This window comes from Rhinopithecus roxellana, chromosome 4, assembly GCF_007565055.1.
Source record: "Rhinopithecus roxellana isolate Shanxi Qingling chromosome 4, ASM756505v1, whole genome shotgun sequence".
NCBI classification, from domain to species: Eukaryota; Metazoa; Chordata; class Mammalia; order Primates; family Cercopithecidae; genus Rhinopithecus; species Rhinopithecus roxellana.
Window position 1 is genome coordinate 123,647,437 of NC_044552.1, and position 52,490 is coordinate 123,699,926.

General features: G+C 39.9%; 2 protein-coding genes across 2 annotated transcripts; both read left to right on the forward strand.

Annotated features, from left to right (window-relative positions):
• Nucleotides 1–10,816: 10,816 nt before the first annotated feature.
• VNN2 (vanin 2) lies at nucleotides 10,817–25,454 on the forward strand. Its single transcript, XM_030928623.1, has 7 exons — nucleotides 10,817–11,048; nucleotides 11,173–11,303; nucleotides 12,968–13,160; nucleotides 16,314–16,602; nucleotides 17,540–17,913; nucleotides 19,147–19,317; nucleotides 24,833–25,454. The coding sequence occupies exons 1-7, from the start codon at nucleotides 10,836–10,838 to the stop codon at nucleotides 25,022–25,024; spliced, it is 1,563 nt and encodes a 520-aa protein (XP_030784483.1). The 5' UTR covers nucleotides 10,817–10,835; the 3' UTR covers nucleotides 25,025–25,454.
• Nucleotides 25,455–36,236: 10,782 nt separating this feature from the next.
• Nucleotides 36,237–49,726, forward strand: LOC104657995 (vascular non-inflammatory molecule 3). Its single transcript, XM_030928805.1, has 6 exons — nucleotides 36,237–37,668; nucleotides 43,569–43,758; nucleotides 45,490–45,781; nucleotides 47,545–47,936; nucleotides 48,609–48,782; nucleotides 49,461–49,726. The coding sequence occupies exons 1-6, from the start codon at nucleotides 37,229–37,231 to the stop codon at nucleotides 49,587–49,589; spliced, it is 1,617 nt and encodes a 538-aa protein (XP_030784665.1). The 5' UTR covers nucleotides 36,237–37,228; the 3' UTR covers nucleotides 49,590–49,726.
• Nucleotides 49,727–52,490: the final 2,764 nt, after the last annotated feature.

Genomic DNA, 52,490 nt, shown 5'->3' on the forward strand with positions numbered 1-52,490 from the left:
GGAGAGGATGGCTTTGGAAGACTGCCTGGTATTGAGTGTCAAGACTGGATGTACATCTGTCTTGTGATCTCTTCATTTCCCTGTCCCCTCAAGCCGTTCACTCTTGAACCTGCAGAGGGTGATCCAATGTGAGGAGGACAAATGGCCTGCAGTTCCCTTCCCAGAGCAGTGCCAGGACAGAATGTGACCCTGGCCCCCTGCACCGGCTCTCTGGGGAGAGAACTTCCTTTATTCCCATTCCCAATGTGCTGCTCTCAATACTTCCTTTGGATAGCATTGTATTTAAAGATGCTATGTACAAAACCAAATTTACCCCTTTCTCATTTTGAAATTTTGCAAGTATTAAGATAAGTGGGCCAGGAGCAGTGGCTCACGCTTGTAATCCCAGCACTTTGGGAGGGCAAGGTGGATGGATCACGAGGTCAAGAAATCGAGACCATCCTGGTGAAACCCCATCTCTACTAAAAATACAAAAGTTAGCTGGGCATGGTGGTGCACGCCTGTTGTCCCAGCTACTTGGGAGGCTGAGGCAGGAGAATTGCTTGAACCCAGGAGGCGGAGGTTGCAGTGAACTGAGATCACGCCACTGCACTCCAGCCTGGTGACAGAGCAAGACTCCGTCTTAAAAAAAGAAAGAAAAAAAAAAAAGATAAGAGACAGAAAAGTTTTAAAATACGAGAAAAGACAGAGGAAAGAACACTTTGAACAAGGAAATCAAAAGGTAGGTCAAAACTATCAGAGGAAATCTCTGTGTATGTGTTTATATTTTTATATATTTATAGTCTTCTAAATGCAATGAGACTGAGTAGCTTAAAAGAACCTTTTTAATAACGAGAATATTTTATATAACCAAATGTGGAATATGTTAGTAATAAAAGATATCTTTTATGTTAAGATCATATTGCAAACTATACATTATAATATGATACGTAAATCAATCCAAAGGAAAACTATAAAGGATAAATACAAATCACAGATCGTTTTTAAAAATTAAACTTTAACAATTTTGAGATAATTGTTAATTCATGTGCAGTTGTAAGAAATAATAGAAAAAGATCATGAGTACTCTTTCCCCGGGTTTCACCAATGGTAACATCTTGCAGAACTATGGTACAATAGCACAGCCAGGATACAGAACACTCCCATTGCCATTTTCTTCGTGTTGCCTTTTTGTAGCCACATCCACTTCCCTCCCATCTTCACTTCTGGCAGCCACTAATCTATTCTCCATTTCTATCATCTGGTCATTTTAAGAAACGTATACATTAAATCATATTGTATGAAACTATTTGGATTGGCTTTTTTTCAGTCAGCATAATGCCCTTGATTCTATTGGCATTGTTGCATGTATCAATAGTTCAGTTCTTTAAACTGCTGAGTGGTATTCCATTGGGTGGCTATATGACACAATGGAATACTACTTTATTTGTTACAAATAAAGCTGCTATGAACATTTAGAAACAGATTTTTTTTTTTTTTTTTTTTTTGCCAGGAGCTAGGGTAGAGGGTGGGGTACCAAGCATAAGACTTCATTTCTCACCGGGCGTGGTGGCTCACGCCTGTAATCCCAGCATTTTGGGAGGGTGAGGTGGTCAGATCATGAGATCAGGAGATCGAGACCATCCTGGCTACCACGATGAAGCCCTGTCTCTACTAAAAATACAAACATTAGCCAGGCGTGGTAGAGGGTACCTGTAGTCCCAGCTACTTGGGAGGCTGAGGCAGGAGCATGGCGTGAAGCCGGGAGGCGGAAGTAGCAGTGAGCCGAGATCGCGCCACTGCACTCCAGCCTGGGCAATAGCGAGAGATTCTGTCTCAAAAAAAAGACTTCATTTCCCTGGAATAAATGCCCAGCAACACAACTGCTGGGTTGCGTGATAACTGCATGATTAGTTTGTTTGTTTTCAACTAATATATTTTAGATAAGAAACTTGATTTTGACAATAAATATTAAATATCATACATTAATTAAATATCTGACTGGGCATGGTGGCTCATGCCTGTAATTCCAGCACTTTGGGAGGCCGAGGTGGGCGGATCACCTGAGGTCAGGAGTTCAGGAACAGCCTGGCAAACATGGTGAAGCTCCGTCTCTACAAAAAATACAAAAATTAGCTGGGCATGGTGGCACACACCTGTAATCCCAGCTACTCAGGAGGCTGAGGCGAGAGAATCACTTGAACCTGGGAGAAGGAGGTTCCAGTGAGCCGGAGATCACGCCACTGCACTCCAGCATGGGCGACAGAGCAAGACGCTGTCTCAAAAAAAAAAAAAAAAAAAAAAAAAAAATCCTATTTATTTATTTTTTAATGATCAAGATTTAAATATGTCACAGATACCTTCTCTAACCTAGATGGAAAAGACGTAGGTAATAAATTCTTATATAGCCAATTCATTTTCATTAAGTGCAATTAATAATTGAGAAATATCTCTACACATTCTTATCAGAAGGAAATTATCCACAGGGTAGTCCCATGATACTCACCTTTTCTTTGGTATCACTGTCACATGACCCTGTTTTATGAAACAAACCCACAAGAGGGGGAGGCTCAGACACAACATATTTACATGGAGAAGCTAAAATGTTATTTAAGGTATTAACAAAGGAAACTAAAGTCTGCACAGCCAGTCTTCGTTAAGAGCAGCTTGCAACTCCTAAATATTTGCACTAGTTTCTTTCAGAAAACCTACAGCCGAACTTCTAACCCCAGCTTACTTATAGCTGAGTATTACAAGGGACCACCTAGGAAAACATGATGTCATAACAAATTTTGACTTGTAGTTCAGTGCAATTTTATCATCAGTACTAAAACAATTCAGAGTGTATTTCATGTTGACAAAAGGTCAACAATAGCACACCAGACACAAAAAGCAGTATATTATATCATTTGTAAGTTTTTATCAGTCAAGACAAAAATTGAATACCAAACCAGGCAAGTAACATTATTGTAAATTTAAAAAATGACATGAAATCAGTTGTTGCATAAATACAGGTAGGTTTCTTTTTTTTCTTTTAAGAGAATTAAAACCAGTGTAGATAAATCTTTTGTTTGAGAATAGTACTAATACCTTTTCTGCTCCGTATATTTTCAGAACTTTTAGCTACGCTTATTTCTTCTATTGTTTCTGTTCTATCATCATATTTATTGGTTGGCTTTTGTCTCTTTCGTTTTACTTATCTGATAAAAATGCGAATGGCTTGGTTGTTCGTGTCTTGGTTGTTAGTGAGGTGGGTCCAGCCTGTAGTTCTGGAACACGGTTTAGTGAGGGAGACAGGGATGTAAATTAGGAAGTAGGCAATCATATGCAGTAAGAGAACTATGGCATTGAATTGTATGCTTGCTACTGCATCTTCTGAAAAAAACAGTATTATTGTGGTAAAGCAACATTATTAATTGGAAAAAACTGCATGGGAAAGAAGGATCTGCCCACAGCTTCTTCATTCATATAACTGAAAATTAAGAATTTATCTTAATAATACATTTATTAAATTTATCTTTAATATCTTAAATTATCTTAATTTATCTTAAGATCTGCCCACAACTTCTTCATTCATATAGCTGTAGGAATTTCTCGTAACATAGCACTGAAAACTTTGGCGAGATGATTCAGAAGAGTGAGAATTTCCAATTTGATATTGTTCATGAATTGATCTTTCCATATAAACAAACTCCATTCAGTAGAACTGTGGCATAAGACTCACATTTTGGGGTGTTTAAAAAACGTAGACAGATGCCAGGCTTCCATTATTCTGTTTTTGCATGTAGTCACTGTGGTTAATGGTTTAGCTTACAAGAAACTGAAGAAATAACTCATAAAGAATTTCTTCCCCTACTGGGACCTCTAAATTCCTGTCCTGTCAGGCATCCCCAGAGGAAGGATAAGGAGGGTAAAGGAGGTGCTATGATCTTGCCCTGCCTCTCTGCCTGGCTGCCACCCAGGGAGGGAAAGGAGTGGAGCCATGATTCACTTTTCAGGGAGCTGCTAAGCTGTTTTCTAGAGTGGCTATACCATCCTACATTCCCAACAGCAACGTGTGAGTAATCCAGTTACACAGCAGGTTGTTTAGCATGTTTTTTAAAAAATAGAATGGTGCATGAAATAGGTGGAGTGAACGCTTTTGATCAGAAAGAGAATCTATGGTACGATTGGAGGGAATGCCATCAAGATTAGCAAGTAGAAACAGAATTTAAGTTCATAATTTTAGGAGAAACCATTCAGATCAGGTTGACCTGGAAGAGAGGAAACTTGAAAGACTTTGTGGAGACAGACAGAAAAATGCAAAAATAAAGAAGTAGATGCATTGACATTCTTTTAACAAGACAGTAACCACGGACAGGCGGGTATGTCAGCCACATCTGGGTCAAAGCTGCCTTGGGCATGGCCCTTGTAATTGGGCCTCCATCTTCTAGGAATGAAGCAATAGTAATAACAGCAAAAATTATTCAGCACATATCACCATTTTGAGGCACAGAGAGGGCACAAAACTGGCACAGAGAGGGCACAAAACTTGCTCATACTCACATAGTTAGGCAGTAGCTCAGTCCCAGCCATTCTGGCCCCAGAGTCCATGTCCATGTTAATTATTATCAGATGCCACCATGACCCTTATAACTTACAGTGAGAAAAAAACTCACTATAACTAGATGCAGGATAATACACAATTTAGTTCTCTCTAATTTGAAGGACAGTCTAGAGTGGGATCTGCATTACAGTAAAAGAATAATGTGCTAAAGAGAAAGACTATGCCACGAATATAAGAGTCAACTTAGGCTTTATAGGCTAGAGAATCTCCTGATTCTATAGCTGTGGTTCTTCTGCTGAGCTTGGTTCAGTAGAAATTGTGTCAATGCTCTTGGCCTGTGTCATCTGGCCCATACAGCTCCTTGAAAGAAAAGCTCAGGAATCAGAATTGCCAGGCTAGAATAAAATAGACACTCCTTCTCCTGGCATCTGACTGAAGATGCAGCATCCTTGAACCAGCGACTGCTGGGACTCCTCTCTGTCATCTCAGAGGATACAGCCCACCCAGAAAGTGAAACCAAAACAGGAAGTTACCAGGGGTGACTGGAGGAGCAGGGGCCTTGGAAAGGAAAAGAGTCGAGGTCCACAGGAGTGGAAGGCTCTCCGTTGACTAAAGCTGTAAGTAGTTATCTTGGGTTGCAAACATTGTTTTTCTTTGCTTCCTTGCTCACTTGAAAATAAACAAGTGGCATTATTGGTGAATTGCTGTGACATTCTCATATTGCTCAATAAAACATAAACTTTTCTATTTTTAATCTGTCTTCTTGTTTTTTTCATGTCTGAGATTTCCGTGTTATTTTCGTACCATACCCTTTCAAACGTATGTCTCTCCAACTGCCTACATAAATCAACGAGTGACTTGGATCCAGTTCCTGTGGATTTATTTCCGTGGTGACAGTCATCCCGACTTTACCAAAAGTTTTTAATTCAATCAAGAGAATTTTTAATTTTTTAAAAGGACCTGCTGGTGAATGCAAGAAACTTTTGGCAGAGTTAATAGACTGGCATAGTGGGTAGAACTATGATATTAATATTGTTAATATTTTATTTTAAGGAAGCAGGAGCTGTCGGAAGGTAGGGGAGGATGTTACTAACTCAAAGGGACTTCTGCAACTTCAGCCCTAAGTTTCTGAGAGAGGAAAACAGACGTGTTGGTTGAACCGTGTGCAATTACTTTTGCTATGTCGAAAACAGTGATGATTGGCAATTTCATGTGGCACAAGCATTTCCATCTAGTAGTGCTTTCAGAGAATCCAAGGCTGTGATATATCATTACCCTCTCAGATTTTCTCTTGGTTTCAGCGGTGTTCGTTAGCTATCTGAAGCACTGAACACCCACCCAACTCTAAAACTGGAGGATTACCTCATCTGAATGAGACCTGGCCCCCAAAGATGGTTAAAGTGCAAGCTAGTTCTCTTCAAGCCAACCTTTCCTTTTACAGGGGCTGACTCAGTCTCACTAAAGTCATATGCAATACTCTAATGGTGTAGGGACAGAAACTTTTTTCTTTGCCATTAAGTACTTTTTTTGGATACAGTATTGTACTTTTTTGGTATACAATATTAAGAGAAACAGTTTTAACATTGGAGCCTGGCTTTTCTGTCTATTGTTGCTTCTTATTCTTATTTTGACATATCACCCTTGCTGCTTATGAGAATGTCATTGATAATGATACATGCTATTTCCCACTCTTTGTTTCTCAGTTCACTTGTCATTTTGCATCCAGGAGAAGGTATAGAACAGTAAGTCCAGCAGCCAGTGTCAGAGCCTGGAGCAGCTCCTCTCCTTCCTGGGGTTGAGTTCCTTGGTTTTCTTGTTTTGCCTTTGCTACCCCACTGCGGTTCTTCTACCTCACTGGGTTTAGCATGAATCAGGAGTTGATGCAGGTACCCTGTCAACCCCATTTCATTCCAGTAGTTCTTCAGCAGGGTCATCCAAATAGACTAGAATTTTAATTGAACAACAGTAGTTCTGTGGGTCTAACAATGAAATAATATTAAGCAGTCAGGATATTATATTACTAAATAGTCACTCACTTTTGTTAATTATTGTCATCTGCATCATAGTCTTACAGAGGACTTTCATACATCTTTAGGAGATAGACCAGGTATGATTACCTAAATGTTTAGATGAGAAATAGAGGTCCAAAGAAGTGGTGCAAAGTGGAAACTACACCTCTATACTTACTCTTGAGAAAGTGGGAAAAAAATGAGGTTTTTAAAATTACTGACTTAAAACTTAGCCTAATTGAATATTATTCTAACAGATGATCAGATTCACAATTAGAAACAAATATTTGAGCTATTACTGTTTTTCATTTGCTTGTTTGTTCTTTATTTTTGAGACAGAGTCTCACTCTGTCGCCCAGGCTGGAGTGCAATGGCGCAATCTCGACTCACTGCAACCTCCGCCTCCTGGGTTCAAGCAATTCTCCCGCCTCAGCCTCCCGAGTAGCTGGGATTACAGGCATCTGCCACCATGCCCAGCTAGGTTTTACATTTTTAGTAGAGACTGGGTTTCACCATATCAGACAGGCTGGACTCGAAACTCCTGACCTCAAATGATTGGCCCGCCTCGGCCTCCCAAAGTGCTGGGATTACAGCCATGAGCCACTGCGCCCACCCAGTTACTGTTTTTTATAGTGACTCTTTGACCAAATAATTTTTAATTGCTTTTAACTTTTTACCCTTTTAGCTAAGTTCGTTAATCACAAAATGACAAATTAGGAAGCAGGCTCTTTTAACAGCAAATTACAATTAATCAATGTTTCCTGTGGCAAAAATAACCTTACTTTAACTTATAACTCAGTTAAACTAAAAATTTTAAGCCTTATCTGATCAATCATCTTTATGAAGAGTCAACTCTTGAAATTGTATGTCCTGGATTTGGTTTTTTACTTCTGAAGATTTAAAACAATATCAATGACCTCTATGGCAAATGTTTTCTTTACATCTCAGGGATTTTCCTATATTTAAATTGCTCCTTAATTTACTAACTTCTGATTCTTTTTTGCAATTACCTTTGTTACTCAGATTCTCAGATTCTATGAGACAATTTTTAGATGCTGCAAATAAAAAACAAAGGAGGGAATTTGGTCATCTTGATTTTATATCAGAAGTGATTTTCCCTTTCCCTGTTAGCCAAACAAACAAATAAACAAAAAAACAAAACTCTAATCAACATCATTTCTACCTTTTACAACCAAGGACAGAGAAAAACATCCAGATTTGGGAACACAATAACAGATATGATTGTCCCCACTTCTACTGCCAAAATTTTAAAACTGTTAACTCCTTCTCATCAGCTTACCTGACTACTTCCAAGCAAAAGAGACAAGGAAGTATTACTAATTGGTGATACTAGATCAATGAAGGTAGGTCATGGCCAAAATTGTACTTACGGAGATGGAAGAGCTTTGTTGTTTTTATTAGGCATCAACTGCATCAGAAATTTCTTTAGCACATAGCACGTCTTCCTAAGGTGATCATTTTGAATTGGGTTCTTTAAAAAACATGAGTGGCTGGCTGCGGTGGCTCACACCTATAATCTCAGCACTTTCGGAAGCCAAAGTGGGTGGATTGCTTGAGCCCAGGAGTTTGAAACAAGCCTGGGCAACATGGTAAAACTCCCTCTCTACAAAAATAACAAAAATTAGTTTGACATGTTGGTGCATACCTGGCGTTCCAGCTGCTAGGAAGGCTGAGGTGGACTCACTTGAGTCCAGGAGGTGGAGGCTGAAGTGAACCATGATCATACCACTGCACTCCAGCCTGAGCAACACAGCAAGACTCTGTCTCAAAACAAAAAAACAAAAACCAAAAAATAACCCCAAAGGCAAGAGTGTTCAGACACTCAGTTGCAGACATTAAAACAGAGGATAGACACGTGTGCTGTTTTGGGTATAAAGGAAAGACTCTGGAATCAGGAATGAGAAGCGGCACATCCTGCTCTGTCACTCTAGCTCTCTATGCCTCAGATTGCTATCCTGTAATAAGTGGGCATTTGGGTTACATGATTTCTAAACTCTAACGGCACTCATAATCTATTATATACCAGTCACCTATGCTAATTTACTAATTATATATACACTATGTAGTACGGTTGTATACTAAGTCTGTTATACAATCTGCTAAAAATTCATAAAAACATCTATCCCTTTGCATTTTCCACAAAAGGGCTTAACCATTTTTCCTGAAATTATTTTTAGTTTTCTGCTCTATAGAGATAAGAAAAGTTATTCCTTTAATAGAAACTTCTATTCAGGGCCGGGCACGGTGGCTCAAGCCTGTAATCCCAGCACTTTGGGAGGCCGAGACGGGCGGATCACGAGGTCAGGAGATCGAGACCATCCTGGCTAATACGGTGAAACCCCGTCTCTACTAAAAAATACAAAAAACCAGCCGGGCGACGAGGCGGGCGCCTGTAGTCCCAGCTACTCGGGAGGCTGAGACAGGAGAATGGCGTCAACCCGGGAGGCGGAGCTTGCAGTGAGCTGAGAGCCGGCCACTGCACTCCAGCCTGGGCGGCAGAGCAAGACTCCGTCTCAAAAAAAAAAAAAAAAAAAAAGAAACTTCTATTCAAAGCAGAAAATATGAGCAGATCTTATTTATAGCCCCTAGGTTCCATTCTTAACAAAGAATTTACCTCAGTATGAAATGAAGCACAGAATAAACTTTGTTTATTTGTACCTACTCTTCTATGCTGTCTAAAAGCATTTCTGTGACTTTTACCAAAGGACTGGATAAACATAAAACAAACCCTTTATCTGGTAGGATTGGGCCTGGGGAAGGGAGAATATTGATGTCCTAAGAAGGCATCCAAGATCACATCCTATATTTGTTGTTAAGGTTTTTTTCTGGAGCGCAATGGTGTGATCTCAGCTCACTGCAACCTCTGCCTCCCGGGTTCCAGTGATTCTCCTGCCTCAGCCTCCCAAGTAGCTGGGATTACAGGCGCCCACCACCACGTCCGGCTACTTTCTGTGTTTTTAGTAGAGATGGGGTTTCACTATGTTGGCCAGGCTGGTCTTGAACTCCTGACCTCAGGTGATCTGCCTGCCTCGGCCTCCCAAAGTGCTGGGATTACAGGCGTGAGCCACCGCATCTGACCTGTTAGCATTGTTTTTAAACTCATTGTTGTCATTTGCTGCTAACAAAAATGAAAGTTACATCTTCTCTTTATTACAACTCAGATGATCTTTATCACCAGTCCTGGACACTTCCCCTTCCTTGGCATCTTCCTCCAAAGCAGGGGGTGGGGAGGGAGGAAGAAGAAGGAGGAAGAGGAGGAGGAGGGGGAGGAGGGGGAGGGAAGGGTGAAAGAGAGAAAGAAGGAAAGAAGTAGAGTCTCCTGAGGTCTGGGGCCCCTGAGCAGAGATTCCTCCTCTGGCCTAGGTGCCTGAGGGTATTGGTGCTATAGGCACTAACTATACAGCAATGAACAAACCAGTCACAAAATTCTGCTTTTCTGGAGCACAGGTTTTCAGTCCTTAACAGCAATAAGTAAGTCAGAGTGTAGATTTGGGTAAATTTTGTTCTCAATATTGTTCTGTGATACATTTTCTTAGTAGTTAGTATTTAATTTTTTTCCCTCATCTAAAAATAAACATGATGTTAGTGACTCAACAGAACCAAAAATTGTTGTCAATTTTAAAATTTAATAAATGAGATATTTGCTGTGATGTGATTTTTTTACATGAGAGTTAATTTAGTTATGAGTTTCTACTAATAAAAGCTGGAATTGTTCTATATTTGAATTCGGGTGTCTTTTGGAAATTCAACGTTAAATCTTAATAGTACATGCTGTTCAATCCCTGTAATACTTTCTGATTGTCTTAAATGAACTGCAATTTTTCTTTCTTTAAAAGTGGTCAGACATATTGTGTTCTTTAAGATTATAAAATAGGCCAGGTGCGGTGGCTCACGCCTGTAATCCTCTGGGAGGCCGAGATGGATGGACCACAAGGTCAGGAGTTTGAGGCCAACCTGGCCAATATGGTGAAGCCCCATCTCTACTAAAAATACAAAAATTAGCTGGGTGTGGTGGTGTGCGCCTATAGTCCTAGCTGCTCGGGAGACTGAGGAAGGACAATCGCTTGAACCTGGGAGGCGGAGGTTGCAGTGAGCTGAGATCACTCCAGTACACTCCAGCCTAGGTGACAGAGCAAACTCTGCCTCAAAAAAAAAAAAAAAAAAAAAGATAATAGAGTAAAAGGCCAGTAACTGGCAGCCACATGTTATGCAAACATTCTTCCCCCTGTAAAGACTATGTGAATGTTATTTTTACTTTCAGAAATCACTAAACCTTGGCCATGGTCACTTCCTCTTTTCCAACCTCTGTGGCAGTTTTTGCCCTAATAACCCTGCAGGTTGGTACTCAGGACAGTTTTATAGCTGCAGTGTATGAACATGCTGTCATTTTGCCAAATAAAACAAAAACACCCGTTTCTCAGGAAGATGCCTTGAATCTCATGAACAAGAATATAGACATTCTGGAGAAAGCGATCAAGCAGGCAGCCGAGCAGGTATTCTCTTATTTCTGCTAATCATAATGTATACGAGGGGCACGGGAACTGGTGGAAGATGAGAGGGTTGAATTGTCTGTGTTGTACATGGAAAAATCATTTTTATTTCACTTGTTTTGAACAGGGTGCTCGAATCATTGTGACTCCAGAAGATGCACTTTATGGATGGGAATTTACCAGGGAAACTGTTTTCCCTTATCTGGAGGATATCCCAGACCCTCAGGTGAACTGGATTCCTTGTCAAGACTCCCGCAGGTATTTTAACTATCTTAGTCTTTTGTACAAAAGTAACTCTCTAAAACGTGCATGTTCACCAAAGCAAAATGATTGCTCTTGAATTATCATATATGTGGTATGTGTTATGGTTATATTTATCTCAATATTTATCAGATTTTAAAATCTTAGATACTATTTAACAATCGTTTGTGATTAAAAATCTTTATTAAATTTCGAAAAATATGTAAATAGCGTATTACTGCAAGAAAAACTAAGGGAAGAGGATCTCATAGATACAAGTAGCAACTTAATTTCTGAAGTAGACAGTGGATTGTGTTAGGAATACATTCCAAGTCCTCTGCTGAGGGGACACCCTTTCAGTGTCATAGAGTCTCTCCATCCCAGAGTTGCTTCCTAGGCAGAAAGATTTCACCATGTATTTTCAAGTGAATCATAAGATCTTATGCTTTGAAACTGTGTTTTCCTAGGCTCACAAAGCTAATTTTCCTGGGAAATGGTTATCTAGAAACCTTCTAATATATATTAAAAATCTAAGTCCTACTGTCATCCTGGAGGTTGCATAGACAAGTCTGGCATGAAAAGACAAAATTATATCTGGAGATAGAAGATCAGACGTCAGCATATAGATGGTTTTAAACACCATGATGAGTTCCCCTGTGGAAGTGAGTTAGCAAAGAGTATAGGTATGAGGCTTGAGCCTTAGGAAATTCTAGTGTTTAGACTCGGGAGAAAAGGAGGAACCAGCAGAAGAGTCGAAGAAGAGCAACCAATAAACAGGAAAATGAGAGGGTGGGTCCAACAAAGTGAGGTGTTTCCAGAAAGATGTGTAATTAACTGTGCCAACTGCTATTGAAAAGTCAAGATGAGATCAGGTAAAATGTGGGGGTCACTGGTGGCATTAGTAAGAGTTTGGGTGATAGAGATAAAAGTTGGAATGCTCTAAAAGAGGATGGGAGAGGAGGAACTGGCAACGGCAAGGGGGACTGATCTTTTGAGGAGTTTTGCTTTAAGAGAGAGCTGAGGATTAAAGCAGTATTTGGAAAGGCATGTTTGGAATGGTCAAAAGGAGTTTTAATTTTATTTTTTAAAGATGGGAGGTACTGGCCGGGCGCGGTGGCTCAAGCCTGTAATCCCAGCACTTTGGGAGGCTGAGACGGGTGGATCACGAGGTCAGGAGATCGAGACCATCCTGGCTAACACAGTGAAACCCCCTCTCTACTAAAAATACAAAAACTAGCCGGGCGAGGTGGCGGGCACCTGTAGTCCCAGCTACTCAGGAGGCTGAGGCAGGAGAATGGCGTCAACCCGGGAGGCGGAGCTTGCAGTGAGCTGAGATCCGGCCACTGCACTCCAGCCTGGGCGACAGAGCGAGACTCCGTCTCAAAAAAAAAAAAAAAAAAAAAAAAAAGATGGGAGGTACTAAAGGATATTCATGCTGAAAGGGTGTTTCAGTAGAGAGGAGACCCTTGATGAGGCAGGAATTTCTGGAGCAACAGATATGGTGTGGGAAGTATTCATCAAGTGTAAGTCATCATCTGTGGCTTTTAAAGTATGATATTTTTATGCGTAGTTTTTGTACTGACTTAAGTTCCACCGAAGTGGTTACAGTTGCTATTGTCTCTGTATGAAGTGACTAAAATATTTTTTAAAAATTGAAATGTCTTAATTATAATTTGGTTTAGATTTGGTCACACACCAGTGCAAGCAAGACTCAGCTGCCTGGCCAAGAGCAACTCTATCTATGTCTTGGCAAATTTGGGGGACAAAAAGCCATGTAATTCCCGTCATTCCACATGTCCTCCCAATGGCTACTTTCAATACAATACCAATGTGGTGTATAATACAGAAGGAAAACTCGTGGCACGTTACCATAAGGTAAGAGAGGGGCGGATGTGTAAAGCAGAGCGTGTGGTGAGTGGTCGATGCTGGGTTTAGGAGTTTGACTTTCATTCCCTGTATGATACAATATTACTAAAGGCTTTTTGTTTTGTTTTGTTTTGTTTTAGAAAGTGGGCACTAAAGAAAATTACAGTTTGGGCCAGGCGTGGTGGCTTATGCCTGTAAGCCCAGCACTTTGGGAGGCTTGAGGCAGGTGGATCTCTTGAGGCCAGGAATTTGAGACCAGCCTGGTCAACATAGTGAAACCCCATCTCTACTAAAAAATACAAAAATTAGCTGGGCATGATGGCACATGCCTATAGTCCCAGTTATGTGAGAGGCTAAAGCAGGAAACTTGCTTGAACCCAGGAGGTGGAGGCTGCAGTGAGCTGAGATTGCATCACTGCACTCCAGCCTGGGTGGCAGAGGGAGACTTTCAAAAAAATAAAAAAGGAAAAAAGAAAAAAGAAAATGACACTTTGGAAAAAACTACTCTGGAAAATCATGTAGACAGAGAGCTGTTAAAAAAAAAAGTGTCATAATGGTCCAGGATTGAGATAAACTTTTGGCACATATAAAACAAATAATTTTAATATAAAACAAATACTAAGGTGGCTATAATCTGGGCACTATTTCAATAATTTTATTATTTTTTTTAGAGACAGGGTCTCACTGTTGCCCAGGCTGGAGTGCAGTGGAGCCATCACGGCTCACTGTTAACCTCAAACTCCTGGGCTCTAGTGATCCTCCTGCCTCAGTCTCCCGAGTAGCTGAGATTAAAGGCATGTGCAGCCATGCTAATTTTTAAATATTTTTTGGAGACAGGGTCTCACTACATTGCCCAGGCTTTCCTTGAACTCCTCACCTCAAGCAGTCCTGCCACCTTGGCCTCCCAAAATGCTGAGATTAGAGGTATAAACCACCGAGCACAACCATAATCTAAATACTATTTAATATTGAAATGGCATAAAGATGTTTCAAAATTGTATGACTCAACTTCGTGTAAGTTAATTTGCTATCAAATCACAAAATACCTTATTTTCTACACCAGCTAATTTAATTGCCATTTTATAGATTTAAGCTCAAACCATAAATGTTTACTTTAAACTCTGAATTGAAAAAAAGAATAAAATAACCTTTAAGTCATAATTTGATACTAAACTAGGTAGGGAGAGAAGGTTGGCCTTTTGAATGGATATGTGTGATGTACAGGCAGTGTGAATGTCCCTTCTCCACTCCCAGATGTTTTCTAAGCATCTTAAATTGTAGCCTCAGAATCCTTGGAGTGAAGAAATTATCTCCTGACAGTCTCAGTTAAAATATAAAAATTAATTAACAGGAGAGATGTTAAACCAATGGTTTTCAAATTATTTTGATCATGGACCCCCATTGGAAAAAATTGTTAACTTAAGTCCTCAATATATGTATTCTTGTGTGTGTATTTATAAAGTACAACAATTTCAAAATGCTTTCTTCATCATTTTGTGGATTTTGACAACTTCTTTTCATATATATCGCTGCACTTCACTTTCTTCTTAAAATGTGTCTCATAGTAAAAATAGAAATGTCACTGCTTCCATTTTCTTGCTTGGGAGATTGTTTGCATTGTTTGTGTTATCTTTCAATGCAGTTTCTTTGCAGTAATCATTCAAAGCTATTCTTCCATTCTGTAACGTGCAGGATGGCACAGTGCACTGAATGTGGACAAACTAGCAAAGAACCTACAGTCACCCTGTCTAAGTAGAGAGGCTCTCACTGTTCCATGAGGATAACTCAGGGACCGTTTGTAACCTATGACCTCTGACATATGTGAACCTAATCAGAATACCTTTGTCAATCAATTCTTTTTTTTTTTTTTTTTTTTTTTTTTTGAGGCAGAGTCCGGCTCTGTCGCTCAGGCTGGAGTGCAGTGGCACGATCTCAGCTCACTGCAGCCTCTGACTCCCAGATTCAACCCATTCTCCTGCCTCAGCCTCCTGAATAGCTGGGATTACAGGTGCACACCACCACACCCGGCTAATTTTTGGATTTTTTAGTAGAGACGGGGTTTCACCATGTTGGCCAGGCTGGTCTTGAGCTCCTGGCCTCAAGTGATCCGCCTGCCTTGGCCTCCCAAAGTGCTGGGATTACAGGCATGAGCCACCTCGCCTGGCCTGTCAATTCTTAAAATAATAGTAAAGTTCAATTTCTTTTCTATTTTTTAGATATAAAATAAATTTAGAGAGGTTTTAATAGACTCTTTCTGAACCCTCAGCATTTCCTATATTGCAGACCATTTTATTAACTGTTGACCCCAATTATTATATTCGACTAAATTTTTTTTTAGTTTACCTGGAAGGAATCAGGGGAATTAAATACATTTCTTTTCTATGGTAATTTTGAAAGGTGGGTAAGAGTCACTGAGATTACTTTGGATGGGACACTAAAGAGAGAGATGGCATCTTTAACCTGACTCAACGATATTTATTATGCATCTATTAATATTACATTTCTAGGTACCAAGGATTCAAAGAAGAATAATGCGTGTCTTTTAACTTTTAAGAAGCTTATAGGGCTGGGCGTGGGCGTGGTGGCTCATGCCTGTAATCCCAGCACTTTAGGAGCCCCAGGAGGGCAGATCATGAGGTCAGGAGATCAAGATCATCCTGGCTGACACGGTGAAACCCCGTCTCCACTAAAAATACAAAAAAATTAGCTGGGCATGGTGGCATGTGCCTGTAATCCCAGCTACTCGGGAGGCTGAGGCAGGAGAATCGCTTGAACCCAGGAGATGGAGGCTGCAGTGAGCCGAAATCATGCCACAGTACTCCATCCTGGGTGATAGAGTGAAACTCCGTCTCAGAAAAATAAAATAAATTAAAAGAAGCTTATATACTTTGGGGTTTACGGGGAGGTATTTTGCTCTTAACTGAGAGAGAAGGACAGAGAGAGAAAGGAGAGAGAGGAGATGAGAGAGATGCTATAGATATAAGTTACATATTCCTCCACATTTTCCTTAGAAATTTCCTTCCAATTGCCAGATTTATCCACTTCCTAGGAGATTCCCTGCAGTTGACCATAGCCAAATCTATTACCAACTTGGAGGGTTTTTATGAGTCATCTCTTCAATAAACAAGGCTTTACTAGTTTTCTCCTATCCATTTGTTGTAGTACCACCTGTACTCTGAGCATCAGTTTGATGCCCCTGAAAAGCCGGAGTTGGTGACTTTCAACACCACATTTGGAAGGTTTGGCATTTTCACGTGCTTTGATATATTCTTCTATGATCCCGCTGTTACCCTGGTGAAAGATTTCCATGTGGACACCATACTGTTTCCCACAGCCTGGATGAATGTTTTGCCCCTTTTGACAGCTATTGAATTCCATTCAGCTTGGGCAATGGGAATGGGAGTTAATCTTCTTGCGGCCAATACACATCATGTCAGCTTAAATATGACAGGTAATTCATGACCAGGTTAGGTTTCATCTTATATTTTTAAGTGCAGAGAAATGAATGCCTCAGATATGACCTGTATTAATTTTTTGCTTCTTTGTCGGAACTCCTTACCGTGTTTGTCATTGTTTCACAATAGAAAAAAAAAGCTAGCAGTTGACTATAAGCTATGGTTATACTAAGACCTTTATGTGTATTATTCACTTAATTATTACAATAATTACATGAGATAGATAGTGTCATCCCAATATTGCAGATGAGAAAATTGAGATACAGAGAGTGCAAGTAATTTGCCAAACGCTACCCAGCTTCTACTTTCCTCAGTGGCCATGGAAGCCTCTGTATCTTTCCCTTTGCCTCCTCATAGGGCTGCATGGCATATCCTTATGACATGGCTGCTGTCTTCCTGTAGAGCAATTAAAGAGAGGGGACAAGAGAGAAAAGGGAGGAAGCCATATTGCTGTTTATGACTAGTTACCCACCATCACTTCTGCCATGTTCTGTTCAATGGAAGTGAGTCACTAAGTCCAGCCCACATTCAAGGGGAAAGGAATTAGATCCTCCCACCGGAAAGAAGAGTGTTAAGGAATGTTTGGATATATTTGAAAACCACCACAATGAGGAACAGGGGAGAATTTGTATTCCCTTTCCCCACCTTTCAGGAACTCCTGACTACAAAGATTTTTTTAGTTGGTTTAATTTTCCATAATGCTAATAAATAATGCGATTATATTTAAGGTTTAATTGAAACCAAGGAATATTTGTTTTAATCTCTTCCAATGGAGAATAGAAGTAGTTAGGTGTTCAGTGTGATTAGACGTATGCATGCTCTCTCATTGTGACTAATATGGCGGCGTGATCACATGCTCAGTTCTGATGGGGTAATTGGCGGTGCTGGTTTTGTGTGTGTGTTGTGTTTAGAAGACCTGTCTTTCATTCACAGGAAGTGGTATTTATGCACCAAACGGTCCCAAAGTGTATCATTATGACATGAAGACAGAGTTGGGAAAACTCCTCCTTTCGGAGGTGGATTCACACCCCCTATCCTCGCTTGCCCACCCAACAGCTGTGAATTGGAGTGCCTATGCCACCACTATCAAACCATTTCCAGTACAGAAAAACACCTTCAAGGGATTTATTTCCCGGGACGGGTTCAACTTCACAGAACTTTTTGAAAATGCAGGAAATCTTACAGTCTGTCAAAAGGAGCTTTGCTGTCATTTAAGCTACAGAATGTTACAAAAAGAAGAGAATGAAGTGTACGTTCTAGGAGCTTTTGCAGGATTGCATGGCCGAAGGAGAAGAGAGTACTGGCAGGTAATCTCAGTTCAAATGAAAGGGAGTTAAAGTGAAAGGTAAATTCCAGGTCAACTTTTTATATTTGTTCCAGAAAACCAGGTGCTTTTCCTTGGCTTGACTCCATGCATTGATGACAACACACACAAACACACACACACACACGTGCATTTATACACATACATACACTGGGATAAAATATTTGCAATGGGAATTAAGTATAATCTTATTGCTTGCTTTAAGCATATTTAAAAAATTATTAACCAAACCGTGATGACTTTCTATTTGACTAATAAACCAGCCTATTTTGGTGAACATCAAGAAGACTTCCTTAACTGGGCTTGCCAACATATCTGAATTATGAACAGTCTTATTTTCACTTGCAAAACTAACAGTAAATAGGAATACTACTTTTATTTTAGTTTCTCTTCTAATCAGGTATCCTAGTCTTTGTACAGCTTTTTTTTTTTTTTTTTTTTTTTTTTTTTTTTTTTTTTTTTTGGAGACAGAGTCTCACTCTGTCGCCAGGCTGGAGTGCAGTAGCATGATCTCGGCTTACTGCAACCTCTGCCTTCCAGGTTCAAGCGATTCTCTTGCCTCAGACTCCCGAGTAGCTGGGACTACAGGCATATGCCACCACACCTGGATCTATTTTTAGTAGAGACGGGGTTTCACCATGTTGGCCAGGTTGGTCTCGAACTCCTCACCTCTGGTAATCTGACTGCCTTGGCCTCCCAAAGTGCTGGGATAACATGTGTGAACCACCACATCTGGCCTTGTATTGCTTTCGAACGACAAATTTTAAAGATGAAAACGTTTTATAGAATGTTGGCTCTGAATTTGTATTTTCCTATTATACTCCGTGCCCACTGCCTTCTTGTAAAGAAAAGTATTGGAAAGAGAGGTGATTCAAGGGTGGAAAAAATTTAATATCCTTTCAGCTTCAGTACTATTGTTACCCAAAGACCTCCACTTCATTGAGCTCAGTGCCATCATCTGACATAACAAATTAATGGTTTAACTCTAATTCTAAACTGACTTCTTTCTCTTAATCCACTTGTTATCTAGGAAGTAGGTTGATTCTCAAATCACTTGCCATTTTTAATAAAGTAGTTAATTATAAGAAACATGATCCAAATCCCTTTTCAGAGAAAGATAATGTTTGCTTCACGTGGTTAAAAACTAAGGCAACATTTCTGGTACAAGTAACTTTGACGTAAGGCATTGTGTTTTATCTGCGTTTGTTCCACATAGGTTTGCACAATGCTGAAGTGCAAAACTGCTAATTTGACAACTTGTGGACGGCCAGTAGAAACCGCTTCTACAAGATTTGAAATGTTCTCCCTCAGTGGCACATTTGGAACAAAGTATGTTTTTCCTGAAGTGCTACTTACCGAAATTCATCTGTCACCTGGAAAATTTGAGGTAAGAGGACTTTTATAAGAGTATTTTCATTTTATATGTTCTCTGAAGTCAAGTAAAACAAGCTATAGCCACTCTGCCAGTTAACTTCTGCTGTGTAACAAATTTCCTGAAAACCATTTCTTTAGCCCTGATTCTGTGGGTTGGCAATTTGAACTTGGTGTAGCTAGGCTGTTTTTCTGGTCTGAGATAGGCTCAGTTGATGCTGGCTGGGCTCATTATGTCTGCCATTGGCTAGTGGGTTGACTAGGACTGATCAGTTTGCGATTGCCTTGTCCTGGACAGCTGGGATTATTAAGGCCATCTCTCCCTGTGGTCTCTCATTTTTCAGCAAACCTGAGCTTGTTCACATGTTAGCTTAATGAGTCCAGAAGCATCAAGAGAAAAAAAACACAATGGGCAAGTTCTTTGCAAGTCTCTGCTTGCACCGTGTTTGCAAATGTTGCATCAACACAGGAAGTTACATGAGCAAGGTTGATTCAAGCGGTAGGGAAATAAAGGACTCAGACCTCTCAATGGGAAGAGCTATAAAATCATATGGCAAAAGGACATGGGTCAAGGAGGGGACAATATTGTGATCATTTTTTCAATTTATAACAACTAATTATAAAATGATGACACTTCATTGGAAGAACATAATAAAGAACATACCTTGAACTGTGAGTTTGAGATACCATTCACTGAAGAATGTTTATTTATAGATTTTTAATTTCCTTTTGTTACATGTGAAGACAAACAGAAAATCAGATATTTATTTCACATTTTTTTTTTGAAACAGGGTCTTCCTCTGTCACCCAGGTTAGAGTGCAGTGGCATGATCATACCTCACTGAGGCCTCAAACTCCTGGGTTCAAGCAATCCTCCTGCCTCAGCCTCCTGAGTAGCTAAGACTTAAAGGCATGCACCACTGCATCTAGCATTTGTTCACAAATTATAGTGACTGTAGCTAATTAATTCACAAATTAAGCTGTCTTCAAATAAGAATTATGACTTTGCAGGCTGATATCTGTTAATATACAACACTTGCTCACACTCACATACACGCATATATACACATACTCCAGTGGTTTGAATATTGATGTCTTCTCTGAATTGTGGTAAACAGTGGCAGGGTTTCAGTAACTAGGGTGAAATCATTGCATGGCCTATAACATAGGGTCCAAGTTAATTCCATCAAGGCATCAAGTATCAAAGTCTTTAAAATTGCAGATTGCTTATGGTCATGTATCTGTATCTGCTGTGTTATCAGAGTGGAATATATCATACTTACAAAAATACTTAATTCTGTGAAACCAACAATTTAACATATGGTATAGCCTTAAGGCTATAAAATCCAAAGATCAGGAATCCTTTGCTGCCATAGAACCTGTTTAGGTAGAATCTCATGAGCAAATTGAGGCTAGAATAAAAGCTGAAGTGCCAACTACAGAAAATCATGATTAGATCTATAGCAAGGAATCTGGGGCTAAAATCCAGTAGCTAAAAGGTGGCTGGACTGACATAAATGTCTATCTTAGGTCACTTCAAGGAAATGAGAGAGGTAAATCAGGGTCACCAAGGTAAACTTAGGAGGACATAGGGTCTAGCCATATTGATGCATTATATCCTGTAAGCCTGAACATGTAAACTGAGCACACAATCTAATTTTCTGGTACTACTTTGACACTTTTTCCATGTCTTGTACTCACAGAAATCTTTCTCTTTGAGGAATTGTCCCAAAGTAGGACTGAACATTCACCTGATAAAACCACTTCATCCATGGGAGAAGGACAAGAAATGCTAGAGTTTTCCAAATTAGATTTTAAAGATCCAAAGCCAGAAATATGATTTCACTCTTATTCTGAACCACATAAGTGTTTGAAGGTGGATGGTGATAGTGCATGAGGAGTTGGAGAACGTAAATAATGTATTCCATAGCTACTTCCTTTCTTTCTTTTAAAAATTTCATCCCAAATGGCTTCAGGAAGTTAAGAAGAGTTAGAGAATGATACAAGAGAATATACATTTAAGTGCTTAACTCCATAGTATTTGTACATCTCAACTCTTAAAAAAATGTAATTTTATTATTTTTAATTATTATCATTATTATTATATGAGATGGAGTCTCGCTGTGTCGCTCAGGCTGGAGTGCAGTGATGCATTCTCGGCTCACTGCAGCCTCTGCCTCCTGGGTTCAAGCGATTCTCCTGCCTCAGTCTCATAAGTAGCTGGGACTACAGGTGCATGCCACCACGCCCAGCTAATTTTTGTATTTTTAGTGGAGATGGGGTTTCACTGCATTGGCCAGGCTGGTCTCAAACTCCTTACCTCGAGTGATCTGCCACCTCAACCTCCCAAAGTTCTGGAATTACAGGCATGCTCAGCCTTGTTTTTAATTTTTTGGGTACATAGTAGGTGTATATATTTATGTGTTACAGGAGATATTTAGATACAGACATGCAATGTGTAATAATTACATCAGGGTAAGTGTGGTATCAGTAGGTACTTTTAATGATTCTGTGAACTTGTCATGCTGTATCCCATCTCTGGCTCCTTCTTGAATGGAAGAAAGGAGGGAAGGGGGGCATAGTACCTACCGTTTAAATTGGGCATCTATAATCATCATTTGGATCTTGTCTCACCTGCTCCAGCCCATTTGCAGAAGAAGGAAATTAGATATAGATTGTATTACACCAAAAAAGAGATGAAAGAGGCATGTGACAGCTGGCAGGGAGGGTCTTTGGAATTGCAGTCCCTTGGAGGGAGCATCATGGTGAGGGTGAGGCAGGTCTTTATTTTACAAGTGTAGATTCTCTGTGGCATGACTTTCACTGAAGTTCATCAGGTTCTAAGGAACAGGTACTAATCAAACTTGCAAGATAGATAAGCGAGAACACCAACTTGTTATTTAAAAAATTAGGTTCCCTTAGCTGGGAACAATGAACTGTATGTCAAGGAGACTCTTCATTGGCAAATATCCTCAAAAGTACAAATGATAGATCCGTTTGTTTTGTAAGCGCAGAATTAAAACAAAAGGAGTTGGGCATTCTTGGAAAAGATTTCCAGGAAGCCACGGAAGCCTGAGGCAATGTGTTTCTCCTCTTTAGGGTTGGTGATCTAAAGACCATGTAGGATCAAGGTGCCTACTTTTCTCAAAAAGAGCCAGAAAGTCCAATAACCCATTCTTGTTTTTTTTTTTTTTGTTTTTTATTTGTTTTTTTTTTTTTGAAACGGAGTCTAGCTCTGTCACCCAGGCTGGAGTGCAGTGGCCGGATCTCAGCTCACTGCAAGCTCTGCCTCCCGGATTTACGCCATTCTCCTGCCTCAGCCTCCGAATAGTTGGGACTACAGGCGCCCGCCACCTTGCCCGGCTAGATTTTTTAGTAGAGACGGGGTTTCACCATGTTAGCCAGGATGGTCTCGATCTCCTGACCTCGTGATCCATCCATGTCGGCCTCCCAAATTGCTGGGATTACAGGCTTGAGCCACCGCACCCGGCCATTCTTGTTTTTTTTTTTAGTGCTTTTTTTCTCTAGAGACCTTGAAGGGCATGGCCCTTCTGTGAATATGTTGTTTTTAGAGAGAGCAGTCTTAATATTGAAGATGGCAAGTGTTTTACATCAGTTATGCTCATTATGGCTTCTTGAGTAGTTTCTCAGTTCTGTTGATGGATGCACACTCTCTCCGTAAATATTTACACGTTATCTTAGAGGATCACTATGGCAGAGATTTCAACACACTTATTGCATATCCTCAACCCCCACCACCACTTTAGTTTTATGTAAAAAGGGTGGTGTTACTGACCATGGCCACAAATGTGGAAACATCTTGCTTTAGCACCTTAAGCAACTCTGGTGTATTATCAGAAACACTGACAGAGTCCGTTCTCTGTAACTAACTAGTTAGATAACCTTGGGAAAGTCACTTAACCCCTGAATTTCCTACTCATAGAAGAGAATATTTTCCTCACTGGTTTGGTGAGGATCAAATATGATAATGCATGTGAAGGCACTTTGTGAACAGTAAAGCACAATCATTATCTTCTAGAATATTTAGTCATTTTCTTCTTCCAGTTATAAAGCATCTATTTTCCCAATGTTCAATTTATTCTCCACTCCAACCAATTTCCCAATTTTCAATTTCTTCTCCATTCCAACTCCATTTCCGCAACTAATGGGTTCATTTTCTTTTATTCTTTTCTGTTTATTGACTGTCTATTCATGTTTCCTTCTATTCTTGTTCAATTGCTTTGTACACATTCTTCTCTTGTGAAGACTCCACTGTGGCTTCAGGCTAGATCTAGTCATTCATGCTTTTCACAATCTGAGCTCCACCTTCCTCTGACCATATTCCTTCTTCTCTTCTTCACTAATCTTCAGCTGTAGCCAGTGGTGTGATGTAACTTTCAACAATTCCTTCCCTGAGGTAGAAAACAAAAAGCCCTGATTTATGGAATTTGCCAGTTTTCATTGTGTCAATATTCCCACCATGATCAGCTTCAAGAATGGATCTGTTGGCAGAGCTTGATAGCTCACGCCTGTAATCCCAGCACTTTGGGAGGCCGAGTTGGGAGGATCATTTGAGGCCAGGAGTTGGAGACCAGCCTGGTTAACATGGTGAAGACCTGTCTCTACTAAAAATACAAAAATTAGCTGGACTTGGTGGCACACCCCTGTAATCCCAGCTACCGGGGAGGCTGAGGCAGGAGAATCACTTGAACTCAGCAGGTGGAGCTTGCAGTGAGCCAAGATCGTGCCGCTGCACTCCAGCCTGGGTGACAGAGCAAGACTCCATCTCAAAAAAGGCGGGGAGTGGGGGAATGTAGTGTTTAACAGCCAGCTGTCAAATTTCTTGGAACTTTAACAATCTGTTCTCATGAGCCTGTGCACCACTAGCTCTAGCACACCACCGGTTCTAAACAATCTAGAATGAGAACTCACATTGCCTTGACCTGTCACACACACTTTTGTCTCAGAATGAGCCTTTGCTGATTCAATGTCCACTCCCCACAATGTCTTCGCCATACAGCCCTAGAAAGAGATTCCTAACAGCTTGGGTTTCTGGCAGCTTGTGTCCCACTCTGTGTAATAGACCAGTTCAGTTTTTTCTTCTCAGACCTCCTAAGCACTTACCTGTTTTCTTCTCTGATATACTGATAAACTGACTTCTCTCTTTATGTTTAGAATCCACTCCATTTCACCATTAGCTCTTAAGCTTCTTGAGGGAAGGATGTGATGTATACCTCTCTGGTTCCTGATTGTCTTGCACATAATCGAACTCAATGAATTGCTGCTGCTGATTTTGACTTTCCATTAACGGTTACATTTGATTGTTGAAACTAAAATCTTGGGCCGTCTTGAATTGCTTTAATCTTCATTATATAGTAAATGGCTGTCCCCTGCCTGGCCTACTTGCTGCATCCTCCTCAATCAGGAATGACTTGACTATATATTATATCTAGGATGGCTTCAAAATGATTACTTTGCTTTTAACTTGTATGTTAAGAAAGCTGACTGTACTTTTCCCACCTTTTCTTTAGGTGCTGAAAGATGGGCGTTTGGTAAACAAGAATGGATCATCTGGGCCTATACTAACAGTGTCCCTCTTTGGGAGGTGGTACACAAAGGACTCATTTTATAGCTCAAGTGGGACCAGCAATTCAGCAATAACTTACCTGCTAATATTCATATTATTAATGATCTTAGCTTTGCAAAATATTGTAATGGTATAGGGCATCTCTATCACTCAGTTTCTGCATCATATACTTGGCTAAATGTGCTTATCAGCTTCCCAAGTTTACTAAGAAATTTTAAAGTGCTATTTCAGTAGTATAGAACAGTGAGTCCTAAATATTTTTTCTCATCAAAAATTCTTTTTTAAGTTTTATGATAATGTTGTCCATTTTTTTGGCTACTCTGAAATGTTGCAGTGTGGAACAATGGAAAGAGCCTGGGTGTTTGGGTCAGATAAATGAAGATCAAACTGCAGTTCCAACCTCATTTGCTTGAGACTTTGTGTGGGTTTGTATGTATGGGAGGGTGCAGAGTGAGGAGTTTCAGGGCCACAGCAAACATAGCTGTGCCCTTGAAGAGAATAGTAATGATGGGAATTTAGAGGTTTATGACTGAATTCTTTTTGACATTAAAGACAATTTGAATTCACCTAGTTTTCTGTGCTAATGTTTATCAGGAGATTTACTTTCCAATCAAGAGGCAACGTTGACATTTATTTCTACAGTGAATGTAGCTTTGAGTGCTAGAAGAATTGACGGCTATTCCAAGTTCATATCAAAGGAGACCTGACCCAGGGCACTCATAGCCCCAAATGTCCCCCCTTAAGGCTATGGCATAATTTAACAGGCAGAAATCTCATAACAAAGACCATGACAGTTAAAAGTTACACTATTTTCAGCATTCGTTTAACTTTTTACAAAATACATATATTCCATGCTACTTGAAGTATAATAGTATATTTGTTATTGGTCATTTAATTCAGATACTCTTAAAATTAAATACATGATTTTGAATTTTCAGATTTATTTTCTGATTTTTATGTCCCAAAGTATTTTTAAGTTCAATACTTTTACATTAAAAGATCACAATTGAAGCATTTATCTTTTGTTTTTACATATTGTCATAAACCCACATATGGATTTGATTTTAATATTCTACTAAAATACACTAGAAAAGTAAGATTCCTTTTATAATCTAGTGGTTACTATTAAGAGAAGGGATATGGAAGTTAAGCCACACTTTGTATTTAATTTTGAGAAGAGCATACATATTCCCTATGTTCAGCACTGGGACATCAAAGATGGTAATTTTAAAGCTGTAATGAATGTGCATTTGTGTATATAGCCCAAATCATATAAATATAAAAGTTTTATGTTCTTTTTTCTTTTCTTTTCTTTTCTTTTTAAGACAGAATCTCGCTCTGTCACCCAGGCTGGAGTGCAATGGCGGGAGTTCAGCTCACTGCAACCTCCGCCTCCTGGGTTCAGGAGATTCTCCTGCCTCAGCCTCCCAAGTAGCTGGAATTACAGGCACCCACCAACCTGCCTAGCTAATTTTTGTATTTTTAGTAGAGATGGGGTTTTGTCATGTTGGCCAGGCTGGTCTCGATCTTCTGACCTCAGGTGATCCACCCACCTTGGCCTCCCGATGTGCTGGGATGACAGGCATGAGCCACTACACCTGGCTTTTTTTTTCTTTTCATGAAGTATGGGACATTTAAGATTTGCCAAGTTTTGCGTGAAGAAGATAGATGTTGTGCAGTGGTTTTGCAGCATATATTTTGGCTCTTGGGCAATGATGTTTCACTTGCAGAAGTTTAGATGTTGATTGAAAATCAACAGCTGACCTTAAACCAACTGGTTTGAGTAAGATACAAGCAAGGAGCTCCTTTCACAGAAAGGGGCAGTTCTGATCCAAGCTTGGAGCTGTCAGCTGTACCTCAGTTTGTTAAAAACAAAAACAAAAACAAAAAACGAAAGCACCAAGTGCCAAGGAAATTAAAGAGCACTTAATGCTCTACTGCAAAATTGCACATTTTAACCCATCTCCGCAGTGGCTTCTCACATACATTTTATCTTATCAGACAACCCAAGCATAGCTTCATTTGGCCTTAATGCTTCTTTGATAACTACCTTTCATCCCATTTTAAAATTTCATGCTAGTTCTTGAGTCCCTTGTGGTTCTGCAGATAATAAACAAAGCTCTTATTTTCTGCTATTTTCTTTCATTAGGTTTTTTTCCTGAAATGTTCTCTTACAACTTCCTGGTTACAGCGCCCTGTATTACAAAGTCACAGGCTCAGCAGCCGCCTTCTCTCAGGGTTCACTACCTAGCCTTCTTTCATTCATTCAGGAAGCATTAATCACCTACTACATCCCAAGCACTAAGTACTGAGACAGTGGTCAATGCATTCTCTTTGTTCCCTTTGCCACTCTGTGACATTGCCCCCTTTGATATGATCTATTTCCATAATTTTTGTGATATGCTCACAACCTGCTTTGCAATTGTACTGCTCCTACTTCCTACTTTCTTTGCATTTTGACCTATCTTCATAGTGTCAGCTCATTGCTCTGTACAGGTGATTTCTGGCAGCATTCTTTCTGTTTTGGCCTCTTTCCTAAATTCTTTTTACATTTCTAACTCCATTGTGACCATCATTCCAAGAGAGTCCATAGGTGATAATGTTCTAAAAGACATCTGAGACTGGATGCCTGCTTAGGTCAATATGGTTATTACACCCACACCCACACTCCCACGCTTACACTGAACCACACACACAGCTACTTCCAATGAAGGCATTCCTGAGAAGACATTTGGATAAAGAAACAGGGACAACTGTGAAGAGGATTTCTTGAGTATGCAAATAAGACAGAAAGTACTTGGAATGGGAAAGAAAACATGCCTGTAATCCTGATGCTTTGGGAAACTGAGGCAGGAGGATTGCTTGAGCTCAGGAGTTCAAGACCAGCCTGAGCAACATGGTAAAACCCTGTCTGTACCAAAAATACAAAAAGCCAGCCAGGTGTGGTGGTGTGTGGCTGTGTTCTCAGCTACTTGGGAGGCTGAGGTGGGAGGATCACTTGAGCCTCTGAGGTCAAAACTGCAGTGAGCTGTGATCGCGCCACTGCACTCCAGCCTGGACAAAAGAGCAAGATCTTGTGTCAAAAAAAAAAAAAAAAAAAAAACAATTTCTTTGAGAATTTCTAGACCACGTGAAGCTAAGTCAAAGGAGAAAAATAACAAGAGTGAACTGACTAATTTCAATTTACCTGTCTTCAAGAATTCTGTGACATCTTATTTTGTTTCAATATGGATTGAACAACCCTGCTAAAAGCTTTGATCAGTTATGTTATAAACCTGTGCTTCCTTGTTACTCCCTGCTTGGGAGGCTGAGGTGGGTGGATCTCTTGAACCCAGGAGGCAGAGGTTGCAATGAGCTTAGATTTTTGCATTTCAGAAGTGAATTAAAAAAAATACTGCACATCTACAACCATCTGATCTTCGACAAACTGGACAAAAAGAAGCAATGGGGAAAGGATTCCCTATTTAATAAATGGTTCTGGGAAAACTGGCTAGCCACATGCAGACAATGGAAACTGGACCCCTTCCTTATACCTTATACAAAAATTAACTGAAGATGGATTAGCAACTTAGATGTAAAACCCAAAACTATAAAAACCCTAGAATAAAATCTAGACAATACCATTCAGAACATAGGCACGAACAAAGATTTCACGACAAAAACACCCAAAGCAATTGCAACAAAAGCAAAAATTGACAAATGAAATCTAATTAAACTGAAGAGCTTCTGCACAGCAAAGAAGCTATCATCAGAGTGAACAGACAAACCATGGAATGGAAGAAAATTTTTGCAATCTATCCTTCTGACAAAGGTTCAATATCCAGAATCTACAAGGAACTTAAACAAAAATTTTGCAATCAGACTGGGCGCGGTGGCTCATGTCTGTAATCCCAGCACTTGGGGAGGTCGAGACAGGCGGATCATGAGGTCAGGAGATCGAGACCATCCTGGGTAACTTAATGAAATCCTGTTTCTACAAAAAAAAAAAAAAAAAAAAAAAAAAAAAAAAAATTAGCTGGGTGTGGTGGCACATGCCTGTAATCCCAGTTACTCGAGAGGCTGAGGCAGGAGAATAGCTTGAACCCAGCAGGCGGAGGTGGCAGTGAGCTGAGATTGCGTCACTGTACTCCAGCCTGGCAACAAAGCTAGACTCCATCTCAAAAAAAAAAAAAAAAAAAAAAAAAAATTTGCAATCTATCCATCTGACAAATGTCCAATATCCGGAATCTACAAGGAACATTTTATTCCACAAGAAAAAAAAGTGAACAACCCCATTAAAAAGTGGGCAAAGGGCATGAACAGACACTTCTTGAAAGAAAATATTTATGCAACTAACAATCATATAAAATAAAACTCAGCCGGGCGTGGTGGCTCACACCTGTAATCCCAGCACTTTGGGAGGCTGAGGTGGGTAGATTACTTGAGGTCAGGAGTTCAAGACCACCCTGGCCAACATGGTGAAACCCTATCTCTATTAAAAGTACAAAAATGAACTGGGTGTGGTGGTGGGAACCTGTAGTTCCAACTGCTTGGGAGGCTGAGGTGGGTGGATCTCTTGAACCCAGGAGGCAGAGGTTGTAATGAGCTTAGATCCTGCCACTACACTCCAGGTTGGGCAACAGAGTGAGACTCTTTCTCAAAAAAAGAAAAAATGCATATTCCAAGTTATTTAAACATTTTATTTCTGCAGATGTTTCTGACACACAGATCGTTTTGCATGACAATCACCCACAGACCCACAGCCCAGCTTATGCAATAAGACAATATGAATAGAGTAGAAGCCTCTGTGTCCCAGCCCCAGCATGTCTCTTCTTGTTCCCATCCCCTTACCCCTGAGGAACTCCCTCTCCTAAGATAGTGATAGATTATTCCCATGACTTCTATATACATACACAATCCTACTTAGTACAATTTTGCATCTTTTTCAAATGTGTATTCTATATATGGTAAATTATTCACATTTTGCATGTTTCTTATTTTTATACTCAACATCGTGAGCTTAGCCCATGTAAAAGAGCATTGCTCTATTTCATCCATTTTCACTGCTTTATGGTGCACTGTTTTCACTGCTTCATGGTGCACAGTTATACGGATATACAGATTACTAAGTTATTATCTCTCAGCTCCAAACCCACTCTTTCATATTCTTTTTTTGTGATTCTGTGACTAAGCAAATACTTCTCTTTCGTTGGCTGCTCCCTGCTAAGTTTTGCCAGTAGGAGGTACTAGAGGGACACTTACGTTGGAAGAGGAAAGGGACTTGTCCTGTTAGCTGACCTATCGGTGTCTTCCCAACCACGGTATTGTACCTGGCAGCAGTAGTTTGTTCTAGCAGCCGTTGTTTCTAGGTTTTTTTCCCCACACTCTCAGAACCAGCATTATTGCCATTCTTCAAAAATACCAGCACCAGCCAGTACTGAGGTCTAGCTCCATGGGGGCCCTATGAGGATCTGATTCATCAGCACCAGCTGGAAAGCACCCTCTTCTCCCACTCCTGAGCCTCAACTCCACAGGCACCTCCAGCCACTTTCCAGCTTCTAACACTCTCTTCTTCCATCTGTTCACACACTAGGAGTGGTAGCTGCTTCCCGTAGTTACCATCTCAGAGTTACCCCAGTGTTCATCTTTTGCCCTTCATTCATCAAATACCTGTTGGGTCAGATCTTTATATTAAATTTTCTTAAAATTATTGGGATGGTTTCTGTTTTCTGGTTGCATCTTGCCTGGTTCAACAGATAAAGTATTATTCATTTGTCCATTCTGCCGTTGATGAATATGGTGATTATGGCCAGGCCTGCTGCATGGAAACTGTGGGTAAACCAGATGATGTGCTAACATACAAAATGTGGTTGCATTCAGCCGTGATGCAGTGGTAGACCCAGGCATGTGATCATGGCCCCTCAACCAGCCATCAGTAGGCAGGTAGCATGCCTATTTTGGGCTTTCTCTAACATGCAGTGGTGACGTGTAGTGATGTGAACTGACATGGACTTTCTTTGACCTGGCATCTTCACTGTAAGAAAGTTACTGAAGCCATGATCTTTGGCTATGTCTCTGTGAAAACGCAGGTTTGGTGTCAGTATATGTCCTTTATCTCAAATATATAATGTACTTTGTGGTGCTTATGTGATTTCTCAGTAATAAGCTGAACGCAGAACCATAAAGCAATGTTAGCTGACTCTGCATCATCATGTTGAAGAACTTTGTACCTGGACTTTTGTTGCATGGTCAAGTTTAACACATACTTAAGTTTTCTACTTTTTTAGTTGTTTGTTTACTACAATTATTATTAGTATTATTTTCTATTATAACTAAAACTTCTCTGAGCATCCTTGTACATGTCTTCTTGTGCATCTTAAACTGTCAAATGAATTTTTGGATGCCTACTTTAGGTCAGGCAAGTCCTGTGCTGAATGGTGATAAATAAAACAAACATTCTATTTCTGAAAGATCTCAGTCTAGAAGAAGAGATAAAGCATCACTACCACCATCATCATTACCACTCATTATCATAGCAATTAAATAATGAGCATTTAGAATATGTCTCACACTGTGCTAAGCATTTTCAAGGATCTCATTTACTACATATAATAAAACTCATAGAATATGATAGTGCTGTGATCAATACAAGGACCAGAAATGGATCAATTCTACCTTGGAAGACCAGAAAAATGTCACAGACAAACAGAATAAGATAATCAGGGCATCTAAGATAGAGTTAGTCATGCATGCAAAGACATGGAAGTATGCTTCAGGCAGTGTTTAATGTATTAGGGAGGAAGAGGATGCAAGGAGGAAGGATAAGGACAGACAATGTAAAAAATAAGACTGGAGAGATAGTCCAGAGCCAGATTATTGAAACACAAATGAAGTCTAGACTTTGTCTAGAAGCTGAGAGAAAGACACATTGAAGAGTTTTAGAGTCAAGTAGCCATGAGGGACTAAACAGTTTAAAAACTAGATAAATTTGATGGTTGTTTGAAGGATGGAGTGGAGGAGGAAGTTCTAAAGGCAAAGTGGCCAGGTAGGAGCCAACTGCAGCAGTCCCCTAAGGGTAGTGGAGTCAGTACGGGGACATGCTTGAGGAACAACAAAGAAGTCAATGCAACTGGAGCGGAGTGAACATGGGAAAAGTAGTGGGAATTGTTAGAAGTGACAGCTTATAGTGGTTCTTTTAGGCATTGTAGGAACTTGGCCTTTTACTCTGAGTAAAGCTGAATGCCATTGATAATTTTTTTGTTTGTTTGTTTGTTTGAGACAGAGTTTCACTCTTGTTGCCCAGGCTGGAGGGCAATGTTGCGATCTCGGCTCACTGCAACCTCTGACTCCCAGGTTCAAGTGATTCTCCTGCCTCAGCCTCCCACGTAGCTGGGATTATAGGTGCATGCCACTATGCTCAGCTAATTTTGTATTTTTAGTAGAGACGGGGTTTCTCTATTTTGGTCAAGCTGGTCTCAAACTCCTGACCTCAGGTGATCCGCCCACCTTGGCTTCCCAAAGTGCTGGGATTACAGGTGTGAGTCACTGTGCCCAGGCCATTGATAGGTTTTGAGCAGAGGAATGACATGATTAGTCTTACATTTTAATAGAATGGCTCTGATTGTTTTTGTGCAAAAGTAGAAGTAGTGGTACAAAAACCAGGTGAGAGGGTTTGGGAATAATCCAGACTAGTGATAATGATGGCTTGGACTACAGTTGCTATAGTAAAAGACTACTTGCTTGAACGTGTGTAGACTGAGAGAGATAGAAAGAAGTAAGGATGACTCCAAGGGTTTTGACCTGAACAAAAGGGAGATGAGAGAAGTCATTAATTGAGATCTGAAAGACTACTGGTCAAAGAGCATCAGGAGGAGAAAGTCAGGAGCTCAGTTTTGTTCATGCTGATCAGATAAGCCTTCATACATCCAAGTGGAGATTTTGAGTAGACTGTTACTAGACATAAGAGTCTAGAGTTCTCAAGAGAGGTTTGAGATAGATATATAAATCTGTGAGTCACTAATATTAAATATATAGATGGTATTTAAACAGATGAAATGGATGTAATCACCTAGGAAGTGAGTGTAGATTGGAACAGAAGACTTCCAAAGGTTGGGGCCCCAGGGTGCACCAATATTGCCAAGTCAGGGATCATGAGTAGAAACCAGAAAAAAAAAAGTCCAAAGAAACAAAACAAAGTAAACAAATACAAAAGCCAAGAAGAAAGAAAGAGGAAAACCGAAAGAATGTGAAGAAGAAAGCACATTAAGAATGGGATAATGGCAACTGTGTCAAATACTACCAAGACGTCAAGTGAGATGAGACTGAGAACTGACATTGAACTTAGTAATAGGGAGATTAATGGCAACTGGACAAGGCAATGAAGTCATGGGGGTAAAATCCTGTTGGGAGGACAGGAATTGAGGCAAGAAGTACACGCCATGGTGGAAAGGAGTTTTGTTGTAAAATAAAGCTGAGAAATGGGGCAGGACCTGGAAGGGGATGTCAGATCAAGAGGGTTTTTTTTTTTTTTTTTTTAGATAGAAAATATTACCAGATAGTTATAGAATATATAATAGGATACTTGTGTTTTCTTTATTGTATCCAATAGAGAAAGAAAAATTGGTGATAAACAGTAACGGGGCTGGGCACGGTGGTTCATGCCTCTAATCCCAGCTCTTTGGGAGGCCAAGGTGGGTGGATCACTTGAGGTCAGGAGTTCGAGAATAGCCTGGCTAATATGGCGAAACCCTGTCTCTACTGAAAATACAAAAATCAGCCAGGCATGGTGATGTGCACCTGTAAGTCCAGCTACTCGGGAGACTGAGGGAGGAGAATTGCTTGAACCTGGGAGACGGAGGTTGCAGTGAGCCAAGATTGTGCCACTGCACTCCAGTCTGGGTGATGGAGCAAGTTTCCATCTCCAAAAAAAAAAAAAAAAAAAAAAAAAAAAACCGAGCATGGTGGTTCATGCATATAATCCCAGCATTTTGAGAGGCTGAGGTGAGCAGATCACTTGAGATCAGGAGTTTGAGACCACCCTGGCCAACATGGTAAAACTCCGTCTCTGCTAAAAATACAAAAAGTAGCCAGGTGTGGGGACGGGTGCCTGTAGTCCCAGCTACTTGGGAGACTGAGGCAGGAGAATCTTTTGAACCTGGGAGGTGGAGGTTGCAGAGAGCCAAGACTGCACCATTACACTAGATCCTGGGTGACAGAGTGAGATCCTGTGTCCAAAACAAACAAACAAAAAAGTAAGAGGGCCTAACTTCTAGAGCAATGTCCTTGGGATCCAGTGCTCAAGGATGGGGGTAGACTTAAATAGGGTCAAGAGCAGTCATTTATAGTAAGGATGGTGGGAGGCAGTATTTACAGGTCCAGATGGCTGGCAGGTGGGTTGATACCTGGTGGGAGCTTGTGGAAGGGAGCTCTTCTGAGCTGAATAAATAGGCCTGAAGTTCAGAACAGAAGTTTGAGCTGAAGATAGAGACACAGTCATTATCCTTTCATTAGAAGATAGTTGAAGTAGGCCGGGCGCGGTGGCTCAAGCCTGTAATCCCAGCACTTTGGGAGGCTGAGACGGGCGGATCACGAGGTCAGGAGATCGAGACCATCCTGGCTAACCCGGTGAAACCCTGTCTCTACTAAAAAATACAAAAAAATAGCCGGGCGACGTGGCGGGCGCCTGTAGTCCCAGCTACTCGGGAGGCTGAGGCAGGAGAATGGCGTAAACCCGGGAGACGGAGCTTGCAGTGAGCTGAGATCCGGCCACTGCACTCCAGCCTGGGCGACAGAGCGAGACTCCGTCTCAAAAAAAAAAAAAAAAAAAAAGAAGATAGTTGAAGTTATGAAGTAGAAAAAAACCTGGGGCCAGGTGAGAGGGTAGAGTAAGGGATTGGAAAACAGTGAATAACAATGTGGCTACTGGCCATAAGTGCATTCAGAGTTTAGAGAAGGGAATAGCAACAAGACTGGGGAGGCAATGGATTTGAGCTCGAAAGGCAGGATTTGGTCAGAATCATTTCAGGATCAGAGCAACAGTGATCATGTTATAAGAAGAGTACTTTTAGCTAAGAACACAAAATATAAAATGGAACCAAGAGAAAGAAAGCTCTTACTCTCTGCTTTGATTCAACATATGCATGGGAATTATTTTAATTAATGATAGCAGTGGTCAAGGGAACGCTAATGGATTACAGTATTGAGGGCTAGGGTCGGAGGAGTGGGATCAGAGAGGCTGATGGAGAGCCTGAAAGAGGAAATATTGTTCATGGGGTCAGGATCTTGATAAGGAGAATGGAGAGGAGGTTTTACAATGAATGTTAGAAATAAATATTTGGGGAAAGCCAATACACTCTTAGAGATGTTATTTCAGCACCTCTTGTCTCCTTTAAAATGTGTCCCTTACATATTTAAAAGAAGAATTATATTTACTGTAATACAAAACTTCTGACTCTAAACTTCTTAATCCTTCAATAATGCCAGACTGTCGTAAGGATTATGTACCAATACAGTGTTTCAAATAATTTGCATCTGCAACCTTATACACCTATGAAGCAAAGGCGTTACTAACAGCATTGGGTAATAAAATATGTAACTCAAGTTTCTATTGATTTCAACATAATAAAAAGCTGGTACATTTCCTGGAACTAGGGACTGGGAGAATGAAGGGGAACTCCTATTTGTTTCCTTTTGATTCTATTCAGAAATTCAGGTGAACCAAGAAAAGAGTTAGAATTTCAACTTGAAATATGAAAATTGTTTTCTTCTGATACCAGATCAATCCATCTGTCTTACATGGTTTCCTTCTTCTCCTCAGAAATTTATTTCGAAAAGAATTTATGTTTGATGTCTGATGAAAATAATTTATGTCAGACATAAATTCAGAACTTAGGGCTGAATTTATGTTCACATGTCCTTATGCCCTGAAATGGTATCAGGGCATAAGGTCATATGGAAACACCATGGGGTACCTGGGAGCAGAAATATTTGGATAATGGAAAAGTTTATTGAAATCAAGGAACTTTGAATTATAGAACCAAACCAAACCCAATAGACACAAATCTCCATAACTTACAAGTTTCCTTAGATCTTAGAAAGAATTTCAAGAGGGAGAAGCAGTGTTAATTGTTCTAGAATCAGATGTTTAAACTTTAAAAAAATTTCTGCATTTTAAATTAACTCATATTCAAACAAGGGGATTCAATCCAAAATTAGGTGAGGGAATTGAATTTAACTAATCAAAAAACATTTACAGAGCTTAGCACAGTATAAAATTCTATAAAGCAGCAGAGAATTATAATGTGACCTTGCCCTTAAGGGACTTATAAGGATGATATGTTTAAAAAATAAAAGAATTGAGAGAGAACTTAACACTTTTTGAATTATTGATTAGTCTTCAAATGGAAGCAAGTTTAAACTGTAGAACACAGGTGAAGTAAATTGCATCTCAATAACAAGAAAGAATGTTCTTAAAATTGGCAATGTTCAAAGGTGGAATAGACTGGTCCATCAGGTAGTAGATTCCTTCATTCAACATTCATTCATATATTGACCTTTCACCATCTGTCACACATGTACCAGGGTGATGAGGTTCAACAGTGAGCAGGACACTTCCCTTACCCTCTAGGGGCCACATCCCAGGATACACCATCTCTATCTAGATGTTTATTGGACATGGATGTTCTGAAAGAAAACATCAAGTTTCTTTTTAATCTCTTTAAGAAGACAAAACATGCATATACAATATTAAGTATTGGTATAATATTTAAATTAAAGGTCAAGATAACAGTAAGGAGTGAGAGACATTCAGCAAAACAGAAAAAAATGCTATAGGAGTTCAGAAATATCACTTAGGACTGGGGTGGATTTGGGAGTACTCTAGGGGAGTTGCAACTTAGACAGATGGAGAACAAGGGCCTTTCAAATGGAAATGGCCATATAAATATGTAAGCAGAGTGCTCAACAAATTGTTGCTATGATGACTACCTTCTGGAACAGTCCAGCATTGGCCCTTTTAATAGAAATATTGGCTTACCAGGGAAACCTTTTTTTATTAAAAACAAAGACTTCAACTGCCAGTGTGTTTTGAACTGGGGTGAATTCATCTGGTTGGCTCACTCTTTTAGTGTTGAGTTCACTCTGAACGATGTCAACAACTGCACTGTACACTTGAGTCAATCCGATTGTGTCCCAGCTCTCATTTTTCTTGCACAACATCTTTTCTCAGTGCTGTGTTGTGTAATGTATGTATAAGAAAATATAAACAGCCAATTGCCGGAAGAGATTTAACGTTAAGTTTTTCCAGTGAAACAAAATGTTTAAGAATCTGAGTTTGTTTTTCAAAGATCACTAAATTTTAGTTATGATTGGATCATATTTTCCAAAATGTGTGGCAGTTGTTGCCCTCCTTGCCTTGAGTGTTGGTGCATTGGACACTTTTATTGCTGCAGTATATGAGCATACAGTGATATTACCAAACAGAACAGAAACCCCTGTTTCAAAAGAAGAAGGTTTGCTCCCGATGAACAAGAACATAGATGTTTTGGAGAAAGCAGTTAAGCTGGCAGCGAAGCGGGTATTATCCTTTTATACTTGTAAAGGAGACTTGCAGTTTGATAAAAGAGTATTTGGAATTCATGAGAAACTTTTTTGCCCCACTTGTTTTGAGCAGGGTGCACATATCATTGTGACCCCAGAAGATGGAATCTATGGTTGGGTCTTCACCAGGGAGAGCATTTACCCTTATTTGGAGGATATACCAGACCCTGGAGTGAACTGGATTCCGTGTAGAGACCCCTGGAGGTGATGTCATATAATTAATTTCTAAACAAAAAATTGTGATGTTGTAAAACATCAACAGTAAATTCACTGAATTTGACTGGTACTTGTGTTGATAAATAGTCAATCTGTGGCATAGGATGTAGATGCTCCCTTTTTTTTTCTGTAATTTCAACTTTTATTTTAGATTGAAGGAGTACATGTGCAGGTTTGTTACATGGGCGAATTGCATGACGCTGAGGATTGGGGTACAATGATCGTGCCACCCAGCATAGTATCCAATAGGAAGGTTTTCAGTCCTTGCCTTCCTCCCTCTGCCCCCCTCTATTAGTTCCCAGTTTCTATTGTTTCCATGTTTACGGTCATAAGTTCCCAATGCTTAGCTCCCACTTATAAGTGATAACATGCAGTATTTGGTTTTCTGTTTCTGTGTTAACTCGCTGAGGATAATGTCCTTTGTTGCTGCAAAAGACATGATTTTGTTCTTTCTTGGGCACCTAGGTTAATTCCATATCTTTGCTGTTGTGAAAAGTGCTGCGATCAACATACAAGTGCATCAGTCTCTTTGGTAGAATGATTTCCTTTCCTTTGGGCATATACCTAGTAATGGGATTGTGAGTCAAATGGCTGCTGTGTTTTAAGTTCTCTGAGAAATCTCCAAACTGCTTTCCACAATAGCTGAACTAATTTACATTTCCACCAACAGTGTATAAGCATTCCCTTTTCTCCATAGCATCTTTTATTATTTGACTTTTTGTTAATAGTCATTCTGACTGGCGTGAGAGATATCTCATTGTAGTTTTGCTTGGCATTTCTCTGATGATAAGTGTTGAGTGTTTGTTCATGTGTTTGTTAGCCACTTGTATGTCCTTTTTTGAGAAGTGTCTGTTCATGTCTTTTGCCCACTTTTCAATCAAGTTGTTTGTTTTGTTTTTGCTTATTAAGTTCCTTATGGATTCTGGATATTAGACCTCTTTGTTAGATGCCTAGTTTGCAAATGTTTTCTCCCATTCTGTAGGCTGTCTACTTACTCTGTTGATAGTTGGCTTTTGCTGTACAGAGCTCTTTAGTTAAATTAGGTCCTACGTGTCAATTTTTGTTTTTGTTGCAATTGCTTTTGAGGACTTAGTCATAAATTATTTTCCAAGATTGATGTCCAGAATGGTGTTTCTTAGATTTTCTTCTAGGATTCCTTTTTTTTTTTTTTTTTTTTTTGAGACGGAGTCTCACTCTGTCGCCCGGGCTAGAGTGCAGTGGCTGGATCTCAGCTCACTGCAAGCTCCGCCTCCCGGGTTCACGCCATTCTCCTGCCTCAGCCTCCTGAGTAGCTGGGACTACAGGCGCCCGCCACCTCGCCTGGCTAGTTTTTTGTATTTTTTAGTAGAGATGGGGGTTTCACAGTGTTAGCCAGGATGGTCTCGATCTCCTGACCTCGTGATCCGCCCGTCTCGGCCTCCCAAAGTGCTGGGATTACAGGCTTGAGCCACTGCGCCCGGCCTCTTCTAGGATTCTTATAGTTTGAGGTCATAAATTTAAATCTTTCATCCATTTTGAGTTAATTTTTGTATATGGTGAAAGATAGGGGTCCAGTTTCAATCTTCTGCATATGGCTAGCCAGATATTCCAGCACCTTTTGTTGAATAAGGAGTCCTTTCCCCATGCTTATTTTTGTGAACTTTGTTTGAGTTACAGAGGGTTGTAGGTATGCAGCTTTGTTTCTAGGTTCTCTATTCTGTTCTATGGTCTGTGTGTCTGTTTTTCTAACAGTACCATGTTGTTTTGGTTACTGTAACCTTGGGTAATGTGATACCTCAGGCTTTGTTCTATTTGCTTTCCAGCACTTTGGGAGGCTGAGGTGAGCGGATCACTTGAGATCAGGAGTTCGAGACCAGCCTGGACAACATGGTAAAACCCCATCTCTACTAAAATACAAAAATTAGCTGGGTGTGGTGGTGTTTGCCTGTAATCCCAGCTACTCGGGAGGCTGAGGCAGGAGAATTGCTTGAATGACAGAGTGAGACTCTGTCTCCAAAAAAAAAAAAAAAACCAAAAAAAAAAAAAAAAAACAGAAAAGAAATAGTGTTGAATCTGCAGATACTGCTTATGTTTCATAATGTATATCATCTGGCATATCTCCTATTTGGTAAGTGACTTGAGATACTGATGACTGGTTGCTTATTTGTTGCAATTGTCTTTCAAGAACAGTAGGTGTGAGGCTGGGTGCGGTGGCTCATGACTGTAATCCCAGCACTTTGGGAGGCTGAGATGGGCGGATCACGAGGTTGGGAGATCGAGACCATCCTGGCTAACACCGTGAAACCCTGTCTCTACTAAAAATACAAAAACATTAGCCGGGCGTAGTGGCAGGCGCCTATAGTCCCAGCTACTCAGGAGGCTGAGGCAGGAGAATAGTGTGAACCTGGGAGGCAGAGGCAGGAGAATGGTGTGAACCCAGAAGGCAGAACTTGCAGTGAGCCTAGATCGTGCCGCTGCGCTACAGCCTGGGTGACGGAGCGAGACTCCATCTCCAAAAAAAAAAAAAAAAAAAAAAAAAAAAGAAAAGTGGCTGTGACCAGGCGTGGTGGCTCAAAGCTGTAATCCCATCACTATGGGAAGCCAAAGCAGGAGGATTGCTTGAAGCCAGAACTTTGAGATCAGCCTGCGCAGCAAAACCAGATCCTGTATCTGCAAATAAAAATAAAAATTAAAAAATCACCCAGGTGTGGTGGCGCACACCTATAATCCCAGCTACTCAAGAGGCTGAGGCAGGAGGATCACTGGAACCCAGGAGTTTGAGGCTGCAGTGAGCTATGATTGCATCACTGCACTCCAGCCTGGGTGACAGTAAGACTTTGTCTTAAAACAAATAGTAGATGTAGGCCAGGTGCGGTGGCTCATGCCTGTAACCCCAGCACTTTGGGAAGTGGAGTCGGGCAAATCACCTGAGGCCAGGAGTTCAAGACCAGCCTGGCCAACATGGGGAAACCCCGTCTCCACTAAAAAATATAAACATTAGCCGGGTGTGGTTGTGCATGCCTATAATCCCAGCTACTTGGGAGGCTGAGGCAGGAGAATTGCTTGAACCCAGGAGGCAGAGGTTGCAGTGAGCCGAGATCATGCCACTGCACTCCAGCCTGGGTGACAGAACGAGACTCAGTCTCAAGAAAAACAATATATATATGTATATATATAGTAGGTATACACACAATTGTTATAGTAAATGTGTTTAACTGGGTTTGAACAAAGTGAAAGAGTTATAACATCTAGAACTTGTGTCCCAAATACAAGTAAGTTGGTTCATCCACGGACACCTGCCTTCTTCATAGGAAGAGTAAAAAGATGAATGAGCCTGTTTCCAAAGAGCTTTGCTATCACTATCATTTACAATGCAATCAATATGGCAAATGGAAATTGTACAGGACTTGAAAAAGGAAGCCCTGCTTCTGGGACCACATTTTACGACCACCTAGCTGAGTAATGTAAGCGTATAACCTAAATGCCTAACATTTCTGTTTCTTTATCTGTAAAACAGGGATAATAGAGTCCTTGTCTTAATTCTCTTACAGAGTAGACAAGAGTAATGAAGTAATACACATGGAATTTGTACATTGTAATGCACTCTCCAATGCTAGCTGTTACTATTCCTTTTTTTTTTAGCAGAAGGGACTGAATCTGAACTTCTTTATGTTCTTGTCCTTTGAGAGATTTTAGTAATTATTAGTAGATGTAATTTAGGCATAACTTTCTTAAAGAAAATATGCATAATTAATATGATATTTATGAAATAGATTGTTTTAGTTGTATTAATTGTTTAAAATAGATTAAGATTATTTCTTTAAATGGAAAAATTGATGGGTTAAGAAGTCATTTAACTTGCCAATTTTAAATTTGCATGCACCTGTTTAGAACTACATCTATTGTGCAAAAAGAGAAACTTCTTTGATAATTTTACCTATGTAAAATTAATTGAAAAGTCATGCTTCATGGTACAACATTCAGGCTCAGCTATGTGAGTCAAGCCTCACTCTGGGAATTTTACCTTTGGAAAAATATTCTCTAAACATTGCTTGCTCTGTGTTTACAGAAACCATGTCACTATGACTCAACATCTACTTGCTTATGAGGCGTTTCCCAGAACAGGAAGGAATGAATCATTATTTGCTGCAAATCATGAGACTTACACTAAAATGTACTGTATTTGACTGGGCTAATGAAACTGACTTTTCCAGGGGAAAGATACCCATAAATCTGATAATTAGCTATAGATAAATTATTTTAAGTTGGGAAAGTAAGTGACTGATAAAATTTCAACATTATGAACTCTTACACCTACTTATTCAAATGACAACCTTTCAGTTTTGTGTTACAAAAAGGAGAAATCCAGTATTTAATATAATGATAGTATCGGAAAAGAAAGTCAGTTTTCTCCCTAGTGATATTTATCCCTAAAGAGAATAATGGAGAGTCATGCGGTCATCCTTGCGTGTTTAAATATTTAGAATGCTGACATGTCAAAGAGTTCCATGGGCTTTTTTCGTGAGTAACTAGTGGGAAATATTAAATAACCCAAATTATTCAGTCAAGAAAAGAAAAATTAAACAAAGGACATGATAAACTTATTAAAGGTCTTAATGAATGTGAATATTAGTAGTATTTCTCTGTTTTTTTTTAGAAGAAAATAAAAGGAAAAGGTCTAAACCAGTAGGCCATTAATGTGTCCTTTTTATTCAAAGGTTAGTTTAACCTCAATTGCAGAAGTGCTGTGAGATCACAGAGAGACATGGAATGGCCTCTAATCACACAATCCATAATAGCAATTTTCATTTACTGAGCACTCACTTGGTTCCAAGAACTGTACCTGGTGTACTATACACATTATTGCATTCAATTTATGCAGCTGGCATTACTATTTGCATTGCAAATATGTGAAAAAAGGAAGGCTTATGATCTCATAATTGGTCATTAGATTGGCTGTAATTAAAACAGCCATGTCCTTCAAGCTGTGCTAACGGAATGGACTCTAAGGGCTTAGATGCACCATATTATAATAAGATTTTAGTGACTAGCAAATCCATTTATTTGACAGAGTGAGCTGGTTGCTAAACCTTTTTTATTGTATTTTCTGCTGAAATCTGCCTCTCTTTAACTTCCTTTCATTGTTTTCGTGCACCCTATGCTATGTTCACACATATGACCCATCTCCTATAAATTAAACCTTTCAAATATTTGAAGCCAGCTATCACCATGCCACATCCCTTTCTTATATCAAGGATAAATATCTTTAATATGGATGGACTTGGTAAAACAATTTCATGTCTGTACTTATCTCAGGATTTCTCATGTGGATCCACTAAGGCAGAAAGGAAGCTATTATTTTACATTTGACAGATGAGGAAACTGAGCCAGCACAGTGAATTGCTTTTTATTTTTTATTTTAATTTTTAACATTTCCACTACTTAACGCTATATTTGTTTTCTGTAGAAGACAATCTGGAGGGTACAAACTATTTACTGTCACCTGGCATTTCTGTTTCCAACCACATCTCGTATCAGCAAACTTGTACAAATTATGGCTTGGATTATAGAAAAGGTCCTCTCCATTTGCAGAGTCTGCTAAATTTCAAGCGCTTCATTTATCTTCCTGGGAGCACTTCATAAGAGAATGTGCTGCTTCTTTTCATCCTCCTCTTCCTCTTCCATCTTTTCTTTCCTTCAGTCTTGTACTGTAATCTGGAGTTTGGCATAGTAAATTAGGTTAGCTTTCAGGAAGATAAACACTATGTCACATGAGAGTTTTAAAATATTTTCTGTTGTTTCTTGACCTAGAGCTGTTGTGTTATGGGTAATGGGCAAATAAAGTATCACTTTGGTATTTCAGAAATCACTAAAATATAGTAAGTTTGAGGAAATGTCTATTGAATTAGATTTGGCAACACACCAGGGCAACAAAGACTCAGCTGCCTGGCCAAGGACAACTCTATCTATGTTGTGGCTAATACTGGGGACAAGAAGCCATGCAATGCCAGTGACCCTCAGTGTCCCCCTGATGGCCGTTACCAATACACTGATGTGGTGTTTGATTCTCAGGGAAAACTGGTGGCACGCTACCGTAAGGTGAGAATCACTTGTGCCTTAGCTCAACTTGTTACTTCTTTTGTGTGCTTGTGGTATGTATGTGTGTCTGTTTGTTGAATGCTGGGAAGAGAACTGTTATAGATGCATCTTATAATTATTACATTATAGTTGAAAAGGAGATTTAATTCAGTTCCATATAGGGGTTCTGGGTTTGCATTTGTCATTAAACAGAATATGGTACAGTATTTAAATGAATGTGACAGTAACCACACAAAGCTTTTAATGTTCTCTGAAAAAGAAGTAAAATTTCTGTTTCATTTATGATTTAATATCAGGTTCATTTTTTAGCCCAATTTGTTAGCATTTCATACTAAGCTACCATATATTCCATTAAGACTTTTTTGATTGCGATGAAAACAAAACCTCAGCTGAAAATGGCTTTAACAATACAGACAATTTCTTGCTTGTGCACATGTAAAAATTGTATCATAGAAAGGACAGGTCTCATTTCAGTGAAGTCTGACACTCAGAGGCTCCAAAGTCATCATCCATCCCTCTAGCTCTCCTAGCCCTTTGTTACAGCTTCTTTCTCGGGGCAACTCTCCTTTTAGAAGCCACATTGCTGGAGCAACACGCAGTTCACATCTTTATCAACAAAATCTACAGGAAGGGTGTATTTCTCCCTCCTAGAACCCTGCAAAGGCCTTATCACTCCTTGATTCAATTAGGTGACATGCTTTTCCTGAACCAACCACCAAAGGATGAAGGATAGACGCCACATGGGAGAAGAATGGAGGAGCAAGAGGCCTCCAGGGACCACAGAGATGGGAAGTAGCTCTCCCCAGAGCACATGCATGCACACAACAGGCCAAACAAAAACCTGAGCAAAACATATGCTGTACTCCTGAGCCCAGGTTAAGTGGAGTTTTGGAAAAGAATCAGGCTGAAAAATAAAATAAAATTACTAATGGCTTACTAATTAATAATATGTAACAATTGCATTGTCTAAATTAATTTTCAATGGACTTCACTTCATTTCTATAAACCTGGCTGTATCATTGGGACACATGACAAAGTTTATTTTATTAACATGGTAGTGCTGTTGAAATTTAAAGAATACAGTGGAAAACAATCTGAGAAGTGTAGGATTCAAGATTTCAACCTGTGATTTTAAGATAGAAATTTTCACATTTTAAATATTGTTTGTACATGTACATTGGTTGTAAAAAAAAGATAAAGTTTTTTGATTAACATCACAGTAAGAAAATTTATAGATGGTGGTATAGTGGGCATGATTTTTACAAATGTATGGGTAACAGTTTTATTTTGTTATTGTTGTTGTTGTTGTTGTTAGAAATGGAATCTTGCCTTGTTGCACAGGCTGGAGTGCAGTGGCACAATCTCGGCTCACTGCAACCTCCGCCTCACGGATTCAGGGGCTCCTCCAGCCTCAGCCTCCGAGTAACTGGGATTATAGGCGCATGCCATCATGCCTGGCTAAATTTTTTTGACATTTGTAGTATAGACAGGGTTTCACCACATTGGCCAGGCTGGTCTCAAACTCCTGACCTCAAGTGATCCACCCACCTCAGCCTCCTAAAGTGCTGGGATTACAGGCGTAAGCCACCACACCTGGCCTATGTGTAACAATTTTAAACCTGCAAATCAACATACATGGGAGGAAAGATTTAATGGGGAAAGACTTAATTGATCACATCTATTTGGCAGTTTTCTTATTAATTTTCTTCTTCTTTGCTTTTTTATTAACAGTACAATCTTTTTGCACCTGAAATTCAATTCGATTTCTCCAAGGATTCAGAACTTGTGACTTTTGACACTCCCTTTGGGAAGTTTGGCATTTTTACTTGCTTTGACATTTTTTCTCATGACCCAGCTGTTGTGGTGGTGGATGAGTTTCAAGTTGGCAGCATTCTCTACCCCACAGCATGGTACAACACGCTGCCCCTCCTCTCGGCTGTTCCCTTCCATTCAGCATGGGCCAAGGCCATGGGAGTCAATCTACTTGCTGCAAATACCCACAACACCAGCATGCATATGACAGGTAACACATGTGGGCATGTGCCAAGTGGGAGTGACAGTCTTAAAAAGGCTTCATTGATTTTCAAGCCACAAACTTTTGTTTAATAACTTTATTACCAATTTTAAGATCACAAAATTAGTAACAGCATTTGTTTCTACTTAAGGAAACTTCATTGTCCTTGTGAATAAAGGAGGCAAACATTATTATCTCAATTTTACTTGAAAGGAAATTGGAGCTGGAGGAAGTCACATAAAAAAATCAAAGCCAGTTCTAAGAAAATTCCTAGCCAATGTGCATTAGTAATATCGAAATAAATCTTGTTGTTTAAAGTAAACAGATAACCTACAGAGCAGAAGAAAATATTTGCAAACTATGCATTCCATAGAGATCTAATATCCAGAATCCATAAGGAACTTAAACAAATCAACAAAAAAAAAAAACAAACTATCCCATTAAAAAATGGACAAAGGACATGAACAGACACTTCTCAAAAGACGACATACACGTGGCCAGCAAGCATGTAAAAATGCTCAGCATCACTAATCATTAGAGAAATGCAAATCAAAACCACAATGAGATACCACCTCACTCCAGTCAGAATGGCTATGATTAAAAAAATAAAAGACAAACAAACAGATGCTGGCGAGGTTGTGAAGAAAAGGGAACGCTTGTACACTGCTGGTGAAAATGTAAATTAGTTCAGCCACAGTGTAAAGCAGTTTGGAGATTTCTCAGACAACTTAAAACAGAACTGCCATTTGACCCAGCAATCCCATTAATAGGTATATACCTAAAGGAATATAAAACATTCTACCATAAAGACACATGTACTTGTATGTTAATTGCAGCACTTTTTGCAATAGCAATAACATGGAATCAACCTAGGTGCTCATCAACAGTGAAGTGGATAAGGAAAATGTGATACATATACACCATGGAATACTACAAAGCCATAAAAAAGAATGAAATAATGTTCTATGCAACAAGATGGATGCAACTGGAGGTCATTACTCTCAGCGAGTTAACACAGGAACAGAAAATCAAATACCACATGTTCTCACTTAAGAGTTGAAGTTAAACATTGAGTACACATGAACACAAACAGGGAAACAATAGACACCAGGGCTTAGTTGAGGGTGGAGGGTAGGAGGAGGGTGATGACTGAAAAACTACCTATTGGATATTATGCTCACTACCTGGGTGACAAAATCATTTGCACACCAAACCCCAGCAACATGCAATTTACCCATGTAACAAACCTTCACACATTTCCCTTCTATACCTAAAATGAAAATTGGAAGAAAAAAATACAAATAAATAAAAATATTTCAAGCATTAAAAAAAAAAAGTGTTGAAGTGATAAAAATCACTTTTGACTTAATCAGGTTTTTAGAGTTTCTCCTTTATAATGTCCATGTTCAAAGTAATGCAGGCTTCCTTCTTAACTGCTTTGTTATTTGTTGAATAACAAATCCCAAACACAAATAAACTAAATCGTCAGTGGAGAGCTAAAATTATTCTTCACATTGGGGGATTTTCTAGTTTGTTGCTAAGTTAGCTTAAAACTATGCCCTCCATGTCAAATGATAATTTCAGTGCAAGTGGTACCTTATGGAGGACACAGAGTCAAATTGGAACTTAGGCCAATGTAACAACTAACTCCTTATCTATCTTAAAAATATGCTTTAATAACTTTGTATTTAATTCCACATGGGAATATTCTATTAGTTGGTTACCATAACAAATCTGAAACCAATGTTTGTGTTTCTTTATGTTGCTTGTAGGGAGTGGAATCTACACCCCAGAAGCAGTCAAGATGTACCACTATGACATAGAAACAGAGAGTGGTCAGCTGTTGCTATCAGAACTGAAGTCTCAGCCTTGCCGTGAGCCCACCTACCCTGCAGCTGTTGACTGGCATGCGTATGCCAGCAGTGTCAAACCGTTTTCCTCTGAGCAGTCAGATTTTCCGGGGATGATTTATTTTGATGAGTTTACCTTCACTGAGCTTAAGAGAAATATAGGAAATTACACAGTTTGCCAGAAAAATCTGTGTTGTCACTTAACTTACAAGATGTCTAAGAAGCAAGCAGATGAGGTCTATGCTCTAGGTGCTTTTGATGGACTGCACACAGTAGAAGGCCAATATTACTTACAGCTAGAAATGCTTAAATATGTTAGAGTGGTCTTATTATCAGTTTTTATTCTAGGTCATCATTGCCTTTCTTTGAAAATTGGGCTGGATTTAGCTAATTTTATAATTAGTAATGTTATCACTGAATTTCGTCCCCAGAACACATTATTTGTTCAGTCTTAGCAAGAACAGAATTAGTTCTTTTAGTTGCAAGGCAAAAACATAAAGCAAATTGATTAGTTATCAGCAGGCCAGGTTCAGGTTTCAAAAGCTGCAACTTCTGTGTGCTCTGTTTTTCCATCAGTTTAGTTTAGAACAGTGTTTTTTGAATTGTCTTCAACTAAATTCAGAGAAAGAAGGATAATTTACATCATAACCCAGTGTAGCCAAGTAGACGTGTGACTGAATACAAAAAAAAAGATATTTAATTGAAGTAGTTTATGAAATAATTTAAAATAGGATTATAAATATCTATTATTATGTGCAAAGACTCTGATTTTTAAAATTCTAGTCTATTCTATCTGACTTCAGTATAAAAAGTGCTAATCCTGACCCACTAAATTGATTTTAGGATTCACTAATAAGTTGTTACCTGCAGTTTGAAAAATACTTCTTATGAGGCCATTTAAATATTTCCTTATAGTTTGAAATTGCATTATTTAGCTGAGAAACTATTTGCAAGGTTTCTGACTCCTCTTTTCTTTTCTTCCATAGATGTGCACATTACTGAAGTGTCAAACCACTGACCTGGAAACGTGTGGAGAAGCTGTGGGGTCAGCTTTTACCAAGTTTGAGGACTTCTCTCTCAGTGGCACATTCGGAACGCATTATGTTTTCCCACAGCTCATTCTAAGTGGGAGTCAGCTTGCCCCTGAAAGACATTATGAGGTAGAAGGTGCGCAGGATGATGAATTCCTTCGAGCAGAGCAGATGGGTAGAGCAGCATGAAGAAAATCTTTGAAATAATGAGTATATAGCAATACCGTGGTTCACATTCTACAATAAACACTTTAAAGACGTGGGAACTATGATATGGAATACAAGTTGTGGTTTTAGATTGTCATTAGGCTGTGATGGAGAATCTGGGGTTCATTTTTTTTAACAAAATTGTGATGTCGATATTCAAGGCAACAGTAAATTCACAGAGAAGCTAAAACAAAAATATTGATTGCTGATAATGGCAATAATGTTGTCATTTGCATGGTGTAGAAGGTGCAAATTAAATACATTAAATAATGCATCTACAACTTCTTTTCTGGGTATGCTATTTTGAGAAGTTGTTATAATTATACTAATAACTAATATTTTGTATAGTGTTTCATGAGTTTGAAGAACGTATTTTTATACATGATCTTATTTGACCACCTGTGCAACAAATTTGTTTGCTGTACTTTCAAGCAAAGCCCCTCTACTTTCAGACTTGAAACATGAACCTGGGTCTTCCAACACAAATCCTGTGTGATTTTTACCATTCTACACTGCTTTAGGAGTGATCTTGCCAGAGAAGGGATCTAGGTTGTAACCTAAACTCTGCACTGAAGTTAATCCTTTGTTTTCTTTGACCAGATTTCAAGAGATGGACACTTGAGGAGCCGAAGTAGAGCCCCTTTGCCTGTCTTAGTTATGGCCCTGTATGGAAGAGTGTTTGAGAAGGACCCTCCACGCTTAGGGCAGGGACCCGGGAAGTTCCAGTGATCTCCTTTAGCAGGGCCTTTTTAGGATCAGCCTGGCTAAGGGAGGAAGAAAAAAGAGATCCGTTAGTGTCTGTTTAGAAGAGATGTCATAAACTTACAGAAACAAATAGAATAAACTTAAGCAGATTTGAAAAGCAACAAGTGTGTGTGCAAATTTCACATTTTACGTATTTGGTACAGCACAGGTTCATTTGTAGGAGCTGCATTCATCCTTCATGTATGTGAGTTTAAGTATATGTAAGTATATATATGTATAGTGGAGCATATATTTAAATGGGAAGAGGGCCTAGAAAAATCCTTTTGCAGTAACTGCACTAAGGTATGCAAGTGTTGTTTTCATCGTAAGATGGTTAATTTTGTGTGTTGATTTGACTGGGTTGTGAGATACCCAGATAGCTGGTTAACCATTGTTTCTGGGTGTGTCTGTGAGGGTGTTTCAAGGAAGAGAACAGCATTTGAATTGGTAAACTGAGTAAAGCAGACAGTCCTCCCCAATGTGGATAGGGATCATGCAGTCCCTTGAGGGCCTGCAGAGAAAAACAAGAAGGAAGAGGTTTGAATTCCTTTTCTGCCAGACTACCTGAGCTGGATAGAGATCTTCTCCTGCCTTCATGTGCTCCTGGTTCTCAGGCCTTCAGGCCTGGATTGGAATTGACACCATCAACTCTCCAGCTCTCAGGCCTTCGAACGACACCCCTGGCTTTCCTGCATCTCCAGCTTGCAAAGGCAGACCAGACGGTGGGATTTCTCAGCCTTCATAACTGTCGGAGCCAATACCTTATCATAAATCTCTTTCTCTCTCTCTCCTGTTGGTTCTGTTTCTCTGGAGAACCCTGACTAATAACACCTCATTTGTAAATAACAGGATGAACTTTGAATATGCAGAGGGTATTTGATTCTAGCCAATTAAGATACAGGAAGTTAAAGAATAAGGACATCTTTTAAAGTTACTATGAACAACTTTTTAGCTAGTATTGTCCCTTTAGTCATGACTTATTTGACTCTTGCATTCTATTTATATGGAAAATGGATACTTAAAATGGATTTTGTTTTTGTTTTTGAGACGGAGTCTCACTCTGTTGCCCAGGCTGGAGCGCATGCAGTGGCACGATCTCGGCTCACTGCAACCTCCAACTCCCTGTGTAGGGAAAAGAAAGAGAGATCAGACTGTTAGTGCGTCTGTGTAGAAAAGGAAGACATAAGAAACTCCATTTGATCTGTCCCCTGAATAATTGTTTTGCCTTGAGATGCTGTTAATCTGTAACTTTAGCCCCAACCTTGTGCTCACAGAAACGTATGTTATAGGAAATCAAGATTTAAGGGATCTAGGGCTGTGCAGGATGTGCCTTGTTAATAATATCTTTACAGGCAGTATGCAGGGCAAAAGTCATTGCCATTCTCCATTCTCGATTAACCAGGGGCACAATGCACTGTGGAAAGCCGCAGGGACCTCTGCCTGGGAAAGCCGGATATTGTCCAAGGTTTCTCCCCACTGAGATAGCCTGAGATATGGCCTCGTGGGACGGAAAAGACCTGACCGTCCCCCAGCCGGACACCCGTGAAGGGTCTGTGCTGAGGAGGATTAGTAGAAGAGGAAGGCCTCTTATAGTTGAGATAAGAGGAAGGCCTCTGTCTCCTGCATGCCCCTGGGGATGGAATGTCTCGGTATAAAACCTGATTGTACATTTGTTCTATTCTGAGATAGGAGAAAACCACGCTGTGGCTGGAGGCGAGACATGCTGGTGGCAAGGCTGCTCTGTTACTCTTTGTTACACTCTGGCCTATGTGCACATCCAGGCATAGTACCTTCCCTTGAACTGATTTGTGATACAGATTCCTTTGCTCATATGTTTTCTTGCTGACCTTCTCCCCACTATCACCCTGTTCTCCTGCCGCATTCCCCTTGCTGAGATAGTGAAAATAGTAATCAATAAATACTGGAGGAACTCAGAGACCTGTACTGGTGCGGGTCCTCCATATGCTGAGCGCTAGTCTCCTGGGCCCACTGTTCTTTCTCTATACTTTATCTCTGTGTCTTATTTCTTTTCTCAGTCTCTTGTCCCACCTGACAGGAAATATCCACAGGTGTGGAGGGACTGGCCCCCTTCATCCCTGGTTCAAGTGATTCTCCTGCCTCAGCCTCCCAAGTAGCTGGGACTTCAGGCACGCGCCTCCACACCCGGCTAATGTTTTATATTTTTGGTATAGACGGAGTTTCATCATGTTGACCAGGCTGGTCTTGAACTCCTGACCTCAAGTGATTTGCTCTCCTTGGCCTCCCAAAGTGCTGAGATTACAGGTGTGAGCCACAGGGCCAGCTAAAACGGAAATTAAAAAAAAAATAAATTATGTCAGCCGGGTGTGGTGGCTCACACCTGTAATCCCAGCACTTTGGGAAGCTGAGGTGGACAGATCACCTGAGGTCAGGAGTTTGAGACCAGCCTGGCTGACATGGAAAAACCCCGTCTCTACTAAAAATACAAAAATTAGCTCATCGTGGTGGTGTGTGCCTGTGATCCCAGCTACTCGGGAGGCTGAGACAGGAGAATCACTTGAATCTGGGAGGCAGAGGTTGCAGTGAGCTGAGACCACATCATTGCAGTCCAGCCTGGGGCAAGAAAAGCAAAAATCCTTCTCAGTAAATAAATAATAAAATAAAATAAAATAAATTATGTCATTCAGATCACATCTCATTTCCTTCTGAAATTATTCTGTTCTAAAATCTACCCAATCTTTGTTGAGCCCCTCTCAGTGCTCAGGCGTTTATTGCAGGCTGTGCCAGGCTGGGAGCTTCCTAGACAGGACCACCGTGTCACCTTTTCCCCAGATACCTCTGGCCCACTGTCCTGGCTCTCTTAGTCATTTTTCTGGTTGGTCATTGATTAACTCTGGAAAGAGACAT

What these genes read in the sequence shown, in the direction of transcription:
- LOC104657995 (XM_030928805.1), top strand. Translation starts at nt 37,229, where the DNA reads ATGATTGGATCATATTTTCCAAAATGTGTGGCAGTTGTTGCCCTCCTT. An exon ending in CCGTGTAGAGACCCCTGGAG is followed by an intron (nt 37,669 to 43,568) that starts GTGATGTCATAT and finishes CTATTGAATTAG; the next exon opens with ATTTGGCAACACACCAGGGC. An exon ending in CACCAGCATGCATATGACAG is followed by an intron (nt 45,782 to 47,544) that starts GTAACACATGTG and finishes TGTTGCTTGTAG; the next exon opens with GGAGTGGAATCTACACCCCA.
- VNN2 (XM_030928623.1), top strand. Translation starts at nt 10,836, where the DNA reads ATGGTCACTTCCTCTTTTCCAACCTCTGTGGCAGTTTTTGCCCTAATA. An exon ending in TCGTGGCACGTTACCATAAG is followed by an intron (nt 13,161 to 16,313) that starts GTAAGAGAGGGG and finishes CATTTGTTGTAG; the next exon opens with TACCACCTGTACTCTGAGCA. An exon ending in TGTCACCTGGAAAATTTGAG is followed by an intron (nt 19,318 to 24,832) that starts GTAAGAGGACTT and finishes CCTTTTCTTTAG; the next exon opens with GTGCTGAAAGATGGGCGTTT.